The 72,089-nt window shown below is 33.9% G+C and overlaps 3 protein-coding genes and 1 pseudogene across 4 annotated transcripts in view; 2 read left to right on the top strand and 2 right to left on the bottom strand.

Annotated features, from left to right (window-relative positions):
• Nucleotides 1-506, top strand: part of LOC109189521 (glycine-rich RNA-binding protein 4, mitochondrial-like) — a 2,217-nt gene extending 1,711 nt beyond the window's left edge. The window contains exon 4 of the mRNA XM_019340130.1: nt 1-506. This exon is cut by the window's left edge and continues 183 nt beyond it. The gene's annotated coding sequence lies outside the window, so the exon portion shown is untranslated.
• A 21,775-nt stretch (nt 507-22,281) lies between these two features.
• On the bottom strand, nt 22,282-35,006 carry LOC109189594 (kinesin-like protein KIN-5C). Its single transcript, XM_019340205.1, has 23 exons — nt 34,850-35,006; nt 34,600-34,729; nt 33,956-34,114; nt 33,511-33,860; nt 33,252-33,390; nt 33,035-33,132; nt 32,793-32,949; nt 32,367-32,436; nt 32,159-32,235; nt 31,800-31,853; nt 31,633-31,713; nt 31,438-31,549; nt 31,276-31,362; nt 31,013-31,188; nt 30,588-30,749; nt 25,005-25,112; nt 24,624-24,782; nt 24,457-24,540; nt 24,173-24,378; nt 23,898-23,999; nt 23,546-23,655; nt 23,170-23,321; nt 22,282-22,883 (listed from the first exon to the last, which is right to left on the bottom strand). Exons 3-23 carry the CDS (start codon nt 33,980-33,982, stop codon nt 22,671-22,673), a joined length of 2,724 nt encoding a protein of 907 aa, XP_019195750.1. The 5' UTR covers nt 33,983-34,114; nt 34,600-34,729; nt 34,850-35,006; the 3' UTR covers nt 22,282-22,670.
• Nucleotides 35,007-44,546: 9,540 nt separating this feature from the next.
• On the top strand, nt 44,547-51,765 carry LOC109189596 (1-aminocyclopropane-1-carboxylate oxidase homolog 1-like). Of its 2 annotated transcripts, XR_002055589.1 has the most exons (4): nt 44,547-45,082; nt 45,875-46,199; nt 46,338-46,676; nt 51,754-51,765. XR_002055589.1 is itself a non-coding variant. In XM_019340207.1 (3 exons), the coding sequence occupies exons 1-3, from the start codon at nt 44,547-44,549 to the stop codon at nt 46,587-46,589; spliced, it is 1,113 nt and encodes a 370-aa protein (XP_019195752.1). In that variant the 3' UTR covers nt 46,590-46,693. The 2 variants fall into 2 exon arrangements, 1 of the variants encoding a protein (XP_019195752.1); XM_019340207.1 differs by lacking the exon at nt 51,754-51,765 and having other exon boundaries at nt 46,338-46,693.
• Nucleotides 51,766-56,183: 4,418 nt separating this feature from the next.
• On the bottom strand, nt 56,184-57,596 carry LOC109189595 (annotated as a pseudogene).
• Between the last annotated feature and the right edge of the window lie 14,493 nt (nt 57,597-72,089).

Below are 72,089 nucleotides of genomic sequence, written 5' to 3' on the forward strand. Positions count from 1 at the left end.
TCAATCGGGGGAACCTAGCCGGTCAAGAATTAGGCATTTTTGGTCTTCAGGTATCAGCCCGCGACCACAGACTGGCCATACATCAGTTTCTAAGGTGTGATTCAAAAATAACTCTTAACTGTTGAGGAATTCCAACAAATACAACATTTCTGTACGTGGTGGTTTTGTTAGAATATATTGTTGGAAGTTTGATTTTGTACTTCTTACACTAGCAAGTACTGGACTCAAGCCTAGGACTTAGGAGCTTAACAATAAATTGATTATTGCCCAAAAGGGTTGACCAAGTGACTGAAGCATGATTCTTGTGCCTGAAGGTCGTGATTTCGGCTCTTGACAATAACTTCTTGGTTGAGCCATCGCACGATGGTTTTCTTTGTATAGTGCGGTTTACTTTTCCTATGTGGTTCGCAGGTTATTATACAAGAGTGGAGTTTATTCCGTACACACTCCACTCGGATAGTAGTTGTGTGTTGCTTGCGTCATCCAAAAAAAAAGTTGATTTTTTATTTTGCTTTCCCATCTACAAAATATCATGATTACTGTAATAATGGGCTATAGTTTGTGTTCTTTTACTCTATATTGTAATTTGCATTATCTAAAGTAGATGATCCTGACTAAAGTTCATATTTGATCTTGCCTATCTTCAAATCCTTTTATGGAAACTACTAATATTTTTTGTACTTTAGTAAAAAACTTGTTCAAAAACTTCAATAAAAACTTGGTCAACTAGAACATATGTTATACGGAAACTTTATAAAGGTAGTCACTTGAAAACATTTCTGTATTATTTTGTAATTAATCAAAATTTTTTGAAGAAGGTTTGCGTTGTTTTCTAATTAATCAAAAATTAGAAATCTCTCGGAAACATGTTTCTTGTAGACCTTATATGATGCTATGATAGACTCAAATACATAAAAATTTAAGGTACATAATAATGACACCAACATAGTGAATTTACAAGGTGTGAAGTTGGCATTAATTATAATTCTTTTGTAATTAAATTCGAATTCAGCCGTAGAAGGGAAAGGAAAAAAATTGACACTTTTGCTCACCATCATCACCACCACCACCACACAAGACATTTTCATTTTTATATCACTTCTTCCATTCCCATTTCTAATAATTTTATTTTTCCCTGCCAAACAATGTAATTTGAATTTCTAATTTTTTTTCACCTTGTTATTTTTTCACGGAATTACAATCCATTTCCTCTTTACTTTGATCTTCCCAACAAAATGTCATGTTATATATTTATAGTTGTAACTTTATGAATCAAATCTATGTATTTAAAGTAATGACTTTATGTACTTCTAGATTTATTTTAAAATTTTAAATTTTTTTTCACCTTGTTCTTTTTTCTCACGAAATTACAATCCATTTCCTCTCTACTTTGATCTTCTCAACAAAATGCCATGTTATATATTTATAGTAGTAACTTTATGAATCAAATCTATGTATTTAAAGTAATAACTTTATGAACATTTAAATTTATTTTAAAATTTTTTAAAAAATCTCATTATGGGTATTAAATAAATGATCTCAATTAGATCTTGTTAATAATATATTTTTATATATTAGTTTTATTTGTGCAAAAATAACAAGAGAGCAAGAGGAAAAAAAAAATTTAAGAAGTAAAATTTTTGGATGTCCACATCTCAAGGTGGACCACATGATCCACAATATAGCTACAATGCTATTAAGTCAGAAACATCTTGGGATATTGGTGAAAGATGAATTTGCAAACATAGAAAATATTTTCCTTCCTATATTTTAGAGTGTTTAACTGTTTAGAAATATTCTGGGGCTTAGACATTTTATTATTATTTTAAAGAAAAATTGCATTTTTCGTCCCTAAGTGTTGGTCGTACTCATTTTACGCCCTTAAGTTATTATTAGTGTTGCACTTTTCATATTTTTATTAACTTTTCATGCTCACTTTTCGTTCATAAGCTATACTAAAATTGCAAATTTTGTCCTCAATGTTTTGTTAGTAAAGGGACGAAAAGTGCAGCATCAATGATAAATTAGAGACGAAAAATGAGCATGACCAACACTTAGAGATGAATTCTACTATTATTGTATAACTTAGGGATGAAAAGTATAATTTTCTGTTATTTTAAATTAATTAATTCTATGGTAATTGGTATTTATTATTCAACTATTTATTAGTGATTTGATGCTCTATTTTTATTTTTTTATATAATATTTTTAAGAGTTGTCTTCAAAAAAAAAAAAAAAAGATATTTTAAAGAGTTCATTTTAGAAATGGTTCATTGACAATTGATATTTATCAATTGTTATCATTCGACTCTCATTTGACCATAAATGGTCCCTTGACTATTGATTTTTTTTTTTTATCAATTTTCATATTCTACTCTCAATTTAATCATAAATGGTCCCTTGATTATTGATTTTGTTCCAAATTTGGGCATTCAGTTAAATATTTATTTAACAAACATTAAATGTAAGAATAATAATAGGGTAATTCTATTTACACCACCTATTTTACTATTTGCACCACCTATTTAGTAGGGTCAAATAACTTTATAGGTGGTGTAAATGCCAGCATTAAATGTGGTCAAAGAATATTATTTGTTTTTCTTTTTTTTTTAAATTACAAAAAAAAAAAAAAAACAAAAAACAAAAAACAAAAAAAAAAAAAAAAAAAAAAACTCCTCCATCCCGTCACCTTCTCCGGGAGAAGGCTTCTCACAGGAGAAGGCAACTGGGCTGCCTTCTCCGGTGAGAAGGCAGCCCAGTGGGTTGCCTTCTCACCGGAGAAGGCAACCCAGTGAATTGTAAAAAAAAAAAAAAAAAAAAAAAAAAAAAAAAAAGAGGAGATCCGTCACCTTCTCCGATGAGAAGGCGATGGACTGCCTTCTCACTGGAGAAGACAACTGGGTTGCCTTCTCCGGCGAGAAGGCAGCCCACTGTGTGGGTTGCCTTCTCCGGCGAGAGGCGACCCACTGGGCTGCCTTCTTACCGGAGAAGGCAGCCCAGTCGCCTTCTCACCAGAGAAGGCGATGGTTGCTCTCTTTTTCTTTTTTTTTTTTGAATTAATTTTGGCCTAATAAATGCAGTTTTAATAAGGTGGTGCAAATAGCATTTTGACCATTCATTAGGCTATTTGCACCACCTATATATTTATTATAAATTATAGCCTTTTTACATTTTCAATGATACTTTATACCATTTTTGGTCAAAGGGTGGTGCAAATAGCAACACCCTAATAATAATATAAAAATTGACTTGTTGTTGAAATGAACAAATTATGTTCATAAATTTAATACATTAAGTTCATCATTAATAGAATGTGAAGAACTAAAATTTGTACACTATTACCTAGAGTTGTCGAAACAAGCCTATAGGGCCGCCGGGTCCTTAGGCCTGCGGGCTCCACCTAAACCCGCCAATTTTTTTTTATTTTTTTTTTGTAATTTGTAAAAAAAATACTGTAAATACTAAAATTTTTGTGCTTTTTTTTACTGGGCAGAATCCATCACGTGGCAATGGGGCATTACACTGAAAGTAAAATGTAAACCAACATTTAATCATTTACATTTTATATAACTTAAAAAAACTAAACAAATAGAGACAGCTAATCACGAAATTGAGTACTAAAATTAGAGAATGGACTGCGACATCGTTTGACTTTCTGGCTGTGACGGACTGACGAATTAGGGGTGGATGTTTCGGGTTTTGGTTCGTTTTGTTTTTCGATTTCGGTTTCAGTTTTTTTGTTTTAAAAAAATTAAATTATTCGGTTTAACAATAGAGTTCTGTTCGATTTGAAAAAATTCGATTCGATTTGAAAAAATTCAGTTCGATTCGGTATTCGGTTTGGTTTTGGTGGAAGTCCACTATTTGAATGTTTCTATTTTTGCCTGACCGATTGTTCAGTTGGCTCACTTGGAGTGCCACTTGAAGTGTTTTGTTGATGACAAGATGAAGAATTATCAATCTACATAGTTAATATTTGAAAAATAAGAATTATTAAAACACCAAATGTTGAGACTTAAGACTTAGAGTTTAGGTCTGAGGACTTGAGGAGTTGAAATTATTAATTATTATAATATTTATATATAATACTAGCATTTTGTACACGCGATGTGCGAAAATTTATGTCTAATATTAAAAAATTGATAAATGCAAATAATTACAAGTTATAGTTCAAATTATATTTCGCAATTCCTTAAAGTAGTAATTTTTAATCATCATATTTGAAAACTATAGAGATGAACAATATTTATATTTTGTTTATTAATAATGTAAACAATTTTGATATAATTTATACTTTATTTTTACAATAAATAAATAAAATATCTATAATATTAATCTAGTACCCAGTCTCATATATTGGTGCGTGTGCGTGCCTATATATATACACACATATATGATTTACCATTCATAGATATTTAATTAAAATATAATCAACAATTAAAGTAATTATATAATGATTTTAATAAAATGATAATTAAAGAATATGAAAAAGATATCATAGATATAGGTGTATGATAATAATGATAGAGTTATGAAAGTTAGAATTAAATAATAACAGTGTAAGGATACTTTTGTCTAACAAGAATGTAGTAGGGTACAATTTTGTCCATTATAATTGAAGCGTACACATTTAATGGAAAATATATACATTTATTACCCATAATATTAATATAAATGTGCTTATAGCTTAATGGGTAAAAGTTTTGCTTTCTAACTTGATGGTTAATGGTTCAAATCTCACCTTATACATTATAATAATAATAAGTAGAGTTTAGCCACAAAATTTTCCCTCTAAAGTGTGAATGCATTTTGATATTTTGATAGAAACAAGATTAGCCACAAAATTATATATAAAGCAGAAGCAGAATCTAGCCACAAAATTTTCCCTCTAAAGTGTGAATGCATTTTGATATTTTGATATAAAGCAGAATAATCTAGCCACAAAATTCTCCCTCGGGTGTGAATGCATTTTGATAGAAACAAGATTAGCAAGTATGAATGGATTAATTGTGTGGGTAGATGTATTTAAACATATTTTTTTTAAGTTATTATGTGTATTTATATTTTATAAATTATATTTTATTATTATAGCTCTATCTCTATCTCTATCTCTATATATATTAAAGCATAATGAAGTATGAAAAAATCACCAAAAAAAATAATGAAGTATGGAAAACTCACCAAAAAGAATAATGAAGTATGGAAAAAAGTTTATTGTGTTCAAATTATTGGTAAAGTTTTATATTTAATATAATTTGTGTATATATTCATTTAAACCTCAATTATAATTAATTTGACTCCACATATATAAAGAGGAGAAATCTATACTATATATAAAAACAAAATCCTGAAATTTTAACTTCCCGCCCAATTCCTAAAAAATCCCTCTTCCTAATAAAATATATTGATTTCTACTTTCCCATTCGTACAATAATTCTGCGTTAAAATTATATTCTAATATTATAAAATAGTGTAATACAATCTATACTATATATAAAAACAAAATCCTGAAATTTTAACTTCCCGCCCAATTCCTAAAAAATCTCTCTTCCTAATAAAATATATTGATTTCTACAATAATTCTGGGTTAAAATTTTATTGTAATATTATAAAATTGTGTAATACTATTCCTATTCTAATCTATATCTATTTTATATATCAGTGTTGCAAAAATCGTGTTGCTGGCCGCGGCGAGGAAGGCCGGAATCGGCCGCCTCGCCGGCTGAACCGGCCTATAATTTTTTTTTTTTTTTTTTAAGTTGTAAAGTGTCAAAAGTTCGGCAAGGCATAACTTTTGACTCCGTTGTCCGTTTTGGACAAATGTTTTTTTGAAATCACGTATTTTTTCGAGATCTATCCACCGCAAACTGCCGTAGGCGGTTTGGCCCACCAATTTCTAAAAAAAATATACTTTATTAAAGAGTTTCTAAGAAAAAACTATGAGCACCTTATGTTTTATTAATGAATTTTTAAAAATTTTAATTAAACAATTGTCCCGTGCATTATTTAATAATTTTTCTTTATAATTGGTCAAATTATTTTTTTTTTTTTGAAAGTGGTCAAATTATTTAATTATGGTAAATTTGGGAATAATTAATGATGGTAATAGAAATCCTAGAAGAATATAGAATTGAACAATATTTAATTATTGTTATATTATTATTGTGACTCACGGAATACAAGAGTTAATGCCATTTTTGGTCCTAGACTTATTGGGGCATTTACACTTTTCATCCTCCATAATAAAAATTGCCACTTAGTAGCCACTGTTATTGATCGTTAGACAGTTTTGATCCTTCGTCAATGACGTCGTTTGTTGACTGTGAATTAGAAGGGTTTTTCTGTCTTTTTTGTTCTAATCCTTGTATTTCTCCATCCATTGGTCACTGCTACATCCATTTCTTCAAACTGAGGTTATCCGCTTCAGTCCTTTCTAACATTAAGAAACCATCTTCACCCAACTAACAATCACGAATTTTACATTTGACATCAATCTCAAGATAATGGAAACAAGTGCAGTTGGAATAGAAAAGGGCGTTAGTCCATGCCTGTGGAAATTTTGTCGAGCATACAACATAACTAGCAAAGTCAGGAATATCACCCAACCCCTCCCTTAACCTTTCTGCATCAACTATAATAGGTATGCCCCTACTCTTTGCCTCCTGCACTACAATCAAAGCAATCTCATGCAGCCTTCCATCTAAGTAGACAATATTTACTCCAAGAAGACAATTTTGATTTGGGTATGTAGACCCTCAGATATCATGGGTGGATATCCTGGAGTGAAAATGCACGTGCGAGTTTTTTTTTTTTTTTTTTTTTTTTTTTGTTGTCAACAATGACATGTGAATGGTGAGTTTCCTCCTTTGGACACCACCATAAAAGATGTATTAACACCATCTCTTTCAAGCTCATCAAGTATTCTTTTGCCATGCGAGTCATCAGCAACCTTAGATATGATCCTCCGGGTTTTATCAAAGCATTGCCAGTGTTACCACCTCCTTGAACCTCAAAGCTGGTGCTCCGAATTTTATCATCCTGGTTGGGGAATGAAGCTATAGCAGTCAGGAAGTCAACACCGGCCATTCCAACACCTCAGACAATGCGATTTTTGGGGAGCGGCGGATTCCACATTTTCAGCTTGAAACTTCAATGAATTTCAAGTAGAATAACAGAGTTTTTGAGGTTGTGCACCAAGTAGTTGTGGTCAGAGAGAGAGAGGGAGAGAGATGGGAAGGATATTTGTGGTCAATATGGAAGGGAGGACTTACAGGTGCAAATTCTACATCACGCCATCTACAACTACAACTGCTATTTACCATAGGAGGGTTCGCCGACCTGCTGCCCTCTCTGCTTCGCCGGAATCAAAAACCACTGGTGAAGGCCCCAACCTCGCCGGATCTGTTGCTGCACCGCTAGATCTGCCTTACTGGTCCGTCGCCGGAAGGAGTTACTGCCTCGTATGCTCGCCGCCGTACCCACAACTCGGCGGAGAAGAACCTCGCTGCTACTCACTACCGACGGTTACTACTTAGCCGCCAAGTCTCGCCATCTCGCCTCACAGGAGTCACAGCAGCGCTGGTCTAAACAAGATTAGAAGAATAAGACATAAAAAGACAGAAAAGCCCTTCTAATTCACGGTCAACAAACGGCTTCATTGACGGAGGATCAAAACTGTCCAACAACCAATAACAGTGTCTACTAAGTGGCAATTTTTATTATGGAGGATGAAAAGTGTCAATGCCTCAATAAGTCTAGGACCAAAAATGGCATTAACTCCGGAATACAATACAAGAATATTTAATTATGGTTATATTATTATTGTGCCTCACGACCATTATATACTAACAGTACTTGAAAAGAAACTAATAATAATAATAATCTATACTATATATAAAAACAAAATCCTGAAATTTTAACTTCCCGCCCAATTCCTAAAAAATCTCTCTTCCTAATAAAATATATTGATTTCTACTTTTCCATTCGTACAATAATTCTGCGTTAAAATTCTATTCTAATATTATAAAATAGTGTAATACAATCTATACTATATATAAAAACAAAATCCTGAAATTTTAACTTCCCGCCCAATTCCTAAAAAATCTCTCTTCCTAATAAAATGTATTGATTTCTACTTTTCCATTCGTACAATAATTCTGCGTTAAAATTCTATTCTAATATTATAAAATAGTGTAATACAATCTATACTATATATAAAAACAAAATCCTGAAATTTTAACTTCCAGCCTTATTCATAAAAAATCTCTCTTCCTAATAAAATATATTGATTTCTACTTTTCCATTCGTACAATAATTCTGCGTTAAAATTCTATTATAATATTATAAAATAGTGTAATACAATCTATATCTATATTATATATAAAAACAAAATCCTGAAATTTTAACTTCCCGCCCAATTCCTAAAAAATCTCTCTTCCTAATAAAATATATTGATTTCTACTTTTTCATACGTACAATAATTCTGCGTTAAAATTCTATTCTAATATTATAAAATAGTGTAATACAATCTATACTATATATAAAAAACAAAATCCTAAAATTTTAACTTCCCGCTCAATTCCTAAAAAACCTCTGTTCCTAATAAAATAAATTGATTTCTACTTTCCCATTCCTACAATAATTCTGGGTAAAAATTCTATTCTAAAATTTTAAAATAGTGCAATACAATTCCCTTTGCACATCTATACTATATATAATAACAAAATCCTAAATTTTAAGTTCTCGCTCAATTCCTAAAAAATCTCTCTTCCCAATAAAATATATTGATTTCTACTTTCCCATTCGTAGAATAATTGTTGGTAAAAATTCTATTCTGAAATTTTTAAATAGTGTAATACAATTCCCTTTGCACATCTATACTATATATATTTTATATATATATATATATATATAAAAGTAAAATCCTCCTACCAAGTTTTCCCCCCAAAACTTAGTGGCATTTCTGTAATATAATAATAATAATAATAATAATAATAATAATAATAATAATAATAATAATAATAATAATAATAATAATAATAATAATAATAATAATAATAATAATAATAATAATGTTATTACCTCAACATTATCTTAAATAAATAAATTATTATTCTTTCCTTTTGAATTACTATTTTCTACCTATAAATACAAACTTATAATTCTCCCTAGCCTCTCCCATCAATCAGAGAATCTCAGACTCATTTTTCTGCTTTCTTTTCATATGAATTTTTTACATTTTTCTAACTATATTTTCCCGTACTTCAATATGTTTTGCAGTTTATATCGTCTGGTATGAGCTTGAAGATACTTAAGGAGTCTCTGCTTCAACAAAAGAAAATTGAGGAGGAAGAACCTTGGTAATAGAACCCTAATGGTTTAGTTTTTATGAAAGATTGTAGAGATACGATCGAGAATAATAACGACGGTAATTTTGATAATTTTTTAAGATTTTTTTAAACTTAGAGTTAGTATGTTGACTTCGAAATTTGTACATGTCATTCAACAATCTGTGAGCGAGGTTATACTGCTTGATATCGCATGGCCTTCGCTCATTGCTATAATGGTTTCGCAGGTGGGAGTGGGAGTCTCAAGTAGTGCTCAAACGAAACCACAAAATCAACAATTCCATTTGCATATTAAAAAAAAATCCATTTGCCAAATTTTATAATTCTTAAAATATTTTCCTAACAGCTACATTGTTCCAAATTCTCCAAACTCTCTCCAGCAGTCTCTCCATGGCAGCAATCGGCAATCGCACAAAAATGGAGGACTACAGATTAATTGAGTTAGAAATTAAGGCAATTAATAGATATTTAGCTTTAAAAAATTTTCAAATATATGAATTATAAATAGTAGCATGGAATCAATTAGTAGGACAATTATATTAGGTAATCTAATTAATAATTTACTTTTTAAATTATATCCCTTTTTAATAATGAATATTTTCTTAAAGTATATTATCAATATAGAATTAAAAGTATATATATATATATATATATATATATATATATATATATATATATATATATATACTTTTAATTCTATATTGATAATATACTTTAAGAAAATATTCATTATTAAAAAGGGATATAATTTAAAAAGTAAATTATTAATTAGATTACCTAATATAATTGTCCTACTAATTGATTCCATGCTACTATCTAGAAAAATAATTGACTGAGATTGAAGATAGCACGAAATGTATAAATTGTGGTATAATATTTTAAGAAAAAAAAAAGGATCCTCATATTAACCAAGTCGAAAAGGAAATGGATTAACTATAGTATATGGAAACGAAAAACTTTCTATTATTAAAATTTTATTGGAAATATTAAAAAAAATATTATTATTAATTAACTAATTAATATGTATTAAAAAAATTTATTGACTTGAGAATAAAAATTGACATGCAAATTAGGCCAATTTAAAAAAGAAATGATAATTAATACTTGATTAAAAATGACACATGAGCCTTTTAAAAAAATGGCACGAGATATATAATTTTTAAATATATAACAACAATTATATTAATAATTATAGTATAAATTAATTGATATGTATTAAAAAAATATTTGACTGAGAATACAAATGGCATGAAAATTAGGCTAATTGGAAAAGAAAACGATTATTAATACTTGATTAAAAATTACAAATATTCCCAAATTGACTCAAATGAAAAAAAAAAAAAAATAGCAAGTCTGCCCAAACAATAGTATATATAAATTTAAAAAGAAATCTGTTAATGAAAAAATAATTGACTGAGATTAAAAATGACACGAAATATACAAATTATGGTATAATATTTTTTTTATTTAAAAAAAAAAGATCTCCAAATTAACAATGTCGAAAAATAAACGGATTAACAATAATATATGTAAATTGGAAAAAGGTATCTGTTATTAATAATTTACTGGAAATAAAAACAAATTTATATTAAATATTATCTAATTAATATGTATTAAAAAAGAATTATTGACTGGTTATAAAAATGACATGAAAATTAGGCCAATTGAAAAAGAAAATGATACCAGGACTATGTGGTCCAATGGTACCCGGGTTGGACTTCCATTTGGAAGATTGTGAGTTCGAGCCTCAGTGGAGGCGTTATTAGCTCTTTGTGTTTCAGTAGGTTGAGAAAGTATATGAACAGATACTACATTGTAATAGAGCTAGTAGCATTCAAAAAAAAAAAGAAAAAGAAAATGATAATTAATACTTTGATTAAAATGGATCAGAATATATTACTGGAAATAAAGAAAAATGTTATTAATAAATAAGTAATTAATCTATATCTATATTTTATTTTATAATTAAAAATAAAATCCTCCTAGCCAAATTTTCTCCTCAAAAGTTAGGTGCATTAATAATATCCGAGTATATATAATTAGTCTATATATAATTCATAAATATTCCATGTGTGACTAATTAGTTATGAAAAGAATATTATGGTAATTAATTAATTAGTTTATAAAATTTATTCCGTGTGAAGTTTAGTTGACTAAAATTTAATTAATTATAGAAATTGTATATTCATATCTGTGTATATATAATTAGTCTATATATATTTCATAAATATTCCATGTGTGACTAATTAGTTATGAAAGGAATGTTATGGTAATTAATTAATTAGTTTATAAAATTTATTCTATGTGAAGTTTACTTGACTAAAATTTAATTAATTATAGAATTTATATATTCATGTAGTCAGTTTTGGTAAGCAAATGTTTAATAGAAATTAATTAAATATAAACAAATGTAATTTACGCTCTTATTATCATATAATTAAATATTTTATATTTGTTTTGGTCAAATAATTAATAAATTTTATTTGGTAATCAAATATTTAATAGAAATTAATTAAAATGTATTAATGGGGATGAACAATGGAAGCCGACAATTTTTAACTTTAGTCGTTGTTTTCCTTTTAAAAGCCTGCCTTTGGTGGTTTGCTTTTGACTCGTGAAATTTCTTCTGCTCATTTTTATATAATTAAGGAATCATTTAGGGTAATAATTAATAAAGGAATGGATTAAATTAGGCAGTATTAGTTTTCAAAAAAAAAAAATAGGCAGTATAAGATAAATAATCTTTAAGATATTTTACTATTAATATTTTAAGAGCAATTCTGCATAAAAAATAGAATTGATTATTAATAATTTAGCCTTATTTTGCTATTAATATTAATCTTTAAGGAAGATTTCTAATTCCCTGATGGGGACGGGGACGTGGTCGCGGGGACGGGGAGTATACTCCCCGTCCACCTCGCTCCGTTGCCATCCCACAATATATGTACTTAAAAATGGAAAATGCTTACCAAATTCTAAGAATAAGAAACCATTATAATTATGAGAATAATGGAAACAAATTCTGTGTAATAAATGGGAAAATTCTTTTGAAATTTTGCGTAATTTTACAAGAAAATAATAATTTATTAATAATTATTTACACAATCTATACAATTAATAAAAGAGAAATCATCATCTTCAAATTTCCCGCCCAAACTAATAAAGAATATTAATTAATTCGTAAAAAAATTAATAAAACTTAATTGGTAACAAAATTTTATATGGAAATTAACTGATATCTAATGAATTGTTACCCCAGATTAAAGTCAATATGTACTTAAAAATGAAAAATAGTTAACAAATTCTATGAATAATTAAACCATTATAATTGTGAGAATAATTAAAACAAATTCTGCGTAATAAATGGAAAAATTCCTTGAAAATATTGTACTATCATCATCATTCAACTCGGGGCAAATTAGATCCCACAACTCGGGGAAAAAGAATTATACTACCATCATCATTCACATGCAGAGCTAGATATATGATTCAAAACTATCAAGATGCAATGGCAATGCGCAGGCACATCGGTTATCCTCATCTGTTCATAACATTCACATGCAACCCGAAATGACCTGAGACTGAGTAGTATGTTGCACAACGTGGGCTTAAAGCAGAGGATAGACCCGATATTATTTGTCACGTGTTTAAGATGAAACTTGATGCTATGATTGAAGAGATCAAGACAGAAAAACTGTTTGGCGACATATGTGGAGGTATTTGATTATCATACATACTTTAATGTGCCATAATTAAATCTAAATTCCATGTATAAAATTGATTTTTTTTTTAAATTTTCTGCACAGTTATCTACACTACACTAGGGCTGGGCAAATCGGTTCGGGTTAACCGAACCGAATCGAGCCGGTTCGGTTCAATTCGGTTTCTACCCGAAAGACCGATCGGTCCTAGTTTAGGTGAAACCAATTTAACCGAGCCGAACCGCTAACCCGATCGGTTTTCTAATTTTTTTTTTTTTTTTTTATTAATAGATATATATTATATTAAATGTTTAAGGTGAGGTTTGAACCCTTACTCATTTGATTATAAACTAAGAGCTTTACCCACTAAGCTATACCCACATTCATGTCTATATTCACATTTGTATGCTAATAAGGGTATACATTTTTCATTAAATATTGCACACTTCAAATATAATGAATAAAATTATCCGTACTACATTCTTGTTAGACTAAAATATCATTATACCGTTATTACACCATTGCTATTTAATTCTAAAGTTTCATAATTCTATCATTATTATCACACACACACACACACACACACACACACACACACACACACACACACACACACACACACACATATATATATATATATATATATATATATATATATATATATATATATATAAATAACTATGATACCTGTTTCCTATTCTTTAATTATCATTTTATTAAAATCATTATATAATTACTTTAATTGTTGATTATATTTTAATTAAATTTCTATGTATATAAATATTATAACAATTAATAATTTTAACTCCTCAAGTCCTCAAATCTCAACTCCAAGTTGTAAGTCCAAACATTTGGTGTTTTAGTAATTTTTATTTTTCAAATATTAACTATAGATGAATGATTTTTCATTTTGTCATCAACAAAACACTTCAAGTGGCACTTCAAGTGAGCCAACTGAACAACCGGTCAGGCAAAAAAAGAAACGTTCAAATAGTAGACTTTTACCTAAACCGAACCGAATACCGAATCGAAACCGAAACCGAACCGAACCGAACTTTTCAAACCGAAACCGAACTCTATTTTAAACCGAATGGTTTAATTTTTTTAAAACCGAAAAACCGAAACCGAAAAAAACCGAACCGAAACCCGAAGTGCCCAGCCCTAATCTACACAATTGAATTTGAAAAAAGAGGACTCCCTCACGCGCACATATTGCTATTTTCCAAAAGAATGAATCAGGCACATTCTGCACAGGAAATTGATGCCTTGATTTCTGCTGAGATTCCAGACCCAGATGCTGACAATGAGTACAATGACGCAGTTAGCGAATTTATGTTGCACGGACCGTGCGGACAACTCCGGAAGAATCCATCATGCATGGTAAGTGGTAAATGTTCAAAGTATTTCCCACAAAAAATATGTTAGTCAGACGATTCTGGATAAAGATGGTTACTCAATCTACAGAAGGCGTGACAATGGACGCACAAGGGTTTGTAAACAATGTTTTGTTTGAGATCGATATTCCACCAGGTTTATGTTGAAGTGTGGACCTGATCCAATTGCAACTATAGTTGAAAGCATCTTCCCAACCGCGAAGTATGGAATGCTAGAAGAGTCGCACCTAGAAGGACGAGCGATCCTCTCATTGACTTTAGATGTTGTTGATCAAATTAATCAGTATATGTGTGACATGAACACTGCTGAAGGTCGGACGTATTTAAGCTGTGACTCTTTGTGTAAGGCAGAATCAGATGGTGATAATCTCTCACAAGTACACACTCCTGAATTTTTAAATAGCTTGAGATTGTCTGGACTTCCTAATCATTCATTGACAATAAAGGTTGGTCCTCATGTTATGTTACTGCGAACATAGACCGCTCTCTTGGTCTTTGCAACGGTATGCGCCTGATCGTTACACGATTGACGGATCTATTGTGGAAGCAAGAATAGTTAATGGAACGCAGCAAGGAAACAAAGTTCTTATACCACGAATGTCTCTCACCCCTTCTGATACGAGATTGCCATTCAAGTTCCAGCGTAAACAATTCCCGTTGATGCTAGCATATGCAATGACTATCAACAAAAGCCATGGTCAAACACTAACTCACGTTGGCTTATTGTTGAAAAAAACCAGTCTTTAATCACGGTCAATTGTACGTGGCTTTTTCCCGAGTCACTCATCTTGATGGCCTTAAGGTTTTAGCTCTAGACGAGGATGTACAAACTTCTGTTACTACTACTAATGTCGTCTACAAAGAGGTTTTCAACAATGTGTAATTCAAAACAGTTATATTATGTATTATTCTTTCACCAATATAACAAAATTGTTACATATCTACATATTACGTATATATTCCGTTACAATCTATAGCTAAATTATTGCACATAAAGATAATGAGACCAATTAATTCAATTCCGAAACATTCATACAAACCTTAATTCAACGTTAAAATTTACACTATCGAATATGAATCAAATTATAATTCATATATTATAATGAATATATTCCGTGCATCGCACGGGTGCAAATACTAGTTAGATATAAAATAAATATAGTTTTTATATAAATAATCTTTTTCAAATGAATAAGTTTTTTGGTAGAGATTTTCGACAAATATCGCCTGTTATTTTATTTACAAGTTTTATTTAAATGCGCTAGTTATATAATTAAAGTAGTTATTTCAAATTCAAATTCCTTTTTAAAAAAATTCAAATTCAAATAATAATACAAGTAACAATAAACTTTAAAATCAACACAATAATAGCATAATTAAACTTTTAAAAATATTAAACATTACATTGTATAGTTATACCAAGACTATGTGGTCTAATGGTACCCGGGTTGGACTTCCACTTGGAGGGTTGTGAGTTCAAGCCTCAGTGGAGGCGTTATTGGTTCTTTGTATTTCAATAGGTTGAGAAAGTATATGAACAGTTATACTTACATTTTTAATTCTGAACTCAAGTACGTTTTTTTGTTTTCATAACCATTACTTTCTTTGCTAATTCAGAGGATATCAAAATTAATTGGTAAATTTGTTAAATTAATAATAGTTCGTGCATCCCACGGGACAATTACTAGTTTATATTATATACTAGTTTTTTACGCGCATTGCGCGATTGGGATAATGCCCAATGCATTTTTTTTTAAATAAGTACTTTAAAGTATATTAAGGCAGGATTATATTGAAATTGTTCATGCATAGATAATTGAAGGTTGAATTTGCGTATTTAAATAGGTAATTCTTCTCCCAAAGGTTGAGTCCCCAACCCCAAGGGCCCCCCACACTCCGACCCGACAGAGCATTGTGGGAAGTTGTAAATCACGGTGACTCAATGGTTCAGCAGACAGGTTCAAATGCTGATACGCACAAGGAATCTGCCCACTTTGGACATAATTCCCGCATTGCCGCTGCCGAGGTTCAAACCTTGGTCTCTTCTCCCAAATACTACCCACTAAACATTGAGCTAAGTCCGTGCGGGTTAAATAGGTAATTCTAAGTTTAAAAATGCAAGATAATATAGTCAAGATTGATTATAATTGTCAATAAAATAATTATATAGGTATGGTTGAAACCAAATACGGGACATAAGGGAAAACAAATAAAAATTAGGGCATAAAATATTAAATATATACTAATATTGTTTGAGGAGAATCCGACATTAGGATTTGTGGTTAAGTTCTATTAAGACTTTAATATTAGAATTAGATTAATGGTGTAGTTATAATTCTATATTAGACTTTAATATTAGAATTAGACTAACGGTGAATTAACAGAAAAGTTAAATGGATAATCAATTGATGAATTTGAATGTAAAAATTTTTACATTTGAGAAAAATAAAGACAATATAACTAATGAAAATATTTCTTTTAATTAATTTATTGATAATTAATAATTTTTTTCAATGAATAAAGACATTGTAAGGATAATGTAGCGAATATAATCAATTAATAAATTTGAATATAAAGAATTTTTATATTGAAGAAAAATAAAGAGAATATAACCAATAAAATTATTTCTCTTATTTAATTTATTGATAATGAATAATTTTTTTTTTAATAAAGACATTGTGGACACATAATTCTAAATTAAAGAAATGTCATATGTATTATTTTTCATTTTAACTATTAAATTATTATTTATATATAATTTAATAAGAGTAAAATAGAGTACTAATTATGCCAACTTTGATTGGGATGAGGTTCGAACCTAAGACATTTTTTTATTGAAATCAATGAGTAAGTTAACGGTGAATTAACGGCAATTCTTAAAATTTTAACGGAATTAGTAACGGTGTGTGGTATTTTAGGAAATTTTAGTGTAAAATTTAAATCTGATCAATCTTTTTAATCAATCTGAGCCATACATTTGATTAAAATCTGTGACCGCCATTTTTTTTACCCATTATAGGCCTAACTCTCTTGGGCTCTTATTAGTATAGTATATATATATCAGGTTCCTGTGAGGTCAGGTCTTCCCGTGCGGTCAGTGCGGCATACACCATTAGGTATGTAAAAATGCACCACACAGTGTTCGAAAATACACCATTATGTGTGGTGTATTTTTTTTTTTGTGGTGTATTTTTTGACATTTCATTCTGGTGTATTTTCGAACACTGTATGGTGCATTTATACAATGATGTATGCCGCACTGACCGCACGGTAAGACATGACCTCACATGAACCAAAATCTATATATATATATATATATATATATATATATATATATATATATATATATATATATATATATATATATATATATATATGTATTATTAAAATAAACGATCGCTTTTCCGATTCGGTTCGGGTTTTAAACGAATCGAACCGAACGGTTTCGTTAAACCAAGTACCAATTGGTACTTCAATTTAAGACCGAACCGAAATGCCCAGCCTTATGACGGAGTATGAGTTTGCAACGTCGTTTCTAGCTGCGACACACCGGAATAGCTCACGGACTGTAGTTCTGCGTCGTTTCTGCGGTTCTGTGTTATGAATGGGGCTGTTGGAAGAAACAAAAATGACTTTCTTCAAATTCTCTCTATTCCCTACCTCTCTTCTCAGATTTTCGTAACTTCTTTGTTGTTGATTTCTAATTGCATCCAAGGTTGTGATATTCTGCCAATGACGCATTGAAGCCGTCGGTGAAGAAGGTACGAGATGAAGACACGAAGTTGGGAAAGTGGGAAGTTGCGATTCTACGAAGCTGGGGAGGGATTATGTAAATATGTAATTAGAGAAATTTTCACTTTTGATCCCGTATGAGACCATTTCCACATTTGCTCCCTAACTATTAAAATTTATAAATTTAGTCCCATGACTTTTAAATTCCTAAAACATTTGGTCCTTCTAATCAAAATTCTAGCCACCTGTAACTATATTTCTGATAAAGGTGGCCACGGACCTGTTCAAAGTCGAACCAACCCTGAACCAGCCCGGGAGAAAGTGGGCATGGACTTCATTAGGCTTAGACCAGGCTTAGCCCGAATCAGAACTAACTTGTTAAGTGTCGGTTCAAGTCATTAAAAAAAAATCGGGACCCGACATGAAACCGGCCCAAACCCAAGCACGGCCCAGGCCCAGGCAAACGCAGCCATGACAGCAAAAGCTGCCATGGCTTAAAAGATAGTCATTTTGGCAAGCTGCCACAATGTGGCAGCTGGCTAAATTAGCATTAGTTAGGCCTACAACTTGCAACGGCCAAATTAATTTGGTCGTTGCACGTTGCAAGTAGCTTCTACCGGAGGCTAGGCTAGACGGTCGGTGCAACGGCCAAAAATTTAGTTGTTGCATTTGCAAAATTGATCCTGGGTTATTTTGGTTTTTAAGGTTCAAAATAATTTTGTGAGACATATAAGTAAGACTCAATTGTTATGTTGTGCAACTGTGTGCACCATGCATGGTGCACACGGGTCTAGATTCATAATTTCTATACTGTAGATTCATAATTTATATGTTGTAGATTCATAAAATCTATACTGGAGATTCATAATTTATAAATCGTAGATTCATAATTTAAATATAGTAGATTCATAATTTCAATACAGTATATTCATAATTTCTATACTGCAGATTCATAATATCTGTACTGTAGATTCATAATTTCTGTACTGTAGATTCATAATTTCTAAAATGTATAGTTATCAAATTATGAACATATAATTATGTGATTTGTGAATACAGAGTTCAACAATTGGGGATATGAACATAAAAAATTATGAACATATACCTCTATAATTATGAACATATATTTATAAAATTATGAATCTACAGTATAGATTTTATGAATCCACAATATAGAAATTATGAATCTACAGTATAGAAATTATGAATCTAGACCTGTGTGCATCATGCATGTTGCACAACATAATTTGCTAGTAAGACTCATTATGTTCAGTTCGTCTAAAGTGAACATTGATGTTATTTGGAAAGTTATGGTGTATGTTTAAGATTCTAAATTTATGGACTTAGATTTTTGGTTTGTTGTCTAAGTTATTGGAATGCTTCTGTGACTTGACTATCTTTTGGCTATTTTGATGAGTGGGAGTGACAGACGTGTCAACCCAAGCTCTTAGCCGTTAGAGGCAGTGTTTTTGTTAACTTATAAAGAAGTCATAGAATATAGATGATGCTAACATTAAGAGATCTCTACTTAAAAAAAAAAAAAAAAAAAAAAAAAAAAATCTACTTAAGGCATGCTTCTAAGGTTTCAGAGATCATACAATGTACTCTTTTGCACAATTTGGATGTGTTTCTGTTTCAGTTGTGCACATAATATATTTTGAGAAACATCCTTTAAAAGATACTGAGAATAAACATTGGGTTTGTTCATAAATGACCTAAGTTAGAGAATTAAAATGCATGTGACCATAATACTACTCTGATTAAATAGAGGACATGTCACTATGATTTGTATGTTTGTTCTTTGATAAATGTGGTGCTAGTATTTGCCCCAAGTGGGAGAATGTAAGATTTTCCTTAATAATATATATTATATATTATGATCTTAATTAAGTGGTGCAAGTTGACTATGCTTATTAAGTGGTTTGGTTAGACTAAACAATTTGAAAGTCAACCAAACTCTGTGCCTAATATAAATCTGAATTGTTGAGATACAAGATATATATTATATAGCACATTCAGTTACTGCTCAGTAGACACCAGTATACCATCTAAGGACTAAGGTTCTAAGTCATGAGACAAAATATGGACAATACAACGGAAACATCTGTGGCCGGAGATCGACATTCTTCTGTCAAGTTAAAAATTCGGGTGGTGTCTTCACTATGTGCATCATATCATCCAACTTCTTTCGCAGTGCAAAGATTTCAACCCCTTTCTCAGTGTATTCTCCATCTTTGTTATTCTAAGCCTCCTCCTCCCTTATATGCTCTTCCAATTTGTGAATCTGTTCACCTCGAGACTTAACTTCCTCTTCAAGGTCCTTTACCTGCACCATCAGACCTTCCTTCTCTTCTAGCATTCTCTGTACATCTATAGTTTTACTTGCTAATTCCCTTTTAAGATTTTCTACCTCAACAAGCTAAGCTATTCTGATATCTCTCCAATCTTCTTTTCAACTAGGACATCTGATTCACATTTCTAAGCAAGTAAGGTATCCACTTGTTCTTGAAGATTAGTCATCTGCAATGTCAATGCTGTGATTTGGGAAGATGCTTCACACACTCTATTAGCATTTTTAGATTTTAGGGTTTTTTATTTTTTATTTGGGGTTAATTTCTGAACGTAAAACAAAAGGAACGGCGAGGGGAGAGGCGAACAACTGTTGTAATAGGCGCGAATGAGGTGAATGGACGGAAATATCCCAAATCTTAACACTTAATTGACGAAAAAGTTAATGGAGGACAAGATATTTTTTAAAAGTCAAGAACTACATTAGATGTAATTGAAAGTCAAATGTAAAAGAGTTAATACCCAAAATAGTCCCTCGACTATGTCGTAATTATCAATTTGGTCCTCGATTATCATTCTTACCCAATTAAGTCCTCAACTATACAATTTTTACTCAATTTAGTCCTTTGTCAATTTGACTGTTTGTTGACTGTCAAAAGTGAAAATAAAATTGTAATTTTACAAATTTTCTCCTTCCTCCTCATTTAGCAGCGCCAAACCATGTAGCAATAAGCTCCGGTTGGGTTCTAAACCTGTCAGTATCGAAGTAGTGGTTATGCATCGGATAGCCCATGAATTTGATTTCCAACGATTTTTTGACGATCAAAATCTGATCAGAGTGTATTGCTGCATGGTTTGGCGCTGCTAAATGGAGAGGAAGGAGAAATCTTGTAAAATTATAATTTTATCCCGACTTTTGACAGTCAACAAACAGTCAAATTAATACAGAGTACTAAATTGGGTAAGAATTGTATAGTTGAGGACTAAATTGGGTAAGAATTGTATAGTTGAGGACTAAATTGGGTAAGAATTGTATAGTTGAGGACTTAATTGAGTAAAAGTTACATAGTTGAGGATTTAATTGGGTAAGAATGATAGTTGAGGACCAAATTGGTAATTATGGCATAGTTGAGGGACCATTTTGGGTATTAACTCAATGTAAAATTGAAAATGAGGGATAATCAAGGGACTAAAGTTACTATAAATGTAAATGTTTAACATTAAATTGTCATATTTTAAATGTTTAAATATGTGGTCCAATGGTACCCGGGTTGGACTTCCATTTGGAAGGTTGTAAGTTCAAGCCTCAGTGGAGGCGTTATTAGCTCGCTCTTTGTGTTTCAGTAGGTTGAGAAAGTATATGAACAGATACTACAATGTAATAGAGCTAGTAGCATTCAAAAAATATATATATATAATTACAAGAAAGGGTAAATATTTGAATTTTTTTACTAATAAGCTTTTCTTTTTTTTTCCAATTCCTCTAAAATCCCTTGCATGTCCTTTGAGATCTTAGTTATTGGACAAATTATTCTGCAGATCCATATCCACCTTACAAAATAAATTCGAGTTCAAAGATACACAATTTACATATTAAATGTTCATAATTTACCTTTTAAAAATTCACAATTTGTGATGATCATATATTGTATTCACAAATTCTTAATTTAGAAACACAATTTATATTCTAAAAGTTCACAATTCCAATACTAAAAATACACCATTTAAAATCAAGATCTATCTTGCAAGGTAGACCCTAGTCCCACAACTATAGTTATTGGAACCATGGCCAACTCAATTTAACCTAACCTCTCTAGCTGACAAAGCAAGTAGAGTTTATTTAATGATAAACCTGCAATCACACACTGTTCAATATCTAAAGTTTACAGATGATCCTAGCTAGCACTACTTCAAATCTTTTCTATGGAAATAAAGTATCAACTAGAACTACACAACATTATGAGAGATTAATTTGTCACATTACATTTCCTTAACAAATACATAACTGCCTCTCAACTATCAAGAAAGGATTTTTTTTATCTTCCCCCAGACCATCCAAAATTTACAGCATTTTAGGAATCCCAAGAAGGGATTCCATTAAAATTATGAAAGCTTACAGGCTACAGCACTGCCTCTCATATACAAGACAAGAGAATACAGTTAGATATGTTAAGTACCATGCAAGACCTTAAATGAATATCCTTCCCCTACTGGTTGATCTGTGAGAGAGGAGAACGCGGGATTAGTGATGGTGGTGGTGCCTTTGCTTCCTCCTTAACTTGAAAGGACTCATACGAATGGTTCTCCCGGAATTCCTCCTGTAGCATCTCCATGGACATTGGTCGGAGTGATTCAATATTGCCTTTGCTTGGAACATCAGGCTCAAACCTTACTGGTGATGTTCCAGTTGGCTCATAATCCTGGGAATTATTCAAGTTATGTCAAGAGTTCACATTGAAAATATAAGAGAAAAAACATATGGGTTTATAAGGACATGAGTTAGACTAGCTAATTGATTGAATTCAATATGTGATTGGTATCAAAGCCTGTTCGGTCCACTTTGTGTTCACCCAGTTGTCTACTCATGGTATTGGTGGCATCCAAGCCCAATTTAGATTATAACATTAATCAAACAAAGATAACATGATAGATGCTCGCTCAGCCACAAACACTGATGTTAGATTGATACTCTTGATCAACACATACCATATATCTCTGCTGGAATGTTGCACAAGCATTTTGCTCTATGGAAGCTGCCTGCTTAGAGTGATCTTTCTGGAGTTCTTCTAGTGTTCCAGAATGTGCACTGGTAGTACTCAGTATACCTGATATAGATCCCCTCTCTTGCTCTGACAACCCTGAGATTATAATGGAAAAGCCACAAAGGCCCCATTAAAGAAAGAGTAATCACACCATTCAATAATCACATCAACAAAGTTATAATACAATGATCACAGCAGCCAGCTAAAGGAAAAGGAAGAAAAGAAAATTGGCCTGCTGCTGAAACTGTGTTTATACTATGCATGCTGAAGTAAATTGTTGTAAACATTTGTAGAAGAATTTTTAGTTTTTTGAAATTTACCATCAAAGAATTGAATAACATCATCACTATTTCTCTTAATGTCTTCTTCAGCAGCCTCTCTTGCAGAGTTAAACTCTGTCATGTGATGCTTGTTACTATCACATGTATTCCTGAAACAGAAGCACAGCACAAAGGTTGAAAATTTGTGATAAAGTGCTGCTAGATTTCTTTCTAAACCAAACAACATAAGGTTTATCCTGATGTAAGATGAACAAAGTATTAATGAATTCAATTTTAGCAAGTCCATAATTTATTTTCCGTTGTTATCAATTCTTGTGCAGAACCATACATTAGGACAAACCTCTAACAAGTGAATGAAGAATGGTTAAGACATGATGCAATATAAACTAACCTAACAAGTGAATGAATTGTTGAGACATGTTGACTGCCCATGCCATTTATGGATTCGCACATACTTTGCCACCGCTGTAAAGCTGTCTCGGTAGTGCTTACACTGTACAAAAAGAAAATATGGTAAGGAATTACACTGACAAAATGTTAGCAGGGAGAGAAGAAAACAAAGGATGTCTAAAGGACCATAGAAATTAGTTATCATTCAACAGTAAAATGAGAGTATCAGAGAACCGAGCACAGGAGGTGAAAGGATAAGAAAGATTAGAAGCTTACCATTTTTCTAGTGATGCTTCGATTCGACAATGTTTTGCAGCAGAAAAGTCGGCACTGTCTTTGGTGTTGGTCCCTGCTTGCATGAAGAAATCTGACCATTTTCGTTTTGCAGCTGTTGTAATACCCTCCATTGATGTAACACGTCCATCCAAAAATGTCTTGTTTTCGGTAACTGTTTCTCTGAGTTCCACAAGCCTTTCATCCACCTGTCACCTCAACATTAAAATATTTTGCAAAGGCAAAAGAGTAATACATGCCAAATGCAATCAATTTAAAGAACATACCAACTCTTTTTGATAATGCATGTGATGGTAAACCAGAGAGGCCACATCAGCAATAAGCTTCTCAGCCACTGATCTTGATTGTTCCTATAGAAAAAGACCCCACACATGTAAGGCACTTGCCCATACTGCTACACAGTATCACTTTTGCTCACGTTTTAAAAATATACCTCATATTCCTTCTGAAATTCAAAAATTTGCTTTGTTTGAATTTCATCAACTCTCTTTGCATGAAAACCAAGTGTTTTTGATTCCACTACAAGCTTATCAAAAAATCCTTGCATGTCCTTTGAGATATTCATCAAGTGCTCGGTACTGGCACTAAATCTCTACAAAATATTAAATACATAAGAAAAAAAAAAAGTGCATAAAAGTCATTAAGTTCAAAAGAAGATATGCATGTAGTAAGTGAATAACTTCAAATTATTTGAAATTAAAAATGTTTTTAATTGAACACTTTGAGGTTTAATGCTTGAAGTGATGCAAGAACATAAAATTATCAAGAAGCAATAATTAGGGTGTTCTTGACAAAACTAAATCAATATACTAACATGGCGAAGCTCTTGAACAAAATGTGCCATTTCTCCTTTGTTAGTCAACAAAGTTTTCTGAAGAGTATCAAAAATGCTATTTGTTTCAACAGCCTCAGCAGCTAAGAACTGTATCATGGAAAGAAATGTGTTAGAACAACATACATATACCAATCTGCCTATTATTATAATCTAATATAAAAGGAATAAGGATCAAATAGGCCATTCAATTTTTATGAAAAATGCAATTAAGTCATTGAACTTGAAAATTTGATGTAATTAAATTCTTTTTACCTCCTATAACAAGTTAACAACAAATTATAGCTAATTAGGATGCCCCACACCAAATTTTTGAATGTCAACTCATTTATTTGTTGTTAATTTGGATGACTAGTATAATTTATATTTATAATCGTGAATGTATAAGGGAAGAAGTTTAACGTATTATTGAAGTGAATTACAGAAACTATATATACTAAGAGTACACCACAAAAGTAGGAAACTAACAGAGACTAAGCTAAAGAATAGATTAACTACTCCTGAATATCCTCTTAGCCTAATACTCCCCCTCAAGCGGAAGAGGGACAAGGTACCACGCCCAGCTTGAACCGTAACTCATTGAACCGAGCCGACGAAAGGGGTTTAGTGAAGATGTCCGCCAACTAGTCATGCGTGGACACGAAATTAACTTTAAGTGCACCAGAAGTAACTTTGTCCCTGACAAAGTGATAATCGACTTCAACATGCTTTGTGCATGCGTGGAATACTGGATTGGAGCACAGATAGGTGGCTCCTAAATTGTCACACCAGAGCACCGGGACGGTAGGCGGGAGCAGACCAAGTTCACGAAGGAGAGACTGAACCCAGGTGACTTCAGCAGCAACATCGGCCAACGCTTTATACTCTGCCTCGGTGGAAGACCGAGCTACTGTCCGTTGTTTGCGTGACCCCCACGAAAGTAAATTCGGGCCTAGGAACACTGCATAACCACCTGTAGACTTTCGGTCAACAGGACAACCAGCCCAGTCTGAGTCTGAAAAGGCATGTAGGACCGGATCAGTCGTGGGAATGAGACGAAGGCCAAGGTGCATGGTGCCTTGCACATAGCGGAGAACACGTTTCAGAGCAACCCAATGAATTTGCATAGGCTGGTGCATGAACTGGCACAACCTATTTACTGCAAACGACAGGTCCGGGCGAGTGATGAGCAGGTACATGAGCGAGCCAACAAGTTGGCGATAAGCAGTAGGATCATCTAGGACTACGTCTGAGTCCGGACTGGCCTCCGACGTGACAGCCACTGGCGTGGACAATGGCTTGCAAGTCTCCATTCCCGCCTTGCGTAATAACTCAATAACGTAACGTTGTTGCGACAATATCAGGCCGCCTTCCGCGTCAACAGCCTGTATGCCCAAAAAATAGTGAGGCCTGCCAAGGTCTCTAATACGAAACACAGTAGCTAGTTTCGAAAGCACATCATCTACCACAACACGACTATTTCCCAACACGAGAATATCGTCTACGTAAACTAACAAGTACACTTTCACATCACCAGATTCATAAATAAATAAAGAAATGTCTGTCTTGGAGGTACGAAACCCAATTTGAACCAGAAACTTGTGTAGTCGGGTGAACCAGGCGCGGGGAGCCTGCTTGAGACCATACAAAGAGCGCTCGAGCTTGCAGACATGATTCGGAAAGGCCGGATTCACATACCCCGGAGGCTGCCGCATATAAACGTCTTCACTCACACGCCCATTTAGAAAGGCGTTGTGAACGTCCAGTTGTCGCATGACCCACCTGTTTGAGACTGCAAAAGACAAAAGTAAACGCACGGTTGTCGGTTTGACAACCGGGCTATATGTCTCAAGATAGTCTTTAACCGGTACTTGGTTGAAGCCCTTCGCCACCAACCGAGCTTTATACCGCTCAATGGACCCGTCGGACTTCCTTTTGACCCGGAACACCCACTTGCACCCGATCACGTTCATGTCACGTCGGGGTGGTACGAGACGCCAAGTCTGATTGTGGATTAGAGCGTTAAACTCTACATCCATAGCATTGCGCCAATGTGTAGATTTGACGGCCTGGCTATGACATGTAGGCTCGTCGTCCTCTAGAGAAGCGACAAGTGCTCGCGGTGGCCGGCGTTGTACTCCGGTGGTGGTGCGCAACTGCATGACATGAGTCCGAACAGTCGGACGCTAACGCCTCCGCCGGCCTGTCGTCGTAGTAGAGGTGGACGGCTGGTATGAAGAGGTGGCAGCCGCCGCAGTCGACGACGAGGTGGGTACGGCAGTACAGCGAACAGGTTGTGACTGACTTGGCGACGAACGTGGTTCTGGCGGTGCCGGTGGTACAGAATACACCGGAGACGGATGTCGGAGTTGAGCGGTCGCCCATGGTATCTGCGACGAAGATGGCACAGCAACAGATTCATGTGTCCCCGAAAACGGGAAAACCGCTTCATTGAACCTTACGTGCCGAGCAATATATACACGCCCAGTTGATCTGTCCAGACACCTGTATCCACTAAAGGAATCCGGGTAACCAAGAAAAACACAAGAAATAGAACGATAGTCCATTTTGTGTGAGTTGTAAGGACGCAGACAGGGAAAGCACTCACACCCAAATACACGCAGCATTGTGTAGTTAGGTGGTTTGTTAAACAAAAGGAAATATGGGCTTTTATTCCCAGAAACTGACGATGGCAACCGATTTATCAGGTGTACCGCAGACTCAAAAGCGTATGACCAGTATTTCTTTGGGACCTGACTATGTGCTAACAAAGATAACCCGGTTTCTACCACATGACGATGACGCCGCTCCACAAGAGCATTTTGTTCATGCGTGTGGGGGCAGGTTTGTCTATGCATGATCCCGGCAGCAGCAAACACCGTGTGTAACTTACGGTATTCGCCACCCATATCAGTTTGTACACATTTAATTGAGGTAGAAAACTGTTTTTCAACTAAAACCCGAAACGTTTGAAAAATGGAATAAATATCTGTTTTGAGTTTCATAGGATATATCCACATGAACCGTGAATAATTATCGACGAACAATACAAAGTATTTATGACCGTCAACTGACGGGACAAGAGACGGGCCCCAGATGTCTGTAAAAATTAACTCTAAGACAGACTGACTTGAGTTTTCTACACGTGCCAATGGGAAGCGCGCAGACTTACCCATCTGGCAGGCAGTACACAAATTATTTATAGAATTAACGGACCCTACTACGGGACAACTCGAGATAACCTGACGCAGAACACGACTGTGCGGGTGACCAAGACGCTCATGCCACACTTTCGGAGAGGCCTTAGCAGATACAAACGCAACTGGAGCAGACACGCGGAGTGGATACATCCCGTCCTGACTCGGACCCCTAAGAAGAACCTGGTGTGTTGTACAGTCCTTCACAACGAAATAAGATGAGTGAAATTCAAAGTAAACACCATTATCACGGGTGAATTTTTGTACAGACAATAGTGAGGCACGAAACAGTGACCGGGACTGTGAGTTTAAAGACAGAGAACCTGGTTTCGGATTGACAGACCTGTGCCATCACCAACTCGGAGCGTGTCACCACCTGAATACTGCTCCACTTCATTTAACGCATCACCATTCGGTGTAGCATGTGCATTGGCACCGGTGTCTGGGAACCAAACGTTGGAGAACGGTGCAGTAGTGTGATCATCTTGAACAGCAACATGCACCTGTGGGGGTGCGGGAGGGTAACCACCGGACTGCACCAAATTTGGACGATGACCGGTTGTGTCGCCGAACCTTTTGTAACAAGTTAGAGCAGTGTGCCCTGGGATGTCGCAAATTTGACACCGAATTCCCCCGCGCCCACGCTGACCACGTCCCCTCTGGCCTCGGTGTGCTCGTCCTCACCCGCGTCCAGTGGGAGGCTGCTGCTGTTGCGCCACCATCGCAGTTGGAGTAGACGACGGCATGGGTGCAGCTTCGTCTGGAAATAAATAATTGTGCGTGGACAGTAAATCAGCAACCTCTGGAATGGTTAACGGTGCACTCTTGGTGGTGAGCGACGCAACAAGAGACCTGTACTCTGGACGTAATCCTCTGAACACGTGAAGATTTTGTTCATCTAGGCCTATGGGGCGGCCTGCTTGTGCGAGTTGCTCAACGATAATCTGGGCTCTACCAAGATAAGCTGCTGGCGTCGAATCACCTTGGTGAAGGGCATGGAGTTGTGTCAGCAGACTCAACGAACGGGAACGAGACGCAGAACCTAGTGCAGTTTCAACCGCAACCCAAACGGAGCGAGAAGTCTGATGACCAATGGCCAGATACAGCACCTCTTCTGCTAAGGACGAAATCAACATGCTGAGTATCGACTGGTCTTGCTGCATCCAAACCGCGTACAGAGGGTTCGGTGTTGGACCCGTCGAAGATGACCCCGCGGCGGCGGCTAGGAATTCCGACGGACACGGAGTAGTCCCGTCGACATAGCCGTAAAGATTCTGACCGCGGAGAAAGGGAATCAGCTGCGCTCTCCAGAACAGGTAGTTCGAGGCAGTCAGCTTGATAGACACATAATGATGTGCCTGTTGAAGCATGTTGTGGTTGCGGGAATCAGATTGAGAAACAACGGCGGTGGAGGAATTAGTGACGGGAGTGGTGGTGGTGGGATTTGCTTGTTCGGCCATAGGATCGACAATTAGGCTAATACCACGTGAATGTATAAGGGAAGAAGTTTAACGTATTATTGAAGTGAATTACAGAAACTATATATACTAAGAGTACACCACAAAAGTAGGAAACTAACAGAGACTAAGCTAAAGAATAGATTAACCACTATTATTATAATTATAATTATAATAATAATAATAATAATTATTATTATTATTATTATTATTATTATTATTATTATTATTATTATTATTATTATTATTAAAGTAATAGAACCTTCCCTCAATTTGAAACTTTAAAAAAGGATGATACAATGATAATATTTTAAACTCCATATTCCTCATGGCTACCATGCTAGCTTCACCTTGATTGCCATGGTCAAAAACTATAGAATTAAAATAAATAAATAAATAAATAAAATAAAGAGATTAGGAGAGAGATGGGAAAGAGGCAAGGAGTTGAGTAACGGTATTTTCAAGACAAACATTGATGAAAACTCCATAGTTTCTATGGTAGCTTCACCTTAGCTGCCATGGCAGCGGCGATTGACATGGAATTAAAATAAAATGGGGAAGAAGCGATGAAGGCGAATTTGGATGAATTAGGTTGAAATAATAATAATAATAATAATAATAATAATAATAATAATAATAATAATAATAATAATAATAATAATAGTTACCATCCAAATTAGCAATAAATAGATGAGTTGTCGTTTAAAAATCTTAGTTAACTATAACATGTTGTTAATTGCTATAGGAGGTAAAAAGAGTTTAATTGCATTATTTTTTCAAGTTCAATGACTTATTTGGAGCTTTTTAAAGTTCGATCGTTTAATTACATTTTTCGTAAAAATTGAATGGCCTTATGGCTTATTTCACCCTTATCCCAATATAAAATGATCAAACTTTAAGCATAGAAAAGGAATACAATGGTGTGCGCTTACTTCATTAATTGACTGTCCATTTGAAGAAGCCAAACTGGATATTTCATCAAGAGCAGCACTGGAGCTAGCACTATGCAACCGCACAACATTTTGCATGGCACCAAAGTGAGATATGTACAAGGTCCTTGAATCATTGACTTTCTTCTTCATTTCTAGTATTGCCTATAGAAGAAGTTTTGTGGAAAATTGAAATGAGAGCAACAACAGGCTATAAATTTCAAATATAGGTTACTAGAAGAGACAAGGTCATGTGTTTGTTGCAGTAGTAAAGTGCCCAACCATTGAAAGCAGAAATAACCTTCCAAAAACAAATGTAGGGATGCATACATTTCCTTACAAAACCTTGCAGCATATGGTGTGGCTTTCTTTCATACCGATAATAGAAGGGTGAAAAAACACTTGAAACTTGCTTATTAGTTATTTACCTTATCATGTAGTTCAAGAAACGAATGACAGAATTTCTCAACACATTGAAGGTGTTCACTCTGCTGGGACATAGACATGGCCACTCTGTTACAAAGAGAACCAAGCTGGTTTGCAAGCTCAGCTTGGAAGCCGTTTACCACTGACCTATTATCAGCACTCAGTTTATCCTCTCTGGCTGCAAATAACATGAGGCAAGCAGAGTTATTCAATCATAAACCAACTGAAGCTTAGCAAGTTATCACTGAACAGCTCAACAACGTACCAATTTTAAGAAATAATCCAGCATTGTCTTGGAGAGCTCTCTCCAAGTCAGTGCGCAAAACGCATGCTTGATGTGTCAATGCATGTTCTGCAAAATCCCAAAAATGAATTTTAGAAGCCATACATAAAGCAAACTTCAAAACCCAAATTTGCTCAACCATACCAGCTTTTTTCTGTTCAGATATTATAAAATCTCGTTCCTTTAGGGCATACTGGCATTGTCTTAGCTCTTCCTCAGTACTGACCAACAGTTTAGTAGTTTGGTTCAAGTCTTTCTGCAACATGCTTCTAAACTGAGACTTCTTCAAGAGAAAATAAAAAAACAAAAAATAGAATAGAATAGACTTCTTCAACACACCTGAGTAGCATCCAGTTTGCTGGTCAATTCAGAACACTGTTGAACCTCTGCATCATACTTACCCCGCAAGTCCTCAAATTTCTTAGTATCATAGCAGGAAACTTTCTGTTAGAAACTTGATTATGAAGCAAATAAGGCATTGTGGCAAAACAAGTAAAGAAGCATACCTCTTGTTGGTTTTCTATTGTACTACCCATCTGTTCAATCTGATCCGCCATTGCCTGTAAATGAAAAGGCCAAAATCAACCAAGAAACAAACAATAAGGACTTTACAGAATAAACACTGGATAAAGGTTATACTACTTGATGCTTGAGTACATAGAAATTTTCTCACGGAAGAGATTTCAAAAAAGGAAAACTAGACTACTGGGCAGGTATATATCAATAAATCTCAACTAAAACACTCACTGACAATTTGGGGTAACACTAAAGATTAAAGAATAACATCATTATACCATGGTGGTCTTATGGGCCTTAAATGGCTAAGCATTTATTATGAAAAATAAAAAGAATAACTATGCAATACCTTCCTCTCACTTTCTTCCTGATAGTAACGTTCTTTAGGTATGTAGACACCATTCTTTTCACGAGCAGCATAAACCTCTAAATAAAAAGGGAGAAAAATAAACACCAGTGGAACCAACCAAAATGTAGCCCTTTAAAAAAAAAAAAAAAAAAAAAAAAAAAAAAAAAAAAGAAGCCCAACAACAACAACACAATAGATAAAACACTACCTCCCTTTAGCCGCTCAATTTCACCATAAAGATCCTTGATAAGGGTTGACTTCATCATCTTTTGATTCACCTATAGACAAACATAATAGAGGATGACACTAGAAGCTAAAATTAATCATTTATTCTAGATTCAAATAAATCAGTGCTAACTAGTTGTCATCTGGCATACTACAAAAGTAATCACTATTAGTGGCAAAACTCAAAAGATATTGAATCTACCTAAAATAATGGCTCAATTTTTTAGAGGAAATTGAAATGATCAAGAAAAGATTACCATGTAAGTGAAATTGAATTAAAAAGACTTTCTTCATAGCTCTAAACTTGTTGATATTTAAATAACATGCTAGTTTGATATAACTAAGCAAGCACATCACTTGTTGACATGCAGGGAAAATGACAATTAGGAGTTTTACTTTCACAATATACCTCAGGCTTATTCCTTATATTTTTTGCCCTATGTGCATAATCCAGTGTGCTAAGGGTCTCCTCAAGACAATGAACAGCAGGTGACACTGTGGCAATAATGCATGTTTTGGTTCTTCCCCCAAGTGAATCTCGGAGCAAACGCGTGAGTTTGCTATCCCTGAGTTGGAAGTGAACATTACAAAAAGAAATCAGGAGTTGGATGGAAATAACTAAAATGAAAGAATGACCAATAATCTATTTACCTATAGGGAACATGCCCCAAATGCTCTACAAGAGCACTAATCACCCGCCCTAAAGTAAGCAGACTTTTATTTATTTCTCCGGCTTCTCTAGCACGACCCTGAACACATAAATGAATTAATGGTTTTTCTTTCATTTTATATAAAGGGGTTGAAAAATGAGAAAAATTAGTCAAAAGCAAATGCCAATCTATAACTCTGGCAACTTCAAGCAAATTACCTCCCTAGCACCAGAACGAGAAATGTTCTCCGATCCAGCCAAATCAACTAAATTTAGCTTGCCACATTTTATAAGTTCTTCACCTTCAGGGGTTGCTTCCTTGATGTGTATGGTTATGGAGAAAAGCGAATGTGACCGACTGAAAGATAAACAAAAAATTTAGCATAAAACCTTTTAAAAGGATAAAATGTAAAAGAAACATTACAGTCAAATAATATAAAATGTATAAAAAAAAATAAAAAGATACACAGGCAAGCACCTTGATTGTTTATTTAGCAAGGTTTCTGCAGTGCGGCGCTTTGCTGATCCCCTCTCGAGTAGAGTGAATATCTCACTAGCAGAAGTCACAATTTCCTCTTCAAGGCCTCTCACAAGAACTCCACCTTTCCCATCTTCCATGAGTGGCAGTTGTTTCTTTTGCTTGTCCTCTAAAGCAACTTTAGATAAGTCCTCAGGTGCTAACAAATCAGTAATCTCCTCATTATATAACTCTAAGAAAGTGACTTTCACGCTGTATTCTGCATTTTGACTCTCCAGTGTATCAAATATTTGCTTTATTGCTCTAGGTATGACACCAGCCTCTTGAGGCAGCCCTCCATTAGGCCCACTCTGTGTTGTAAATGCAAGACTCAAATCAGTGACAAAATACCTTAGTTCCTCTTGAGATGATGCAAGGGTAACAATAAAACCTCATTGAACAGTACCTTTGACCTCTTACATTCACCCTCCATGGTGTAAGTTTTTCCTGTGCCAGTTTGACCATAAGCAAAGATGGTGCAGTTGAAACCCTCTAAAACTTCATTGACAATGGGAACAATTGCTTGTTCATAGAGATCCCTTTGCTGAGCTGAGGGACCAAAAACCTGAACCAGAATCAAATCCATAGAGAAAGACTATAAGAAAATCTTTCGAAACCCAACATTACCAATTATCTTAGCTTTTGAATGGGCATGAATATTGCCTCATTAGTCACATGAGTGGCTATGTTTAAGTGATAATTTCATTAGTATCCCTATTGAATGGAAAAATAAAAAGAAAAACAAAGGTATGCCCAGTGACATCTATAATCAAATTGGAACATAAGTAAAGAACCATTCCATTAAGTCTTTTACATTCCTCTGTTTTGCAATTACTGTGAAAAATCGACTCAAGATTACTTTAGAAGGGAATATCTTTCATCCATCCATCTATATGGAACTGAATCCAGAGAAATGGGTCACAATACTATAAGCTCCTAAATACAAAAAACAAACTATACATCCCCAAGAATCAGAAGCTTAAAACAAAACTATAAATAAAGAGAACAACATAATAATGTCTAATAAATACCCATCTCTGTAAAAGATACCTTGTCAAATGTAAAAACCCTATCAATGTGCTTCCCAGCAATGTTCTGCGTAACTGCCACTTCTCTCTGGTACTCATTGCAGGTCACCACCTGCGGCGCATTGTTCCTCAGCTCATCCTCGCTAAATGGCCTGCAAAATCCATCAAGTTTCAAAATACGAAGAAACGGAAATGAAAAACAGAAAATCATAAGTAGAAATGAAAAATCTAGCCATGTATTTAGGAGTATGCTTTGTATGTGTCAACAGTACCTGCATCAAAGCAGAACCTGAACATTTACGCCTTTCTCTTTCTCATGTCGGCCCGACATTCTCGCCCCGACCAGAGCGTTTGCTTGTGTGTGTGTGTGTGTGTGTGTGTGTGTGAGTGAGAGAGAGAGAGAGATCTGGAATTGAAAGAGGGACGGGGAAGAGATTTTGAATTTTTGAACGTTGCTTGAAGAGTTGGCCGTTGGTTTAGAAGGATTCTAATCGACGGTCGATATGATGTTTGGAACCAGATGGCCTGTTCAAAGTTTCAAACAGGCAGGACCATTTTTGAAATTGTACTCTTCAACCCTAAGGGCATGTTTGGACTTTAATTTGAGGAATTAGATTTTCCATTGTTTGGTTCATGGAAAACATTTTCCATTAACAAATATTTTCCTCAAAAATGAAGAAAACATTTTACATGGTTCTCCCTGGTATTTTGTTTTCCATGAAAAACAAGTAGGACAATTATGCCCTCACCAACTTTTCTTAATTACCATTATTATTGTTCTATTTCGGCATATCAACTACGGGTTCTCGCGTAATGCTTGCACGGTTATACACCGGAATTGCGTATGTATATGTATGTTTGTGTACGTGAAGAGAGAAAAGGAAAAGAAAAAGAAGAAGAAGAACAAATGTTGGGCACCACAAAATGTGTGTTTGTATCATTTAGCTTTCACCCATTTATATAATGGTTCATACAACCCTTCAACTACATACATAACATAAATAATGGAAAGCAAATGAAGAGTCTTTACATTTTAATGGCCATAAGTATAATAATTATAACACTCCCCCTTGGTCATTAAATGACTATACCCATGCCTCATTAAAAACCTCGCTAGAAAAATCCTGTGGGAAAAACCTTCTCGAGGAAAAGAGTACATGTAGTATAAAGTATGTGCTGCATCCGGTTGCATCGTTAAAAACCTTAGCCTAAGAAAATCCAGTGTGAGAAAAACTTAGCTAAGGGAAAAAGAGTATAATCGTAAGCCTTCCGGGCATCATCTTCCGGATTTAAACTTTAGAGTTTATCGCTCCCACGGAAGACAACAGTCTTCCTAGCCTTCGCATCCCAATTTTATAAACATACTTCTCAAAGGTGGATGTAAGCAAGGACTTAGTGAACAAATTTGCCAGATTTTCACTAGAGCGAACTTTTTCAATGAGTATCTCACCACTCTTCTAGAGTTCATGTGGGTAAAAGAATTTAGGAGAGAAAATGTTTAGTAAGGTCTCCTTTAAACGTACCCATTACTCATCTGTGCAACACATGATGCATTGTCCTCATATAGGACAGTCGGGAAATCAACATTGCTCATTGTTCCGCATGAGCGATGGATATGCTGTATCAGTGATCTCAACCATACGCATTCGCGTGCGGTTTCATATAAAGCAATTATCTCCGAGTGATTAGATGAGGTAGCCACAAAGGTCTATTTAATAGACCTCCAAGATATAGTTGTACCTCCAGAAAGGAAAACATAACCAGTTTGCGATTTAGCAGTATGAGTGTAACACTCCGTGTTACGGCCTCTAACCCGAACTAATTATTTAATTGATTACCGTTAATAATAAGTAGGAAGGATTTAATTGAGTTAGGATCCCTTTAATTAATTAATGTGGCCCACCATGGATCATGGACCCTTATCCTTAAAACCCAAATCCTTAATCCTACAAGGAATAGGATGGGTGGACTCTTGCTATTCAGACCCTAGTTAGGACTCCTATATATATATATATATATATATATATATATATATATATATATATATATATATATATATATATATATATATATAGGGACCTAAGAAGCATTTAGAAACCCTACCACAGTTAATTCTACCACACGAGATATTTTCCGAAAGAAACCCACAAAGAAACCCCCTGACATCAAACATATGAGAACCCATGGAAAGAAGATCTTAGAGAAAGAACCTTAGTAGCCAAGGATATTGATTAAGGCTAAGAGGTAACCCATGTCTCAACAAAACCTATTTTCCTTGCTATATCTTATTCATTGGCTCCTTTGATATATGATTCGGTGCTTGAGTCTTGATAGAGCTTTGCCTAGGGTTTATATTGTGTTTATGTGATAATCTTGATGTTTATGTGTTGATCTTGATGCTTATGTGGTAATCTTGACGTTCTTGATACTATGATAAATTATATGAACAGTCTGGTATTTTGATTATGTCTAGAGCCCTAGGGTTGTAACGTGGATTTCGTATTATAACATTCTTGGTATATTTGGGTGGGATGTTGCATGATCGGGTGTTGAGTCTAGTCTAGGACTTGTGTCTAGGACTTTGCATATAGGTTTCTTGATGTTCTTGTGATCTCAGATGTCCCTGGATCGTTATGTGATTTATGTTGAGTCTTGACATGTTTAGGAATCGTGTTAGGGTGTATTTGGTGAGATTCTTGGTTTAATTCCGTTACTTGAATACGTGGTGTTGTCGTTTATGTTTGAATGTGTCTGGACATGGTTTTGGGTTCCACGAAAGATCCCGGGACCGAAATATTACATATGAGTCAGTGGGGGTAGGTGGGGGCAGGGGTGCCCACCACCTACTCGTTGCCCCCTTGCCCAGTTCCCAGCGGGCAAGCGACTGCCCGCCGGGCACCCGCTGGAACTGAAGCCGCCACCGGCAGGTGACCGGCGGGTAGTCTTCCACCCGCTGGAAAGTTGGTGGGTAATGTGATGTTTTCCCCAGTTTGTTGTTTCCCTGTGTGGCTGTGTCCCGTTGTACCCCATCGGTGTTTGTGAGTCTAGTTTGATGTATCGAGTACCGTTCTTAGGATAAAAGAGTCTTGTGTGTTGCATGCGAGTTGAATTGGTATCCCGTTGGCCTAGGAGGTAGTTGTATGATCCCGTAGGAGTGTCGTGGGTGGGTTAATGTGATTTGTTATGGATGAGTTATGTTGGGTTACGTGTTCCCCGATGATTCCCCCTCGTTATGTGTTAATGTGGGTTGCTTGTTGATTGGCTTCTATGTTGTTGTGCATGATGACCCAATTGGTTGCGATCAATTGGCTATAATGACTATCTGGTTGGTTGAGAACAACCAGGTATTAACCCGATCGGTTGCGATCGGTCGGCTATACAGGCAGTTGGATTGGTTGAGAACAATCGGCTGTTATATATATTAATAGGGCTGCGGTCCATAGTCTGGTTGCAATTAGACATATATGATAATAGGGCTACGGTCCATAGTTTGGTTGCGATCAAACATTTATGATATGAATGAGCTGCGATTCATTGATTGGTTGCGATCAATTGTTTGGTTCTTCCTTGTGCTGTGGTACAAGTTAAAGTGCTGCAGGGCCATGTCAGAGCTATATGCACTGACCCCTTGGCAATGGAACTCAAGGTTTGGGTCATGTGAATGGTCCTGCGGCACCACCATATGTGTGTGCACCAATATGTGTCTTATTGTTGATTGTTTGACTGTGATGATAACTGGGTATAGATATTGTTTGTATTGTGTAGTCTTGTGACCTTAGGATGCATGTTAGAATCTTTATGTTTAATTATATTGAATGTATTTGCTATTGATTGTTGAGTCTGTTCTCGGATTTAAATTAGAGTTACTCAGGATTATATATGTATTCCAGTTTCAAAATGAGTTTCTTATATCTACCTATATTGTACTTAACGCGTTGGAGTGGGTTACCAGCATTATTCGCTGACGGTTGTTATACCGAATGTTTTTCAGGGACAGTGAGTGGCTTCGGAGCGCGCTAGTGGATTCGTGGACTTAGTTTAGATAGTTCTAGCCTGGATGAGATGGTCTGCATGCCTTGATTTGTATTTGGGTATTAGTTAAGGTTTATGCTTTGTTAGTTAGTTTAGCCTGTGCATCTGAGTTCTCCAGCTCAGATGTGGCATAGCACCCCGACTACTATGTCTAGTTTATGCTCTGTTTGGGAATTAATAAGAGATTAGCCATTATTTTATAGGTTTTAAATATCTTGAAATTTAGGGGTGTTACAATGAGGGTCAGACATATAACCAGCGTCTAAATACCCCGTCAAAGTAATGTCTTGGTTGTTTTCAAAATAAAAACCAAGGTCTTTTGTCCTTTTGAGATATCTAAAGATATGATTTATTCCACTCCAATGTCTTCTAGTTGGAGAAGCACTATATCTAGCAAGTAAATTCACCGAGAATGCAATATCCGGTCTAGTGTAATTAGCCAGATAAAGCAAGGCTCCAATAGCACTTAGGTAAGGAACTTCAGGCCCTAGTACGTCCTCATTATCCTCCTTAGGTCTAAATGGGTCCTTTTCCACTTCAAGGGACCGGACTACCATTGGACTCCATATAGAATTTCTCCAATAATTTATTAACATAGTTAGCTTGGTGAATGAAAATTCCATTGGGGAGATGCTCGATCTGCAGGCCGAGACAAAAACTTGGTTTTTCCCAAATCTTTTATTTCGAATTCTGCCTTTAAGCATGAAACATGCTTCTAGATGATCTTCCTTTGTCCCAATAAGGTTCATGTCATTGACATAGACAGATATAATACAGAAGCCATTAGATGACTTCTTAATGAATATACAAGGACAAATATCATTTTTCTCATATCCCTTCTTCAGGAGGAATTCACTAAAATGATTATACCACATTCTACCGGATTACTTCAAGCCATATAATGACCTTTGAAGTTTGATGCTATACATGTTTCGATCTTTCTCCCTTATATTGAAATTTTGAATACTCTCGGATATTTTCATGTATATATCAGCATTTAGTGACCCATAAAGGTAAGCTGTCACTACATCCATCAACTGCATATCTAATTTCATATTTACTGTCAGTGATATTAAATAGCGGAATGAAATGTCATCAATAACAGGAGAGTATGTTTGATCAAAATCAATTCCGGGTCTCTGCGTGAACCCCTAAGCTACCAATCTCGCTTTATATCTAACCACCTCATTATTTTCATTCCTCTTTCGTACGAATACCCACTTAGATCCTAATGGGATCACATCTTTTGGGGTAAGTACGGTGGGACCAAACACTTTTCTTTGATTAAGCGAGTTGAACTCTGCCTCAATTGCCTGTTTCCACTTCAACCAGTCAGAGCGCTTCTGGCACTCTGTTATTGACTTTGGTTCTGGATCCAGATTATTATGTGGAATATTACAGGCAACTGCATAGGCAAATGTGTCGTCGACGACTATTAAATCTCTGTTATATGTTTCTCCTGTATCAACAAAATTTATGACAGTTTATTTATTGACATCAACCAGATCATCGTCAATATAGATGCAAAAAAAACCAAATTGTCACCACGTTTTTTAATCTCTGTTAATCCTGGATGTTGATTTAGGCAAGATCAATGGCTCAAATTTAACCTTACAACCGCACGGGAACTGAATTATATATATATATATATATAGAGTTAGGATCATATGAGAACATGTGCTTAGGCGAGAACGTGAGAGCACATCATGTGCATCTATCTAATATTTTTTTAATGATCTAGATTAGATTAAGTGTGTGCGAATGCGCATTAAATGTGTGCAAACACACTAAATCGCGTTTGCACACATTTAATGCGCGTTCGCACACACTTAATCTAATCTAGACCATTAAAAAATATTAGATGAATGCACATGATGTGTTCTCACGTTCTCACCTAAACACATGTTCTCACTGGGACTCTACCACACACACACACACACACACACACACACACACACACACACACACACACACACACACACACACACACACACACACACACACACACACACACACACACACACACACATATATATATATATATATATATATATATAGGTTTATTTTCAGGTGAGAACCTACCTCGTTGTGTGAACTTGAGAACCTGTGCACACCCTTGATGTTGCATCATCCAACGGCTCAGAACATGGTGCAGTTATATATATATATATATATATATATATATATATATATATATATATATATATATATATATATATATATATATATATATATATATATATATATATAATTTTTTTTTAATAATTTGACCCCCAAATTTTGGGGTCCAATTGTAAAAAAAATAAAAAATAAAAAATATTATCGATATACATATTATATAGCAGGCTGCTGCCTGCTATATAGTATATATACGCAAATTATGCTGTGGAAACGTGTTCACCATGCGCATGGTGAACACAGGGGTAGATCCATAATTTCTATGATGTAGATTCATAATTTTGTTTTTCATTTGTTGTTAACGACGTTTCTCTCTTCGCAATTGCATTATTTCGTCTTCGCAGTACAGATATTATGAATCTACAGTACATAAATTATGAATCTATAGTATAGAAATTATGAATCTACAGTATAGAAATTATGAATCGATGTTCATATATCTCAATTGTTGAACTCTGTATTCACAAATCACATAACTATATTATGAATTTACGGTATAGAAATTATGAATCTACAGTATAGATGTTATGAATCTACAGTATAGAAATTATGAATCTACAACTTAAAAATTATGGATCTATCTCGCATGGTGAACACGATTCCACCGCATAACTTGTAACACCCTCTGATTTTAACAAGATAAACTAAGCAATTTAAGTTTAAGACAGAAGGATAAAACTAAACATTAAGATCAAGCAAAGCGGAAGCCAACTAAACAAAACCGGGGTGTTATGCCACAACTAAGTTCACCAAACCGAGTTGCACAGGCTTTACAAAACTATCAACCAAAGGTCTACAAGATCAAGGCTCGCAGGCCAAACTACTACTAGGCTATGGACAAAAGGGAGGCTACGCTATCTAACTCTTCCACTAGCGCACTCTCCTGATCTATTCAACACCTGTAAAACATAAGGGATAGCACCCGTCAGTGAATAAAGCTGGTAACCCACCAATACGCGTTGAGTACCATATAATATAAATATAATAAAACCATTTGAGACTGGAAGTACATATATATAGTCTTTAAAACAAGGAATAGAGATATCACAAGACTCATCATAGTTCACTCTCAGATAAAGACCGACATCAAATGGTTACTCAAAAGATAAGTAAGATAACAGAAGCAACCTTACTCATCAACAAGATACATCATACGATAATCAATCAAGGGATAACATCAATCATGCTCATAAGCAATAGAAAGTCAAGGATCACTTTCAATGATACGTTCCAAGTCCACGCAGGACATAGACAAACCAAGTTATTCATCGTGGAGTCATCGCAACGACCCGAATCATAGTGGACCAGTGTGGCCAAATCATCAATCACATACTATAGAGTCATCGCAACGACCCAGACCGCAGCCCAATGGAAACAGATCTAGCAACTTTAAGTGTATACACCCCTTATTGGGATTCCAAGCCCAACGGGTTAGTTACCTTCTCTAGCAACTGGAATAAGTTTCCCAAGTTGCCCACAAATCATAAGTATCCAAACGGGAACCCGGAGCTTTTCTCACTACCGGATCAGTACACAATGGTTAATCGGGGCTTTCCACACCATCGACCTGTCAAGGGCTTCCCACACCAACATGACCCATTGCAAACAGAGCCAGAGGCTCGCCACACATATCAATATCACATAAGTCCCCACACTGTCCACTGTTCCGCCATATCGAATCTATCACAACAATTCCACATCTCAACAGGAGTCAATACACACGGAATCTAGAAATACAACAAATCATAGATTCCACACGAAGTGTGTACATCAAGAGATAAATTCAACAATAGCTTAATCAAGGAATAATCATGATAAGGTACAACATTTGTACAAGATCATATCAAGGGATTCAATCGATTGATTTCAATGAAAGACATGAATCATCAATCAAGACAACGATAGACTTTAATCCAAAGATTACCATGATTGGCAGCACAAGTTGCCAATCCTCAATGAGAACGAATGAACAACACATACTAGCATCAATAACATCATAACTAGCATGTACATCAAAAGGATAAACATAACGGTTCAATCGAACATCAACAACTTCACATTAATCCAACGAATCACAAGGTTGGACCATATGCACGATTCAAGACTCATAATCCTGTCACAGATACTTAAGACACCGTTCTAGACTTACGAAACATCAATCAAGACACCAAAGTGCACAATGGATCAACAAAACAATAGGTCAAGAAATCATTACACCGTACTAGTGGGCGGAACGGTGGGTGGACAACCGCCTGTCATTCCCCCTGTTGTGTACCAGCGGGTGGACAACCACCCGCGGTTCCGCCCACTGTGTACCAACCCACCACCCGCTGGTGGAATGGCGGGTGGACAGCCACCCACGGTTCCGCTCGCGGGTACACACCTGTACCCACCAAATTTTCCTTCGGGGAAAAATATCAACATTTCCAAGTTCAAGTCCAAAACCTCACATTTCACAAGGAAATGACTTGAACATATGAATAGCTCAAAAGATAGCATTTAAGAACCCTAGATACAAGCTCTAAACATGCATAAACACAAGATTATGCATCAAATCACTCATGAACATCAAGAACATCAATAGAATAGCAAGAATCATCATAGCAAGTATAAAATAGGTTTTGTAGAGCATGTGTTACCTCTTGTAGCCTAAGAACACCTTCTTGAACCTCAAAGCAAGACCAAAAGCTCCTCTAGATCGACCTAGCAACTCACCCACCACTAGATCTTCTACAAACTCCCAAAATCCAACAAGATAAAAGAAATATTTAGGGAGAGATGAAGGAATCTTGTATGGAAAAGGTGTAGGAAGATAGATCTTACCACTTCTTGTCTTGGAGTACTAGAAAGTTAGAATCTTGGCTTGCATTTCTTGAAGAAATGTGAAGATGAACTCTAGGGGTTTTCTTGGAGAGAAGGAGGAGTGGAGAGCAAGAAAGGAGGGTGTAGAGAGAAGGAGAAATCCTGAAAAATAACTTGGGATGTCTAGGTTAGGTTAGGGTTAAAGTTAGAAATTGGTGAAAAGACCAAAAGGACCCTTCTTTCCACATAAAGACTAGAAGAAAATTAAAGTCTAGAGTACAAGAAATAAAGCATAAGGTCCACCCATTGACCAAATTAAAAGACTAAGGAATTGGTCAAACTAGGCCCCTTAACTAATTTCAAAGGGGAATTAAAAAAGAAATAGTAAGGCAAAAAGGAATTAATTAAGAAATTAATTCGGGTTTAAAGAGTGAATTTCTGGGGTGTCACATAACTATTGGTATATATATCATATGACATATTATGGGCAATATGGCGCCTCCAAAAATTGGGGGCCCTGTGCAATGGCCTTGGTCATGTTTGCCCAATTGCCCATGGCCGCTCCTGTATAAAAAAGATCGAAATGTCGTTGTATTTAATGATATTTCAATGATTTTGTTAATGAAAGATTAAAAATGATCATGAGACAATAATATTAAGACCAAAATGCTGTTATTCTTTAAAAAAAAAAAGACTAAAAGTAGATTGTCTGCCACCTCTAAATTTATGACCAAAAAAAGAATTAACTATAAAAAAAAATTTTAAAAAAAAAAAAAAAGAAGAAGAAGACAAAAGCAATACGTAATGGATCACAATCCACATTTCAACGACGCACGACATCATGGATCACGTGGTGGCAAAATCAGAACGCTACATTCCAATTTCCATATCTATTTCCAGAACGGTGAGCTAGAAATCTGAACCAATCTCCCCATTTCTCCTTGGGTTTTAGTTAAAATGGAAGCAACAAATTTGAAGCAATTTCAGTGCGAAAATGAAGAGGGATATGACAGGCAAAGTGAGCTGAAAGCCTTTGATGAGACCAAAGCTGGTGTGAAAGGTCTTGTTGATGCTGCCATAACCAAACTCCCAACAATCTTCATTCATCCAAAAACACCCCAAAACTCATCCAATAATGTTTCCACTGCCAACATCCCAATCATAGACCTCCAAGGCATTCATGGGAATGAGATGAAGCGCAGAGAGGTAGTTGAGGCAGTTGGAGAAGCATCTGAAACATGGGGATTCTTCCAAGTGGTGAATCATGGGATCCCAGGTAATGTTTTGGAGGAAATCAAGAGAGGGGTACGAGGATTCCATGAGCAAGATACAGAGGCGAAGAAGGAATGGTATACACGAGATTCGTCTAGGAGGGTACAGTACAGCAGCAACTTTGATCTGTATACTACACCAGCCGCTAATTGGAGGGACACTCTCTTCTGCGTCATGGCTCCTAATCCCCCTCACCCTCATCAACTTCCTCCTGTTTGCAGGTATACTATATTACATGATTCTGTTTCTCTAGTTAGCATGTTTGGTTGAATTTTGAAAGAATAATTAAGAATCATATTTCTGAAATACAGAAATGTACTAAAGAAATTTTTTAGTTGTCCAAAAAATAGACTTTATGGATTGTATTATTGTGTTTAGATAGATTAAAAAATTCAATCAAAATATAAAAATACCCTTTATATATATGTCTTGCCTTCTATGAGGGACAATTATGGCAAATTATGCTGTGGAAGGTGGACACGATTTTAAAATTGTCATAATTGTGAATATAAAGTTAAAAAATTATGAACATAAAGTTCAATAATTGTGAATTTGAAGTTCAAAATTTATGAACATAGAGTTCTATAATAATTATGAACATAGAGTTCAGTAAGTAATTATGAAAGCTGGACACGGTTCCATGGCATAACAATTGGACAATTATACTATGGACTTATGTCCACCTTGCAAGGTGGACCCGAGTCTAAAATATACAATTTATATAATGAATGTTTACAATTTACATATTAAATGTTTAAAATTTGAATTTGGTCCTAAAGTGGCATAGTCGAGGACGAAATCATGTAAAAATCCAATTAACACTTAGGACCAAATCGGGTAAAAATGGCATTGTCAAGGACGAAATTGAGGAATTTTGAAAGTCAAGGACCAAATTGGTAAAATCCTCATAGTCGGAGGACCAAATCGATAATTTTCTCAAATAATACTAAATTCTTGAAGCAATCAACCAATCTTTGACAATTCGGATGTAATTTTGTTAACCATCGATGCAGTGATATTCTTATCAAATACTCCAAGGAAGTGCAAAAACTGGGGGGTGTTTTGTTTGAACTACTATCAGAGGCTTTAGGCCTCCATCCAAACTATCTCAACAACATTGAGTGCAATAAGGGGCTAAGTATTTTGGGGCATTACTACCCAGCCTGTCCAGAACCAGACCTTACTTTAGGCACTAGCAAGCATGCCGATAACGATTTCTTCACAATTTTGCTTCAAGATGATGATATAGGTGGCCTTCAAGTTCTTCACCAGAACCAGTGGGTTGATGTTCCCCCTACCCCGGGGGCACTAGTCGTCAACATTGGAGATCTTCTCCAGGTAAGCGTTAATTACATCGTGAAAATATTGTTTGAACTTGACTTGTTTATTTAAATTTGTGCTGGAGCTTAAGTTTTGAATTTGTTTTTTGAACCAAACAAATATAATTATTGTAATTACCTTTTCTTCTTGGGGCAGCTTGTGACGAATGATAGGTTCAAGAGTTCAGAACATAGAGTGTTGGCTAACCAATGTGGTCCCAGGATATCAGTGGCATGTTTCTTTAGTACAAACTTGTTGCCATTGTCGCGAATTTATGGACCAATTAAGGAACTATTGTCGAATGAGAATCCACCCAAGTATAGGGAAACCACGGTCAAGGAGTATGTAGCACATTTTCATGCAAAGGGTCTTGATGGAACCTCTGCCTTGTTGCATTTCAGGTTGTGAATGCCAATTCTCTTTGTTTGTATTAGTAGCTACTGTTATTTGAGAATTTTCAAAGTAATTGTTCAAAATTTATATAGCAACAAGTATGTTTGGTTCATAGAATAGACCAGGAATGGAATAACATTACTGGAAATAGACATATTTCATTGTTTTGGTCATTTTATCACGGGAATAACGTTCCTAGGAATGAATTATTCCATTTGCAAGGGGAATAGCCATTCATAGGGGGGCCTTGATATTAGCTATTCTCATACTCTTGGGAATAACTTTTACATTACAAAGACCAAAAATACCCTTATAAAATAGCATCTCTATTCTTTCAAAATTCATTCGGTGAACCAAACATGTCGTTAAAGTTTTAATTTAGATATAACTAATAACATTTTAAACAATAATACGGAGTATTTTAGTACTATGGAGTAAAAATATTATTTTAGGTTAGTAGGAATTTATTTATTTATTTATCAAGAATGTTGGTTATATAATTGTTTATTGAGAAGAATTAATCTTTTATGGTTTGATTCATACTTCAAAAATAATGGCGTTGTTTGGTAAAATAGTTAGCCTATCAGTCAATTTTGATTTATTTGACCATTATTAGCTGTTTGACTTGGTTAAACAATCAATATGAGTGTTTGATTAATTAGTTTTTTTTTGTAACAACTTATTGTTCCAAAATGCTAAAATTCACAAAGTTGTTCAAAGTAGCATTTTCAATAAATTTTTGAGAAAGTCATTTTGTAGGTAATCAGCTAACAGCTTGTGAGAATATAATAGAAGTGAAACTGATTATCCTATTCATACATCACAACCCTTTATATTCATGAAGAAGTGTGGTAACAACTAGCTATCTATGTGCAAACTAACAGAGGATTGGAGAATAATAAGATGAGCCTGAGAATTTAAATATAAGAAGAATAAACAATAATAACAAGTAATAATACTATTCCTTAATACTCCCCACAATGAAAGAGCCATCAGAAACTCCCATCTTACTGTTTCAGCTTCGTTTATTTTATTCCATCGCATTTTGGTGTATATTCTGCTCAAAATCTGATCTGTTGCATGTGAAGTCTTATGAGTCTCTAATCTTTTGTAAATTGAGTGGTATTCCTTAGCAAAACCCTATTTTAAATACCTATATAATTTATATATTGAATCATATATTTTGATAACCTATATTTATATTTATAAAGAGTTTGGAAAACCTATTGTGTATATATCTATACTTGGACTAGTATAAACCTTGGAACTTTATAATTTTAAATATGAATGATCTATAGTAATGCTATATGCATTTGTTTTGAGGATACTATGTATTTCAATGCTTGGTGGATGTGTCTTGAAATGAACTATCTTGGAGGTTATCCTAATGATTGAATCGTGATGGACTGTGGGGAGATTGAGTTCCGACTCTGTGCAAGTATGATTATTGTGCAGTAACATGGTAGAAACATATCATGGGTTATTTAAGTAAGGTTCCGCTGGTTGGGCGATGGTGACGGATGTGTGGGAAACACCGTTCACTAGGCTTCACTGTGGTGGAGTTCTCTCATAGTGGGCTAATTCATGAATTGAATCAAATGGGCTTAACTCCTTGCTAGGTTATTGTAATTAAGTAACGTTCCGTTGGTTGGGCGGTGGTGACGGATGTGTGGGAAACACCGTTCAGTAGGCTTCACTGCGGTGGAGTTCTACCTTGCTAGGTTATTGTGATTAAGTAAGGTTTTGCTGGTTGGGCGGTGGTGACAGATGTGTGGGAAGCATCGTCCACTAGGCTTCACTGCGGTGGAGTTCCTGCCTTGCTAGGTTATTGTGATTGGGTGAAGTTCCGCTGATTGGGCGGTGGTGGCGGATGTGTGGGAAGCACCGTTCACTGGGCTTCACTGCGGTGGAGTTCCTGCCTTGCTAGATTCATTATTATCTCCACACTTGCCTATGATGCTTCGATACTGTGAATGATTCCACTTGAATATTATTATGATATGCTAATACTTGAAAATGAGAATTGAATCGCTGATGTGACTACGATATGGTTTGGGAAGTTATTTGAAATATTGCGTGACATATTTCTTCTGCTTATCTCTATGCTATGAATATACTTGGTTAATGATTTGTTATTTAGAATGTCGTACGTGAGTCTTTTGATGTAATTCCTCTATTATATTAGTCTTGAGTTGAGGTAGCGTGAATGATATCATCAAGTGTTTCTCTAAAGTTGAGTATGGTTTATTTGTGTTTTATGAATGTGAGTTCCTGCTTCTGAATCTACCGTTCTAACTGTGTACATGTCCTTTGAAAACCTTCCTATAGGGTTTGTTTGATGGTAAATATGTTGCAAAACCTATTTTGATTATCAAAAAGTATAAGTATGTAGTTTTACATGGTGGAGTGGGAATTTACTTAGCATTATTCGCTAACATTTTAACTATATTTTCATGTATGGAGTAGAGGTATTCGAGAGCGCACTATCTAGTTTTGTTAGTGTAATCTTACTCCCTACCTTAGATGACATTGAAGGACTTCGTAGTTGGCTTATGTTTAGACTTAATGTATTGGCTTTATTATTGTGTTAGATTTGGCTCGTGAACTTTTGGTTAGTAGCCTTAGCATTTGGGCTTTGGTTGGCCCAAATGTAGCGTGACACCCTTAAATTTTACTGTTGTTTTAGCTTCCCGCACTTGAACTCTTTCTAAAATGGAATATTATCTCCTTATTTTTAATCTCGTGTTAGAAATTTGGGGGTGTTACATACTTTCATTAGGACTCTTAAATCTTGGAGAAGTTGAACAAAGATTTCCTTGAAATAAGGAGAGTCACTTAGGCTCCATTTGGAAAGCAGGAAAATGACTTCTGAAAAATGAATCATTTTCCAGTAAACATTTTCCTTTCTGGTGTTTGGCTACACAACGGAAAATTGTCTTTATGTGTTTGGTTCATTTTCCAAAAAATGAGTAGGAAAATGAAAATAATTGAATACTTCAACATTTTAATTGTTTGATATTTTTGATAAAATTTTTTTGTGAATAGCACTCTTTTGATATATATATATATATATATATATATATATATATATATATATATATATATATATATATATATATATATATATTAATATTGTTAAAGCGGCCGGCCCACATTTTTTTTATAGCTTTTGTCTTTGTTGAATTCAAAGTTCAAAAGAATAAGTAAAATATAGAAATAATATTAAATTTTTTTGTGTTCAAAAATTAATAATATATATATATATATATATATATATATATATATATATATATATATATATATATATATATATATATATATATATATAATGTTACATAGGTAAACATAGCATTTGTTACACTGTAACATATGTATATTTAATTTTTTTAAAAAAATTTGTGCGGGCTACGGGCAGGCCCACGGCCCGCACGGGTTAGCCCGTGGGGGCTGCGGGTCAATTTTGGCCTGTCCCGTTAGACCCGCATTTTCGCGCGCCTATTTTTCTATGAGTCTAATTCGCCCCACTGCAGGGCGGAGGCCAGCAAATCTGCGGGCTTCGACCCACTTTGACAGTATTATATATATATATATATATATATATATATATATATATATATATATATATATATAACATTTTAAAATATATAATTTTTTTTAAAATTTTTAAATACGAAAAAATTAATATTATTTGTAGGCTTTACTCTTTTTTTTTTTTTTTTTTTTTTTTTTTAACTTTGAATTAAAAAAAAAAAAAAGAAAAAAAAGTCTGCAAACCGTCCCACGGGGCCCGTCAACCCGCTTGAGGCGGGCTTTGGTTGCATGCACCCTAGCTTTCGGGTTTGGTGGGCTGACTTGCAAAAACCCGCAAAAAATTAGGCCCAAAAAATTTTGCATGTGCATCCCTTGGAAAATGACATCCCCAAAAAAAAAGGAAAGTCATTTTCTCCCAAAACATACCTATTTTTTTTGACTAATGCATCATTTTCCTTTGACCTCATTTTCCCCCCTCTTGCCAAACACTAAAAATTCGAAAAACAATTTTCAGAAGTCATTTTTCGGGTCTCCAAACATACCCTAATTTAAAATGCTGCCTGAAGATTCTAATCTCCAACAAACTTCTGTTATCAATATAATGGACTCCTTAATCTCTTTGATGCACCACAAAATAACAGACCACTATAATATAAACTCCTATTTAATCTAATCAAACTAAAATATATTTTGACAAATAATTAGTCAATAAATATGCATATCATTTGTACACTTAAAAGTCCCTCTTGGAAAAAATATGGATGCTTCTTTTGGATTTGAAAGAGACGCCAAACTCAGCTCGCTTCCTTCCACCGCTTCCGCCTCTTTCAAATTTGAAGTTTTCACGGCAATGGTCTTAAACAAGCATCCAAAAAACATAAAAATAGAGAGGTGGAGATTATTATTATTATTATTATTATTATTATTATTATTATTATTATTATTATTATTATTATTATCATTATCATTATCATTATCATTATCATTATCATTATCATTATCATTATCATTATCATTATCATTATCATTTAAAAAATGACTTGTAAACAAAAAAAATGCCATGTTATTAATGATGATGCTATGGCTTGGAAGCAACCAAGAGCTCTTTGTCGCATTTTTTTTTTTTTTTTGGTTTAAATATTTTGTTTAATAATGATGATGTTGGTGGTGGTGATGGTGATAATAATGTTGTTGTTATTATTATTGTTATCGCTTGTTACAAGAGGTCAAATGGACTTAGTTGCTTTATTTTGTAAATTTAAGAGTTTATTTGTATTTTTTTTTTAGTTCAATGGCTTAATTGTTGTTTTGATAAAAGTTTGCGAGCTTATTTGACTCTTAATTCTAAATTTCATTTTGTGTAGATAATTTTAATATTATAAGTTTTTAACAATTTTTTATGGCAAAAACTTGCGCGAGACCGTCTCATGGGTCTCAATCTGTGAGACAGGTCGAATCTCTAATTAATGAGGTTAAAGATCCAACCTATTAAATAAAAATTTGACCCATTAATCAAATATTTGCACCGTCTCACGGATTGAGACCCGTGAGATGGTCTCACACAGCCCTTTTTTTGATAAGATAAAAAGTTATATATTTTAGTTCATAACTATTTATCGTTGCAATATACCATCAATTCTTCAAAAAGTTACAGTTTTAACCTTAGAAGAACAAAACTATTAAACATTAAAATTTTACTTAGTACATGAATATGTTAAAAGTTTATTACTCTGTATCTTTATTTTTTGTAACTTTTTCAGTTTTAAAATTTTATATGCAAAAGAAAGAATTGACAACATTCTTTCCTAAATTTTTTCCTTTTCAATTATTATACATCGTTTCTATTTTTACTACACGAACCTGTTAATATTAAGTTTTTTATTTTATAAATAAAATATCGAGACTAAGAAATGTATAACGAAAGAATGAACATTAAAAATATTAAAATATTTATGTACTAATTAAAATATTAATATAATTTAATAATTTTGTTGCTCAAAAATTAAAACTCTAATTTTTTTATATATAAAAAAAAATAGAGATAGAAATAACTAATAAAGAATTAAAAATGCATTTTTCTTTCCTCTTTGAAAAGTCTACTCACTGAATAGGAGTGAGACTGAGTTTGAGTGGGTGGATGAAGGACAAAAATTGTTCGGTGGTGGACGCAACTCAAAAAAAAAAAATTAATTTTCTTTTTCGTCTTAAATTTATAGATGTCAGTGTCGAAATATTCACGTCTAAGCTTCAGGGACGAAGCTTTCTGTTAGGGGGAGGGTGTAACACCCCGTGTTACGACCTTCAAATCTGAATTAATTATTAAATTAATTATGCTAACTAAAATAATTAAAAAGGGATTTAATCCAATTATAATTCCCTCAACTAACCTGAGCGGTCCACGATGAATTGTGAACCCTTACCTGAACCAGGAACCTTAAACCCATAGGGAATAGGAAAGTGGGCCTTATGACTTAGACCTTGAATAATTTTCCCCTTAACATATAAATAGGGGATTAGGAATCAGATAGAACCCTTCCTCTCCCTTCCCTCACACAAAAACACTCGCAGGAACCCCAGCCAAGGAAATCCCCCACCAGCTAGCCTAGAAAGATCAATTGAAGGAAGAATCTTAGATAAGAACCTTAGTAGCCAGGGATATTGATTAAGGCTAAGAGGTAACCCATGTCTTGACAAAACCTATTTTCCTTGCTATATCTTATTCATTGGCTCCTTTGATATATGATTCTGTGTTTGAGTCTTGATAGAGCTTTGCCTAGGGTTTATATTGTGTTTATATGATAATCTTGATGTTTATATGATGATCTTGATGTTTATATGATAATCTTGATGTTTATGTGATAATCTTAATGTTCTTGATACTATGAATGTTTATACGAATGATCTTGAATTTTGATTATGTCTAGAGCTCTAGGGTTATATCGTGAATCTTGTATTATGATGCTTTTGGTATATTTGGGTGGGATTATGCATGATCGGGTATTTAGTCTAGCCTAGGACTTGTGTTTGGGACTTTGCATATAGATTTCTTGATGTTCTTGTGATTCCGGATGTCCCTGAATCGTTATAAGATTTATGTAGGGTCTTGGCATGTTTAGGAGTCGTGTTAAGATGTATTTGGTGTGATTCTTGGTTTGATTTCGTTAATTGTATACGTGGTGTTGTCGTTATGTGTATGAGTGTGGTTGGACATGGTTTCGGGTTCCACGAGGGATCCCGGGACCAAAAGTTGCATGTGTATCAGTTGGGGGTAGGTGGGGGGACTGACCACCCGCTACCCGCGTTCACTGTTCCAGCGGGCAACCGGCGGGTGGTGGTCTGCCCGCCGGCCACTCGCTGGAATAGCATGTGGCCGCCGGCGGGTGGCCCTCCACCCGCCACCTACCCGCTGGAAACCGGTTAAGGTTCGTGGTGTTTTCCCCCATTTGTTGTTTCCCCGTGTCCCGTTGTACCCCGTTTGTCGTGTATGACTCTCGTTTGGTGTTTTAGGCATTGTTCTAGGATTTTATTTGTGATACGTGTCATTGTTGTTGTGTCTTGCTTGTTTTGTGATTATGTGTTGATTGATTGAATGATGATGAGTATCGCGGTCATTGCGCAATGACCGGTGTGATTGATGATGATGATGATGATGATGAGATTGTGATTGGTGGAAAAGAATTGTTGGCGGTTGATACCACTTGTGCCCGGTCATTGTACTAAAGGTACATGCCATAGCGGTGACTATGATAAAGGTACACACCCACCTTCGACTAGCTTGCCTTGAGCATGGGTCAAGTTATAAGTGCTACGGTGTCACGTTAGAGCTATATGCGCTAACCCCTTGATAGTGGCACTAGATGTGCGGATCATTGAGTGGCAATGCGGCACCATCTTGATATGTTGGTGGTTGCATAGGCGGTTTGTCGGTGGGGGCATGTAGTTGCCTAGAGGCATAAGGGGTGGTGATATAAGGGTAGCCTGGAGGTATAGGTTGGAACTGATATAAGGACGGAGGGGAGCTACAAGGTTGGAACTTGGTATAAGGTTGGAGGATGAATGGTGTGCTTTGATGACTACTTGCTAATTGATTGTATTGAATGCCTTCGTTGCCTCTACTTGTTATTTGTATGTTTATCTACCTTTCGTGTCTTGTATTGCGTACTTAAGATGCCTGTTAGTTCTTATGATTATTCTATGATGCTGAGTCTGTTAGTATGCCTGAGTCTTGTACAACATAATGTTATTGACGGGAATCGAAATTGATTTTTTTTAAGTGGGACGCGCATTTTTAGTCAAAACGACGTCGTTTTTGCAACCGTGTGTATCATGCATGGTGTACACGGTTGCACAGCATAACGATTGAAGGGCAGGCTGATCTCTTACCCAGGGCCCACGCTTGGAAAGGGCTCAACACCCTATCCCATTACTTTTTATATATACTATAGATGTTTTGTATAATAATCTATTATAAACTTATATTACCGAATTGGATGTTAGTTGAGTTGGTTTGATTTGAGGTATTTATGCTGAAGGTTAAGGGATTGAGTTGCTTTATGTGTACTTTTACATTAAATTTTTCTCCCATTCTCTTTACTAGATGAATTCAACATTAAATTTTTCCTCCCTTCTTTTTAGTAGATAAATTTAGACATATTATTATATAGTATTAAAATTGTAACTTATGAAATAAATTTATTTATATTTCTAATTTATATTTCTTAATTTAATTTGTAACTTTGTGATTTTTTTTACCTTTCTATAATTATAGTGAAATTTATAATATAGATTGATTTGTGATTCATATCAAATTTTGAATCTATTTCTGTTCGAGTAATTTACTACTTATATTTAAAATATGTGTTATTTTGTGAACTTTATAATGAGTTATGTATATGTAACATATTTTGTGATTTAGTTATGAAAAATATTGTAAAAGATATATAGTTTAGATTTTTTATGAATTATCTAGTCAATGTAGTTTAGAAGTTCTATTGTGTATCATCGTATTCAAATTAATCTAGAAAGAACTTGAAATTGATCTAACTCAAAGAAAAAGTATTTATTTTCAAAAATAAATAAAAAGTATTTATAAATATGATATCAATATAGAAAATGTGTGATTTGTTATGTGTTTTTTATTTGAATTATTGTATCCAATTAATTATGTTTCATATTTTATTATGAATATCTTTTATCACGTTTATAGTATTTTGATTTATTGCTCCCAATAATTAAAATTTTATACTATGCTCTTATTTGTAAGTTTTGTTTTATAAATTTTTATTAAAATGTACTTTATTATTTATTATATATAATAATAATGTGATTCTCTATAAGCTCATTTGATTTTAAATTATTTATTCGTTTTTATAATAAACTATAGTACTTTATTTATGAAAACATTGATGCGGTTATTAATTATTTTGGATTTAGGAATGAATCTAGAATTGTTTTAACGTGTATGTATAATTGTTAAAAATTTGTAAATCTTCAAGTTATTTGACATTAGTAATTTTTTCATATTTAATTTAAATTTAAATTATAAAAATATATATTAATTTAATATAGGACCCGTTTTTGTTGCTACGCACTGGGCCTATAAAATGATAGTACCGGGCTTGCCCTCTAGACTTGCAATCATTATTGTGTGGACCATGATTCACACAAGTTGTATGGACCATATTTTGTATACTGTAAAATAATATACATTCAGTACAAAAATAATGTACATTCAGTACAAAAATAATGTACATTATATTCAGGGGATGTATATTATTTTTATACTGAGTATACATTATATTGTATAATGTATATACCGTACAAAAATAATATACATTTAATATATTAAAAATGTACTTTTTATTATGGTACACTTAACATTGTGTGGACCATGGTCCATACAATAATTTGCCCTAGACTTGTACCCCAACCCTTCGGGACCAACAATCAGCACTCTATATGCTAAATATAGTACTTTTAATTCGAATAACATTTAAGAATTGGTATTTGGTAGCCCTTATTACATGGAAAAATCCTAAATAACAGCTAGTAGCTACTAAAAACAAAGAGAACGCCAATTCACAGCCTGAAAGGCACCAAGGCAGAAGTTCCATCAAACCCCTTTGAATGAAAATGGGCTTCATACTCCATAGTTGTGGTTTCCCTATACTTTATACTTTGGTGGATTCTCAGTCGACAATAGTTCTTTAATTGGTCCATAAACCCGTGACAATGGCACTATGTATGTATTAAAGAAACAAGCTACTGATATCCTCGGGACCATGTTGGTTAGCCAGCACTCTGTGTTCTGAGCTCTTGAACCTATCATTTGTTACAAGCTACACCAATATATATATATATATATATATATATATAGAGAGAGAGAGAGAGAGTAATTAATTTGTTTGCATGAAATACGAGTCAAAAGTGTCCAAAATTTAATGAACAAGTCAAGTTGAAACAATATTTTTGAGTAATTTGTTAAATGAGATTTAAATATGTAACTTGTAACGGCTTGCCTGGAGAAGATCTCCTATGTTGACAACTAGAGCTCCAGGGGAAGGAGGAACATCAACCCACTGGTTCTGGTGAAGAACTTGAAGGCCACCTCTATGATGATCTTGAAGCAAAATTGTGAGGAAATCGTTATCGGCATGCTTGCTGGTGCCTAAAGTCAGATCTGGTTCCGGACAGGGTGGATATTTAATGCCCCAAAACAGCTAGCCCCTTGTTGCAATCAATGTCTTTGAGATAGTTTGGATGGAGGCCTAAAGCCTCTGATAATAGTTCAAACAAAACGCCCCCCAGTTTTTGTACTTCTTTTGAGTATTTAATAAGAATATCACTGCATCATATCAAATAAAGCTTAATTATATTAAATTAGACTACCTGAGAATTGCAAAAAGGTGGCATAATGTATATACCAAATTAAACACAAAAGAGATATGATGGAAACCTGCAAACAGGAGGAAGTTGATGAGGGTGAGGGGGATTAGGAGCCATGACGCAGAAGAGAGTGTCCCTCCAATTAGCGGCTGGTGTAGTATACAGATCAAAGTTGCTGCTGTACTGTACCCTCCTAGACGAATCTCGTGTATACCATTCCTTCTTCGCCTCTGTATCTTGCTCATGGAATCCTCGTACCCCTCTCTTGATTTCCTCCAAAACATTACCTCGGATCCCATGATTCACCACTTGGAAGAATCCCCATGTTTCAGATGCTTCTCCAACTGCCTCAACTACCTCTCTGCGCTTCATCTCATTCCCATGAATGCCTTGGAGGTCTATGATTGGGATGTTGGCAGTGGAAACATTATTGGATGAGTTTTGGGGTGTTTTTGGATGAATGAAGATTGTTGGGAGTTTGGTTATGGCAGCATCAACAAGACCTTTCACACCAGCTTTGGTCTCATCAAAGGCTTTCAGCTCACTTTGCCTGTCATATCCCTCTTCATTTTCGCACTGAAATTGCTTCAAATTTGTTGCTTCCATTTTTCTATACAAGATGATGCCTTGCATGCTAGAGTACGTATCATATATATAATTATAATTTGCGTTGTTTTGTCTTATTTTGAGTAATTTATATATAATTTTATTCATGCCTTACAATGTTCGATGGTGAGCGTAGTCACTCGTGATTCATGCAAATCCCTAATTTCTTCAACATAAATTTAGTGCACGGGTCCATGATGTGGCTATTTGGGATTTGGAGAGATGTGTAAATCCATACATAATTTATTTTAGAGTTATGCTACCCATACTTTTACTTTTTTTTTTTATTTTTTTTTTATTTTTTTATTTCATTATTTGCTACTCCATATTAACATGACGTTATTTAATTTGCTACTCCATATTAACATAACACACTTTGATTCAATAAAAAAAAAGAAGTAAATTCTCCTATAAGAACGTCTCACGGGACTCAATTCATAAGACGGGTCAAGTCAGAATAATTTGAGTCTAATGATATATGACTTAGTAATATTATTTCCTGCAAATGGTCTATTAGAATTTTGTTATAAAGTATTACATTATTTATGCTATAGAGTATTATATATAAAGCTTAAAATTAATATTTATTATACCAACACTTCTGCTATGTAATGACATTTTATTTCCTGTAAATTGTATATTATAGTTTTCCTATAGTAAAATACTACATGTATATGCTATAAAGTATTATATATAAGGCTTATTTATTGGTGATATGCAATTTTGTTATGTTATTACTTTATCCCTTACAAAATTTGTATTACATTTATGCTGTAAAGTAATAGATATAAGGCTTAAAGTATTGATTTTATCTGTAATTTATTATGTTATTACTTTATTTCCTACAAATTGTCCATTGCGATTTTGCTATAAGATACTATACATTTATGCTATAAAGTATTATATAAGGTTTTTTTAAGAAAAAAGAATCACTATATGTGTCCGAAGTTAGCGTACTCCGGACGCATATAGTATTTTAAAAAAAAAAAAACAATAATACTATATGCGTCCAAAGTTCCTAAACTTCTGACGCGTATAGTCATTATATGCATCCAAAATAACCTTGGACGCAAATTTGTTTATACAATCTGCGTCTCCTACATATGCGTCCAAGCAACTTTAATTTGGACGCGTATTGCACATTTCCTTAGACGCGTATGACTGTTTCTATACTAGTGGTTATTACTTTATTTCCTGCAAATTATCCATTAGAGTTTTACTATAAAGTACTACATTTATGCTACTCCGTATAAAGTATTATATAGAGTTAATTCTTGGAATAGGAATGATCCTTTATTATTGAAATTTATCAATTTTCATCATTGACTTTCGATTTGACTATTATTGGTCCTTTGACTATTGATTTTGTTCCAAAATTGTGTTTAATATGCACTAAATTTAAGGGTAATAATGTAAAAATTACCTAGCATAATCGTCTCTCCAGATTTTCATATTTAAGGGTGTTGAAACAAATGATATAATCGCCTAAGATTTGGGCAAAGACTTATAAGTAATCTGGTCCGAATTGGCTTATGCATCAATCTGTTCTTCACATTAATCCCAATAATGATGAACTAGTGTATGAAATTTGTGAACCTAATTTTTTCCATCTCAGTACAAACCAATTTTTACAATCTTATCCTTAAATTTAACGCTTACTAAATGAATATTAAACCGGATGACTAAATTTGAAATATAATCAATAGTTAAGGAACCACTTATGGTCAATTTGAAAGTCGATAAAAATTGATAAATGTCTATAATCAATGAGTCATTCTTTAAAATTAATTGTATTATATATAAGTATTAGGACTCTATACTAGTAGTTCGATAGGACTCTTTATCTACTCTCTATATTATTACTTGTACAGACTCAGTTACGATTGATATTCAATATTCAAATCCTCATCTAGTATCAGTTTCCAGGTTTATTCCATGGCAGCCTTGGGAGACAATAATGACGGTTCTGTTCGCGATTCCTCTGAACGGACTGTGTCCGAGGTTGCTCCCGTTCATCCCCACCCCGCTCCGAGTCTCTCTTCGGCGCATCACTTTGTCTCTCTTAAGCTTACCGTTCATAATTATCTTTTCTGGAGGACTCAAATGCTTCCGTTCTTGGAGGGGCAGGGTCTTCTTGGTTATGTGGATGGTACGCATGCTTGTCCGACCGGTGCAGCGCCGGTGGAGTCCACGGCGGAAAGCAGCGCTGCAGTGGCGTCGGGTTCGGCTTCGGAGCAGTGGCGCAGGCAGGACAAGGCAATCTTGTCTCTTTTGATTTCGTTGCTGTCCGATGAGATGATGCATATGGCCGTTGGTTGATCCACTTCCCGTGCCTTGTGGTTAGCCATCGAGCAGGAACTCGGATCAGCAACACGGTCGCGTGCCTTGCGGCTTCTTGGCGAGTTGCAAGCGCTAACTCAGGGGGAGTCTTCTGTCTCGGACTATCTCGGCCGAGCACGGATTCTTGTCGAGGACTTGGCGCTTGCCGGACGTCCGATCATGCTCGATGATCAGAATATTTATGTTTTTCGCGGGTTACGGCCGGAGCTTCGTCCCCTCGTTGCCCCCTTGACGCGTGGCTCTCCGGTGACGTTGTCCGAGATTTCGGACTACCTTACCTCTCAGGAGTGGATTTGTGCGGCTGGCGGTGGTGGAGTTGGATCGCCGGCGGTTATGGCCGTGAACCGCGGCCGTGGTGGCGGTCGCATGCATGGCGGGCAGAGTCGTGGTGGTTCGGGCAGTGGTGGCTCGGGCGGTGGAGGCTCGGGTCGCGGTGGCTCAGGAGATGGCCGAGGCCGAGGAGGCCGAGGCCGGGGCCGGGGTCGGTCCGATGTGCGGTGTCAGATTTGTGATAAACAGGGGCATTCTGCATTGAATTGTTATCGCAGGTATTCTGAGCGCCTGGTCCTCAGGTTCACATGACTTATTCCGGAGATGTGGGTGGCTCGGTTGATTCTCATCAGTGGTTTCCTGACACGGGTGCCACGAATCATGCGACACCTGACTCCTCGGTGTTGACTTCCGCTGCTGGCTATGATGGTTCTGACACTCTACGGGTTGACAATGGTACAGGTATGACTATACTTAGTGTTGGTTCTGCTTCGATAGCCTCTTCGAGTAAACTTTTTCGTTTAAATGATATATTGCATGTCCCTGGCTTGTCGTCGTCTTTACTTTCTGTTCAACGTTTTGCTAGGGATAATCGTGTCTTCTTTGAGTTTCATTCTGAGTATTTTCTTGTGAAGGATCTCTTGACCAAGGAGGTGCTTTTTAAGGGGGCCGCGTCGGGCGGTTTATATACTTGGCATGTTTCCTGTCGTAGTCCGTCTGCTAATGTTGCTGCGCGTGTCTCGTCTTCTACTTGGCACCAGCGGCTTGGTCATCCACACACACAAGTTCTGCGTCAAATTTTACAGTTGTTTGGTGTTAGTCAATTTAATTCTAGTGAATTGCCAAATGTTTGTTCGTCTTGTCAGTTAGGGAAATCTTCCCGTTTTCCATTACCTCGTGTTGCTACTTCGAGTACTCGTGTGTTAGAACTAGTTTATACTGATATTTGGGGCCCTGCGCCAATAACATTTGTTAATGGTTTTCGTTACTTCGTTTTGTTTGTGGATGACTTTATACGTTTTGTTTGGTTTTATCCTATGCGTGCAAAAACCGATATCTATGCTATCTTTGAACATTTTCGCTCTCTTGTTGAGCGTTCATTCTCTCACAAAATAATTGCCATTCAATCTGATTTAGGGGGAGCGTACAAAAAGCTCCACTCTACGTTTGTGTCTCTTGGTATTCGTCACAGGCAGTCCTGTGCGTATACGCATGAGCAGAATGGTCGGGTAGAGCGTCGCCATAGGCATATAGTTGAAACTGGGCTGGCCTTAATGGCTCAGGCTTCTGTTCCCTCTCGTTATTGAGATTTTGCGTTTGAAACGGCAGTCTATCTGATTAATAAGATGCCTACTCGGGTTTTAGACAATGAGTCTCCCCATTATCGTCTGCATCGGTCCCCTCCGTCTTACTCTTTTTTGTGGGTGTTTGGTTGTCTTTGTTTTCCTCTACTGCGTCCATATAATCGTAATAAACTGCAATATCGTTCGTCCCCGTGTGTTTTCTTGGGTTATCCTGACTCTTTCCGTGGCTATCGTTGTCTAGATACTGTCACTAATAAAGTCTTTATCTGTCGCCATGTGCGATTCGATGAGGCTGTTTTTCCATTTGCTAGTGGTGTATCTGCGCAGGTTGTTGCTAAGCCCCGGGCTGTCCCGTGAGCTGCGCCGCTAGGGAGGAGCGGCCGGTTGATATCCCCGCGGTTCCGGATTCGGATTCTAGTGAGCGGACAGTGTCTGACTGTGGGCAGGTTGCCCGTCGTGGTCGGGCGTGTCGGGGTCGTGGTGCCAAGGTTGTTGGGCCGCGATCTCATGTGATGGGCACACGGAGTATGGGCCCTAAGGATCATGTTGCTTTGTTCACTGCTGCTGATGATCTTGAGCCCACGTGTTACTCACAGGCTGTGCGCCATCCAGAGTGGCGTGAGGCCATGGATGTGGAGTTTAATGCTTTGCTACAGAACCATACATGGCGTCTTGTTCCTTACACTCCGGGTATGAATGTTGTGGGGTGTAAGTGGGTTTTTCGGGTCAAGCGAAATGCGGATGGATCTGTTGAACGTCACAAGGCCCGGCTGGTGGCTAAGGGTTTTAATCAGGTTGCCGGGAAGGACTTTTTTGAGACATTCAGTCCGGTTGTTAAGCCTACCACGGTTCGGCTTTTGCTTTCCTTAGCTTATTCCCGTGGTTGGTCCATTTGGCAGTTGGATGTTCACAATGCATTTCTGAATGGTTCTCTAGCTGAGACAGTGTATATGCGTCAGCCGCCTGGCTATGAGGACAAGTCGAAACCGGATCATGTGTGCTTTTTGCAATGCTCTCTTTATGGTTTAAAGCAGGCCCCTCGTGCTTGGTTCACTCGGTTGCACGATTTTCTTTGTTCTGTTGGCTTTGTTCCTTCTAAAACTGATGTGTCATTATTTATCTATTCTGATGGTGCTGTGCAGTTGTATTTTTTGGTCTACGTTGATGACATTCTGGTCATGGGCTCGGATCCACAGCGGGTCTCTGGCATTGTGGCCAAGCTGGCTGCGGAGTTCAAGATTCGGGATATGGGGGCTCCGTCATTTTTTCTTGGTATTGAGACTGTGCCGCTCTCGGATGGTGTTCTACTCTCTCAGAGGCATTATATTCAGGACATTCTTAAGCGGGCCGGCATGGTGGATTGCAAGCCGGTCTCGACCCCGGTTTCGGTTGTTCGGTCTGATGATGCTGACACCACTCCTTATGCTGATCCCACTCACTATCGCAGCATTGCGGGTGCCCTGCAGTACTTGACTGTGACTCGCCCTGATTTATCTTATGCAGTCAATAGGCTCTGTCAGCACATGCAGTCTCCTACCACGGCTGATTGGAGTCTGATGAAGCGGGTGTTACGGTATGTTAAGGGCACCCTTGGTCTTGGACTCAGTATTCGCAAGTCTCTGTCTTCTGCTGTTCATGCTTTTTCTGACTCGGATTGGGCTGGCAATCCGGACGATAGGAAGTCTACCAGTGGCTTTGCAGTCTACGTGGGCAGCAATCTGGTTTCCTGGTCATGCAGGAAGCAGCGCACGGTGGCGCGTTCGTCTACTGAAGCTGAATACAAGGCCTTAGCTGATGTCTCGGCTGAGGTTACATGGCTTGTTTCGCTACTTAAAGAGATTGGTGTCCCGCCGGCCTCTGCGCCAACTCTGTGGTGTGACAACTTGGGTGCTACCTACTTGTGTTTGAACTCGGTGTTTCATGCCCGAACGAAGCATGTGGAGATTGATTATCACTTCGTTCGTGACAAGGTTGCCAAGAAGGAGATTCAGGTTCATTTTATTTCTACGAAGGATCAACTGGCAGACGTTTTCACCAAGGCTCTTCCGTCTACTCGGTTTTCTTTTCTCCGGGACAAACTCAATGTTGCAGCTGCTCCGTCTTGAGTTTGAGGGGGAGTATTAGGATTCTTATACTAGTAGTTCGATAGGACTCTTTATCTACTCTCTATATTATTACTTGTACAGACTCAGTTACGATTGATATTCAATATTCAAATCCTCATCATAAGGCTTAAAGTATTGATGATATTTAGCTCTATTATTTTATTACTTTATTTTTTGCAAATTGTTTATTACGATTTTTCTATAAAGTATTACATTTAAAATATAAAGTATATTGTATATAAGAATTAAAGTATTGATTATATCTGTAATTATGTTATGATCCATCCATTTATATTAGATCCGATATGTCTCATGAATTGAGATTCATGAGACGTTCTTACATGAGATCAGTCCATAAAAAAATAAATAAAAAATGTCGCAATGCCCCTAATGTATTGGTCAGTTAATAAGAACTTTCATTTAAAACTTCTCGTGGCAAGATCGAGGTCAGAAGTGTACAATTTGATGTTGAGTTTTAAAGTTAAATTGACTCAATTTGCATCTTCATGGGCCTGGGGAGTAGGTTCATGAGATTCAGGATTTAGTTGGTGAACCTGAAAAACCTGGGTTATCCAAAAAAAAAAAAAAAAAAAAATGGCCACAATTTTTATTTTTTCATCTTTCTCCAATAAAATCATGACATATATCACCAGTTTTAAATTTACTAAGAATTTCAACCCATTTTCTTATATATTATAGGCTTTGTTTATTAGAAAGAGTAATGTTACATATCCCTTCTAAATTTTCTCATTTTCTCTTGACATGGCAGTATATGATTAGATTATTTAGTATTTACTAGTATTTGCACCCGTGCGATGCACGGAATGAATTTGTTGTAATATAGTAAGAATACATGAATCGATATATAATTATTTAAATTAGAACATCCAATATTATATAGTGCAATTAAATATATGGTTTGCATCGTTTATATATTTTGATGTTATTATTGTTTGAATTTGTGTAAATAATTGCTCAAATTAATAGCTAATGTCTAGATGTACACATATGGTGCTATAACTTTGAAGATTTTATTTATCATTATTTAGTATTTTCATAAATTAGACAAATGTGCTCGTTCTCTAACAACTCAGTTATAGAAATGAATTGGTATCCTTATTCATTTGTATTGAAGATATATTTTTTTGTCAAGATATATAGCAATTTTTTTCATTTAAAAACAAAACTTAATATCCCCGATTATATTTACACATTATTGAAACCTCTTTGTAGACGACATTGGTTGTGACAACGCAATCTTGTTCATCTTCGTCTAGAGCTAACACCTTCAATTCATCGGGACGGGTTATTTGGGTTAAAATATATAATGGTAGAATATTACTCAATTAATTATCCTTTTATATTTTCAATCAATTAGTGATATCAGATTCATTTTCAGCAAATTATTTTTTTTTTTTTCAGTCAATTAGTCAATTAGAATATCAAATGCAGTGATATTTTTACCTAATTTTTGTTCCATTTTTAATTGATGATGTAGATATTATTATTGAAATATTTCCGTTCCATTTTTAATTTACCTTTAGTATTGTTTAAAATATGCATTTACTATTGATAATGTAGAATATTATTATTGAAATATTTTTTCCTCAAATTTTTAATTTTCATTCCATTTTTAATTAAAATGCAATGATCTGACCATTTATTTGTCTTTTTTTTTTAGTCAATTATGAATCATTTTTTTATTTGCAGTCAATTATTAATATTTATTTCAGTCAATTAGTAATATTAGATTCATTTTCAGTCAATTTTTTTTTTTTATTTTCAGTCAATTAGAATATAGATGTAGTGATATTTTTACCTAATTTCCGTTACATTTTAATTTGATGATTTTTAATTTACATTTACTATTTTTTAAAATATGTCTTTACTACTTGATGATGTAAAATATTATTACTGAAATATTTCCTTTCCATTTTTAATTTTCCTTTACTACTAAAAAATTAAAAAAAAAAAAAACTTTGGACTTATCATTACTTGCCCACAGTGATGGGCAAGCAATTATGTTTGTAAACATTTTCAAGAGCTCCTCTTTCCAAACATTTTCAATGTGAGATTAAAATTATCCCACATCATTCTTCTTATTTTTTTCTAATTTTTATTTTAGTTTGTATATTGTTTTGTTTGGATGATGATGATGATGATGATGATGATTATTATTATTATTATTATTATTTGATTATTTACGATTTAAAAAAATTGAGATTGACAAATTCACCAAAATTTTAACAAATTCGCCATTTTAACAATTTATCTTTAAGCAAAACACCAAAAATGTTATTTAATAACTCAATAATTTGCTCTAAACTGCTAAAAACTAAAACAACACATACATTTTGTGTTAATTTTACCCAACACCCACTAATAATAAATAATAAATATAGTAATAAATAATGAATTAAAACTAAAATAAGAAGACAAAGCTAAGGTTTCTTAAATAAGAACCTTTTGACTTCTCAATACTTGCAACATTGATTGGCAAACAATTATGTTTGTACCTCTTATATAGAGGAGCTCAAGAGCACATCTTTTCAAACATTTTTAATGTGGGATCAAAATAATCTCATATCATTTACAAAGGGAGCATGTGGCTCCCCTTTGTCTTATTTTATTTATTTATTTTTTGTTAATTTTAATTTTATTTTGTATATAGTTTTGTTTGGATTATTATTATTGTTGTTGTTGTTGTTGTCGTGCGGTTGTAATTTGATTATTTGGCAAATTTGATAAAATTTTAACAAATTCGCATGTTTAATATTTTATATTTAATCAAAACACCAAAAATATTATTTAATAACTTAGCAATTTGCTTCAACCTCTTAAAAACTAAAACAATACATATACATTTTGGGTTAATATTTCCCAAACCCCCTAATAAATTAAAACAATTTAAAAAAAAAAAAAACTAAAATAACAAACCACTAAGATAAGTTTCATTAAATAAGAGCCTTTTGACTCGCTGAGCTCAATAGGTTGAGAAAGTTTATATGAACAGATATTATATGTAACAGGGTCAATCGAATAGTCATGCTGTGGAACTGTGTCCACCTTGCAAGGTGGACACAATTCTATGTTAATAATTACTGAACTATATGTTCATAATTATAAAGCTATATATTCATAATCTTTGAACCTCATATTTATAATTATTGAACTCTATATTCACAATTACAAAACTATATGTTCATAATTACTGAATTATATGTTAATAATTATAAAGCTATATATTCATAATTTTTGAACTTCATATTCACAATTATTGAATCTCTATATTCATAATTACATAACTATATGTTCATAATTATGTTCACAACACTATGTTCATAATTATAGAACTATATATTCATAATTATGAATAATTTTGGAACCGTATCTACCATGCAAGGTAGACACAGTTTCACAACATAATTTGACAGGTCAATAGTACTCAAAAATAAAATAGGAACCTTTGGACTTCTTAATACTTGCCCACATTGATGGTCAAACAATTATGTTTGTAAGAGGAGCACTACTCCTATTATATAGAGGAGCTCAAGAGCTCATCAGCTCTTTCCAAACATTTTCAATGTGGGATCAAAATGATCCAACATCATTTACAAAGGGAGTCCGTGGCTCCCTTTTGTCTTCTTCTTATTAATTGTAATTTTATTTTGTATATCGTTTTGTTTGGATGGTGGTGGTGGTGGTGGTGGTGGTGGTGGTTGTTGTTGTTGTTGTTGTTGTTGTTGTTGTTGTTGTTGTTGTTGTTATTATTATTATTATTATTATTATTATTATTATTATTATTTGATTATTGATTAATTCGCCAAAATTTTAATAAATTCAGTCATTTTAACATTTTAGCTTTAATCGAAACACCAAAATATATTATATAATAACTCAGTAATTTGCTCCAAACTGCTAAAAATTAATACAACACATACATTTTGGGTTAATTTTTCACAACCCCACTAATAATAAATAAATAAATAAAAACTAAAATAAGAAGACAAAGTTAAAGCTTCTTAAATAAGAACCTTTTGACTTCTCAATACTTGCCTACAGTGATGGGCAAGCAATTATGTTTATAAGAGGATCATTGTTCCTTTTATATAGATGAGCTCTCTCTTTAATTCTTTCGTGCCATTTTCAATCAAGTATTAACTATCATTTATTTTTTCAATTAGCCTAACTTTCATTCCTTTTTTATTTTCAATCAATGATACTTTTCTAATATATAATAATTAGTTAATTATTAATAAAATATTTTATATATTTCCAGTAATATATTCTGTATCATTTTTAATCAAGTATTAATTATCATTTCCTGTTTTCAATATATATATATATATATATATATATATATATATATATATATATATATATATATATATATATATATATATATATCATTTCCTTTTCCAACCATGCCATTTTTTTCTCATTCAAAGATTTTTTTTGATACATATTAATTAGTTAATTATTTATAACAGATTTTTTTATATATTTCTACATAGTTAATATGGGGATCATTTTTTTCTTAAAATATATTATACCATAATTTATGTATTCTGTGTCATTTTTAATATCAGTGAATTATTTTTTTAATTAACAAATACATTTTTCAATTGTGCTAATTTCCATGTCATTTATATTCTTAGTCAAATATTATTTTTATACATATCAATTAGTTTATACTATAAATATTAATAAAATTACCGATATATATTTATAATTTATATATTTCATGACATTTCCAATTAAATATTAATTATTATTTCTTTTTGTAATTGGACTAATTTTCATTCCATTTTTATTTTCAATCAATGATTCTTTTTTTTTTTATTACATATTAAGTAGTTATTTATTAATAACACATTTCTTTATTTTCAGTAATATATTCTGATCTATTTTAATCAAGTATTAATTATCATTTTGTTTTTTAATTAGCCTAATTTTCATGTCATTTTTATTACCAACGAATAATTCTTTTTAATATATATTAATTATATTAGATAATTATTAATATAATGTTTTTTATTTCCATTAAATTATTAATAACAGATACTTTTTTCTAATTTACATATACTATTGTTAATGTGTTTCATTTTCGGCATTGTTAATTTGGATATTTTTTAATATATAAAATATTATACCATAATTTGTATATTTTGATTCATTTTTAATCTAAGTCAATTATTTTTATCATTAAACTTCCTGTAATATATTATATGCTATTTTTAATTAAGTATTAATTATCATTTCGTGTTTTCAAATATATATATATATATATATATATATATATATATATATATATATATATATATATATATATATCATTTCCTTTTCCAACTATGTCATTTTTTTCTCATTCAATGATTCTTTTTTTATACATATTAATAATTAGTTAATTATTTATAACAGATTTTTTTTAATATTTCTAGTAAATTATTAATAACAAATATCTTTTCCAATTTACATATACAATAGTTAATCCGTTTCCTTTCCTACATAGTTAATATGGGGATCATTTTTTTTCTTAAATATATATTATACCATAATTTATGTATTTTGTGGCATTTTTAATCACAGTCAATTATTTTTTCAATTTACCTATACTATTGTTTGGGCTGTTTAGCCATTTTTCTTTTTTCATTTGAGTTAATTTGAAATTATTTTTAATTTTTAATTAAGTATTAATAATCATTACATTTTCCAATTGTGCTAATTTTCATGTCATTTCTATTCTTAGACAAATATTATTTTAATACATATCAATTAGTTTATACTATAAATATTTCATGTCATTTTCAATCAAATATTAATTATTATTTTCTTTTCTATTTGGAGTAATTTTCATTCCATTTTTATTTTCAATCAATGATTCTTTTTTATTGCATATTAATTAGTTATTTATTAATAACGTATTTCTTTATTTCCAGTAATATATTGTAAACCATTTTAATCAAGTATTAATTATCATTTCCTTTTCCAATTGGCCTAATTTTCATGTCATTTTTATTACCAATCAATAATTCTTTTTTAATACATATTAATTAGATAATTATTAATATAATTTTTTTATTTCCAGTAAATTATTAATTATTATTTCCAATTTACATATACTATTGTTAATCCGTTTCATTTTTGACATTGTTAATTTGGAGATCTTTTTTAAAAAATATATCATAATTTGTATATTTCGTGTCATTTTTAATCTCAATGAATTATTTTATACTTTCTCAACTTATTGAAACACAAAGAACCAATAACACCTCCATTAAGGCTCGAACTTACAACCTTCCAAATGGAAATCCAACCCAGGTACCATTAGACCATATAGTCTTGGTACATATCAATTAATTTATACTATAATTATTAAGATAATTGTCGATATATATTTAGAATTTATATATTTTATGCCATTTTTAATCAAATATTAATTATCGTTTTCTTTTTCAATTGGTCTAATTTGCATGCCATTTTTATTCTCAGTCAATGATTTTTTAATACATATTAATTAGTTAATTATTAATAACATATTTATATATATTTTTATTTCTAGTAATATATTCTGTGTCATTTTTAATCAAGTATTAATTATCATTTCCTTTTCAAATTGATCTACTTTTCATGCCATTTTTATTCTCAGTCAATGATTCTTTTAAATACATATTAATTAGTTAATTATTAATAACAATTTTTTTTTAAATATTTCTATGTTGAAGTGATTTTATGATACTAACAACTATTATTGTAAATAAGTTTCATGTGTAAATACGATATGTAACCTTTATTCATTTTAAAGTTTTGTTGTGTAATAACTATATAGGAAACATTGCGATATTACAATTGAAAAAAAAATAGTATTATTTTATTGATTTTCAAAAACATACTATCAATTAAATAAGATTTGATATTTAAAATGGGTAATTAGCTAAAATAATAAACTTTTAATACACTGTTTTAAAATAACAAATTATTACAAATATCTTAGTAAACAACAAAAGAAAATCTATACTCTCATTTATCAGTAATTCTGATTACACCAAGACTAATTAATCTATATATTAATTGTGCAAGTTAGGTGTTGCCACATCCTTTACTAACATCCATGTTAATTTGTCCAATGTCTAAACTCATGACTCATCTGTATAATCTTCATCACAATTAAATTATAAAGAATATGATAGTTGTTAATCCATCCCATGTCTAAACTCATAAATACAATCTTCATCACAATAAAATAAAAAAGAATATTATGATAAAGAATTGGATATGATACATCTACAATTCAATTTTCATGCATGAAATATATTCACAAAAAAAAAAAATAATAAATATAATATACAAACAACTTGCTAAAGTGCTTACCTGAAATAGTTGCGAAATATTGCATTTAAAAAAAAATAAAACTACCAATAAAATATACTTTATTAAATTTATATACTAGTTTTTCAATATATGCAATTGCATGTATATTAATAAGAACTAAATGTGAAACTTTTAATTTTCATTTACATGATTGTATAGTAAATTCTGTATGGTACTACACAACAAAGGAATAATCCTTATTCACAAAGATTGAACAATGTTATTGATACATCAACAAACTAAGCCTAAAATTATTCAGGAAAAAAAATACAATATTAATATGATATATATATATATATATATATATATATATATATATATATATATATATATATATATATATATATATATATATATATATATATATATATATATAAATCTTAAAAATATAATGGTAGTGAATATAAACATGAAAAAAAAATTAATACACATATATTTACGATCCGCACTCTTTTGAGTTGTCATCCCCACAATTAAAATTAGGCATGTCTAATTATGCCTAATATATTGAATGTTAATGGTCATAATTAAAATAAAATATTCACCATAATTAAATTTAACCAATTGAATAATATATTCTGCACGGTAAATGTTATTAGGCATGTCTAATTATGCCTAATATATTGAAGTCCTATAATACACGAAAATAGGAATAGTGGAATACTATTAGGATGTAAATGGAGATGAATATAAAATTACTATAATTTTTTTTTTTTGAAAGTACTATAATTTGATTTGAATATAATGGCATATAATAATATCTATATATAAATAATGGATGATATTACATAAATGCCTCTAAGTTTTGAGGGAAAAATTTATAGATTAGGATTATTGTTATGCGTGTACATACATATATTTGATTTGGACTTGTGTACCAAGGCTCAATATAACAAAATGGGCTACGAAGATATCATGTCAAAATTTTAGCTTAAAGAATATAATATAAATTAGGCAAAATAATTTATTTATTTAAGGTAGAAAATACTAATTTATATTTATAGGTAGAAAATACTAATTTAAAAGGAAAGAATAATAATTTATTTATTTATTTAAGTTAATAACATCATTATTATTATTATTATATTGTATTACACTACGGA

Source organism: Ipomoea nil, unplaced genomic scaffold, assembly GCF_001879475.1.
Source record: "Ipomoea nil cultivar Tokyo-kokei standard unplaced genomic scaffold, Asagao_1.1 scaffold1558, whole genome shotgun sequence".
Lineage (NCBI taxonomy): Eukaryota > Viridiplantae > Streptophyta > Magnoliopsida > Solanales > Convolvulaceae > Ipomoea > Ipomoea nil.

Coding starts and splice junctions, on each gene's coding strand:
- LOC109189596 (XM_019340207.1), top strand. CDS start 44,547: ATGGAAGCAACAAATTTGAAGCAATTTCAGTGCGAAAATGAAGAGGGA. Junction 45,083..45,874: donor CAACTTCCTCCTGTTTGCAG/GTATACTATATT, acceptor CCATCGATGCAG/TGATATTCTTATCAAATACT. Junction 46,200..46,337: donor ACATTGGAGATCTTCTCCAG/GTAAGCGTTAAT, acceptor TTCTTGGGGCAG/CTTGTGACGAATGATAGGTT.
- LOC109189594 (XM_019340205.1), bottom strand. CDS start 33,982: ATGGAGGGTGAATGTAAGAGGTCAAAG. Junction 31,189..31,275: donor TGGATTATTTCTTAAAATTG/GTACGTTGTTGA, acceptor TGTTATTTGCAG/CCAGAGAGGATAAACTGAGT. Junction 25,113..30,587: donor ATGGACAGTCAATTAATGAA/GTAAGCGCACAC, acceptor TCCATGATACAG/TTCTTAGCTGCTGAGGCTGT.